This window comes from Patella vulgata, chromosome 5 (assembly GCF_932274485.2).
Source record: "Patella vulgata chromosome 5, xgPatVulg1.2, whole genome shotgun sequence".
In the NCBI taxonomy this organism is placed as follows: Eukaryota; Metazoa; Mollusca; class Gastropoda; family Patellidae; genus Patella; species Patella vulgata.
The window spans coordinates 35,879,188-35,951,276 of record NC_065883.2 but is presented as its reverse complement, the minus strand read 5'-3'; the positions used below and the strand labels follow the sequence as shown (position 1 = coordinate 35,951,276).

The 72,089-nt window shown below is 36.5% G+C and overlaps 1 protein-coding gene and 1 long non-coding RNA gene across 2 annotated transcripts; one reads left to right on the top strand and one right to left on the bottom strand.

Moving 5' to 3' along the window:
• Window positions 1–16,644: 16,644 nt before the first annotated feature.
• On the top strand, window positions 16,645–17,806 carry LOC126820698 (uncharacterized). Its single transcript, XR_007680086.2, has 3 exons — window positions 16,645–16,898; window positions 17,029–17,266; window positions 17,385–17,806. It is a non-coding gene; the product is annotated as an uncharacterized LOC126820698 (long non-coding RNA).
• A 3,054-nt stretch (window positions 17,807–20,860) lies between these two features.
• On the bottom strand, window positions 20,861–53,283 carry LOC126820677 (nuclear nucleic acid-binding protein C1D). Its single transcript, XM_050548811.2, has 5 exons — window positions 53,019–53,283; window positions 49,133–49,199; window positions 40,911–40,966; window positions 27,587–27,740; window positions 20,861–21,284 (listed from the first exon to the last, which is right to left on the bottom strand). The coding sequence occupies exons 1-5, from the start codon at window positions 53,154–53,156 to the stop codon at window positions 21,211–21,213; spliced, it is 489 nt and encodes a 162-aa protein (XP_050404768.1). The 5' UTR covers window positions 53,157–53,283; the 3' UTR covers window positions 20,861–21,210.
• Window positions 53,284–72,089: the final 18,806 nt, after the last annotated feature.

Genomic DNA, 72,089 nt, shown 5'->3' with positions numbered 1-72,089 from the left:
ATCGCAGACAATGTACACAGTACAAGTTACAAGGCTTAAATAGTGAAGTGGCTTGGGAATAGATTCGTCTTTTTCCCATCATGTACCAACTTTATATATTCCGTATTTAAGGAGTGAAATATACCATTTTAACAATAACTCGCTCGCCTTGACAATTTTCGAGTCGCATGTTTAATTGGCTTTTTTGCTCGATTTTAAGGCTCTTTTTCAACGATTTCCGAACGTTTACTTAGACGAAAATATCAGCCAAATAGCTCTTGGAATGGCTACAGATCTGTACAGATGCAAGGAAATGACGGATAGTTTTCTTGTCCCCCCCCCCCCCGCCCCCAAATAAAACCCTCAGCGGGTTCAACTACTTGTTATATATCTATCTAACCGTAACCGACCACATCATAATATTATACATGGAAAACTCACGTGATAGTCATCCTCCTTAATCAATAGGTAAGACAATTACCATGAGTGGGTGTACGTATATTTTAGACCTATATACCATTTGTATCAAATGCCGTATACAAAGGTGGAAAGATTGGTTATTTAAAAAGAAAATATACGATTAATTTTTCACAAAATATGAATAGGTTTAAAATGTTTCTATCTAACCATACTACATTATACAATATTGAAAAACTATTTTATCAGTATCAGCTATTGACCTAACTATCTCTAGTCTGCAATCAACATCGAATCAACATCAGGAACGATTATAGACTATAGTTATTTCACTATTGTCTTAGCCCCCAATTTTAATTAGACCCTCGAAAATACTCTAAGGCAATAATCGAATGAATGAATAAAGTACCATTCTCCAGCATTCGACTCTGCCGTCAGCATCGTGCACTACACCGGCAGACCCAGAGTTCATTCGTCACATGATTAACTATATGTTGACCAGCGGCTGCCAGGCAGGATACGCCCACATTTTCGAGAGATGGATAGAGAACAAGCTAAATAGAAAGTGATTTTTCCTACAATCAATTGCATAATTCAGGAAATTGCAATTAGATATCTTTGGGTTATAAACTTACATTTCATGTTTCAACAAACTCGGATAAAAATTGTGACTCTATAGGGTCCACAACCTTGATATACCATATTTTTTTATGCTATTTGAGAACGGGGGGGGGGGGGGGCATTTTGTCTGCCAGTTTTGGGCCGATTTTCAATAAATTCGAACTCAACCGTCCTTAGGGTGTAACGGTGATATAATGATATTGTTTTTTTTTTTAAATCGGATAAAAATTATGACCTCTATCCACAAGCTAAAAACGCGATTTTTCGTACAATCAGGGGCCATAATTCAGGAAGTTACGTTCCGAAATGCGCGAATATCGAAAGGAACCGAGATCTTTGGGTTATAAACTTACATTTCAAGTTTCATCAAAATAGGATTAAAATTGTGACCTCTATATGGTCCACAACTTTGATATACCATATTTTTTACACTATTCGAGAACGAAGGGCGGCCATTTTGTCTGTCAGTTTTGGGCCGATTTTCACGAAATTCGAATTCAGCCGTCCTTAGGGTGTAACGGTGCTATAATAATACGTTTTTTTTTTTAAATTGGATAAAAATTATGACCTCTATAGGGTCCACAAGCTAAAAACGCAATTTTTCGTACAATCAGGGCCATAATTCAGGAAGTTACGGTCCGATATGCGCGAATATCGAAAGGAACCGAGATCTTTGGCTTATAAACTTATATTTCAAGTTTCATCAAAATCAGAAAACAATTGTGACCTCTAGAGGATCCACAACATTCATATACCTTATTTTTACGCTATTTGAGTACGAGGGGCGGCTATTTTGTCTGTCAGTTTTGGTCCGATTTTTACGAAATTCGGATAAAATCGGATAAAAATTGTGACCTCTATAGGGTCCACAACGTTGATAGAGCATATTTTTACGCTATTTGAGAACGAACGGCGGCCATTTTGTGGACGTCCGGACGGACAGGGGCGACGACAATATGCGTCCACATGAAAATGTGGGCGTATAAAAACGTGATTTTGGTATAATCAGGGCCACAATTCAGGACGTTACGGTCCGATATGTACGAGTATCGACAGGAACCAAGATCTTTGGGTTATAAACTTACATTTCAAATTTCAACAAAATCTGATAAAAATTGTGACCTCTATAGGATCCACAAGCTAAAAACGTGGAGAGCATCGCTAACGCTGCAATATACGTCCACATTCCAGCTTTGATTGATATGGTACTTTTTAAAATGAAGAGAATGAAATATGAAATGGCTGTAATATGATCAGTGGCAAAGAAGGCTAGGCGTTGGGTTTGTTTTGCCAAATTTACAGACAAAATACTAACAAAAAAGTGGGTGTGACACTGCCCCAGGAGGTCGGGACAAGCATCAAAATAAATAGTTGCTGTCTTTACGGTATAAGCAAAAAATGTGCCAAGTTCCAAGATGATCTATTCAGAATGCAGCCTGTAGACGATAAATACAAAAAATGGGTGTGGCTTTGCCCGTGGGGGTGGATGTGGAAACAATGTAAATAGGTACCATCCTGTTATTGGAATGACAACATCAATTGTTGCCGTCCGTAGGGTATAAGGAATAAGTATACCAAGTTCCAAGATAATCCATTCAGAATTGTGGCCTTTGGGCGCTAAAGGCAACATTTGGGCGTGGCTCTGCACCTGGTGGTCGGGGCATTCCCCAAAATCAATAGTTGATGCCCTTAGGCTATAAGGAATACATATGCCAAGTACCAAGTTGATCCATTCAGAATTCCGGTCTGTAAACGATAAACACATAAATTTGGCGTGGCTCTGCCCCTGGGGGTCGGGACATGCAGTTGTCGTCCTTAGGCTATAAGGAATACATATCCCAAGTTCAAAAACAATCCATTAAGAATCGTGGCCTGTAGGCAACTCACAGAGACACAAAGAAACATGGGTGTGGCTCTGCCCCTGGGGGTTGGGCAATCACCAAAAAACAACAGGACACCCTTAGGGTAGAAGGAATAGGAGGTATGCAAAGTTTCAAAAGGATCTGTTAAGAATTGCGGCCTGTAGGCGGCACAAAAGGCACACAAACATTGGGCGTGGCTCTGTCCCAGGGGGTCGGAATTGAATTGAATTGAAATAGGATTTAACGTCCTACTGTTCTGCTCCTAAACTGGGCTAATGAAGACGGGCATACGCCATACAGTGTGCTATGAGGGAAATTTTGCCCGGGCAGCGGCACTACGGCCTACTCTTATATCGAATTCCAACTGCCAAGGGATCTTTTACGTACACGCCAATGTATACACAGGACCTCGGTTTTTCGCCCCATCCGAACGACTAGACAGATGTCCTTGTCAGGCCCTCACTGACAGGGGGAAACCACGCTGGAACATCTGGATGTGAGAGAGAGAGAAATGGGGTTTAACGTCCACTCGACACAAACTAGGTCATTTCGGGACTAACATATGGTTCAATTTTATTTCAATAATTCGCTTGTGCGTAGGGGTCTTTAGCAGTGGGGGGAAACCGAATGACCCGGAGAAAACCCACGAGGTTGGAAAATCTGGATGAACTTTCTCGGCGAATGCAGGGATCGAACACCCGACCTCCAGGCCAGCGAGCCAGCGTCTTATCCACTTAGATACGTGATCCCCACCAGGGGGTCGGGCATGCACCAAAATAATAACAGGCAGCCTTAGGGTATAAGGAATAAGTATAAACAATTTTTCAAGACGATCGATTAAGTATTGCAGGCTGTAAGTGACATACGGACACACAAAAAGAAAATAGGCGTGGCTGTCCCTGGGGGTTGGGCATTCACCACAAACAATAGGGTTGTTCCTTGGGATAGAAGGAATGAGTATGCAAAGTTTCAAGGATATACGTTAAGAAATGAGGTCTATAGATGACAAACAAATAAATACAAGAAATGGGCGTGGCTCTGCCACTGGAGGTCGGGCATGCACCAAAAACAATAGGGATCATCTTTAGGGTATAAGTAAAAAGTATACAAAGTTTGAAGAAAAACGAGTAAGAATTGCGCCCTGTAGGCGACCCACAGACACACACACCCACACACATGGGCTACGGCATAATACGTCCACATTGTAATCAACTATTTTTAGTTGTTAATTTTTATATTAAAGTCTTCTGTCTTTTTTCTTATTTGAGAGAATAGAAATTAAATGACGATTTTTTACTCTAAAATGGCCATAGTTGGTTACCCCTATATTTCATGTGGGTATACAGGGTAACCCCATGAACAAATTTGCAAAGTTTGGTCAAAATCGCATGACACCACTTGTGTAGTTTTTTTTTTTAAACTTTGAATGCCTTGACAGTGTTTGATCATTTGCATTTTCCACCAAGGCTAAGCAGAGATGAGCAATTTGCTTGGTTGAGACTTTGGTTGTAATTGCGTGTGAGTGATGAAACTGCGAGTATAGACTTAAAATATAAATACCATGACTAAGTTCGATGATGAGAATTTTCTGTTTAGGATAAGTAGCGATAAGCAAATTGATTGGTCAAGAATTTGAAACATAACAACTCTACTCTTACTTGGGGTAGAATGTTTAAACATGGTGAGGATGTTCATTGGGTGAATGTCTTGACTGAGTTCAATGATATTGGTCGGTGCTTTTGGACAAAATAACTTTGGTTCTAACTGATGTACAATGATGAAACTTAGTGTAGAGTTTCACTACCAGGTACTTCAATAACTTGACTGAGTTCGATCATGAACACTTTTTGCGTAGAATAAGTATAAATAATCAGTTTGAATGCTCAATGCAATTCATGAATATGTGTCATTCATTTATTTGGGGATTGCGGCTGGGGACATCAGCCTCACTGTTGGCTTCTTTATTAAATTCTGTATACAGCTGAAACAGTCAAATCGACAATTACATATAGTACTTTATACAAATCAACATGACTATTAAAGATTCAACACTATTAGGCAACTGCTTATTTCATTACTAGAAATCCACCAGTTCTGTTGCTAACATGGGTGTAGGTCACAGTTTAATACCTACATAGAAAAAATATCGCAATCACCAAAACCATGTTTTGGTTATTACAGTTCGGACGTCGCGAAGGTTTGACGAAACACGATATTACCGTGGTTTTTTTTATCGTGGAATTCCGTGATTTACCGAGTGAACACGGAGCGAATATCGAGTGACACGAGAGCCCTGCCTCGGTGTTGAAAACACGGTGTTTTAATTAAACCATACCTCTGATCGTTTAGTTTCGGTAAAGTACGCGTGCCGAAGTGTGAAGATTGGCGTACGCGTTTCTTTGATATGTTATATCATGGACCGTATATACCGTTATATCACGGGTTAATTCTGTTATTTAAACCCGGGCATTGTCATTTTGTCTTCTTTTAAACAAAAATATTCCCATACCGACACATTATTACTTCATTTATATGTTACACATTTGTAAGGGAAATGAAATGGGGTTTAACGTCCTACGCTTCTGCACCTAGACTTGCATCGATGGACTATTACAAATTCAATCAAATTACGGAAAAATTATAAAATGCACACCAATATATGCTAGTCTTACCGGGGGCGTAGTGTTATCCATTTAAATAGTAAGTCACACATGGCATTTAATATCGGTAAATCACACCTCAATTAATATATCTTTTCTGGTTTAAATCACAAATGAATTAAAAGTGTGTGTGTGAATTAGTTGTATTTTACGTCCGCTTCCACCGAGGTGATATCGCAGACAATAACATGTTATGTATACATGGTGCAATAATTTACAATGTGATTATTGAAATAAAGGATTAAAGAATTATTAGCTATGTATATATATGTACAGAAGACAGTGTTGCTTATGGCAGTACTTTCTTTGAAAGATATTTATATGTTAGTAGTTGTTGTTTATGGCAGTACTTTCTTTGAAATATATGAATATGTAAGTAGGTGTTAGTACAATTTACATACATGAATATATGATTCGATCTACAGTCAATGGTTCTTTATTTTAAATAAGATAAAAAATAGAAAAAGAGATAAAATAAAATATAACTGAAAAATAATTGATATTATTTGGACAGGGTATGTTACGTTTCCCTCTGTGGGGACATTTTTACGTTTTAACCCTGTCGAGTTGTTTTAGTAGTGCAAGGCGGTTGGCGGTTCTCTCTAGGAGACATTTTTGCGCCTCGCCTTGCTATGTGTTTTTAAATTTATTAGTTCATTTATTTAATTTGGTTTAGTAGTGCAAGGTGGTTGGCGTTACCCTCTAGGGGACCTTTTTGCGGGCCACCTTGATGTTGGTTCGTTACCTAGCTTTTTTTTGCCTCTAAGATTATATGAATCTTTTCATACCTATACATTCTATGAAGTCCCAGATAAGCTGGGAGGTCCAGTATCTGTCATCTGGGTGTGGGGAAAGGAGAGAATTGAGACAAAAGGTTCTGCCCCGCTTTGTTAGATTGTTAATCATTGATTGTCGTTTGTTGTTAGCTGATTGCAATCTATTAGTAAATGAGAGGCGGTTGTAATACGTCCACACGGGCATTTGATTGGTGTATAGGTGTAGTGTACCTCTATTGTTTTGAGCCTCGTGACGAGCTTGCATATTTTGACTGAAGGATGATTGATGTAAACCTTTTCTACAAGACTGCTATCTATTTGATAGCGATGGGTGTTTTCATCTTCTCTTTTGCTAAGTTTGCAAATTCCTGACTGCTATATTCTATATTTTCTAGTTCGTTTAATGACAACCCGTTTTTGGCTAGTTTGTTGCCGAAAATGTTAACGTGGGAAGGGATCCATGCAAGAACTACTTCCCTTCCACTATTCCTAATTTTTTGAGGAGTTTGATTCTATGGATTTGATGCTGCTCAAGGAGTCGGACAAGATTACGGCTTTTTGGTATGTTTGCGTAGCTAGCCATTCCATTGCAGTTTTAATGGCCATCAGTTCTGCGGTGTACACAGAACAATGTTCTGGTAGCCTTTCCCTTATATTTAGCTTTGCTTTGGGTATGTATAAGCCGTACCCTGCTGCTCCCTGTGTAGTGTTTTTGGATCCATCTGTGTAGATTTTGAGATGATCGTCCATTTGGTGTCTATTAATTCTACAAACAGTCACAGAGTAAACATACACAGAGTTGCGACTCGCATTACTGCCAATAGAAACACTGCGACGCGCTATGCATCTAGGGAATTGTCTGTAATAAACACACACTGACAGTTCGCTCAACAACGTTACGATATCTATATCGATGAACTAAATCTCTTTAATTTCGTAGTTTTATAGTATTTTCGGTAACAAAACTACTGAGAATTATCACATACAATCATATGTTGTGTGTGTGTTTCGGGAATTTATAAAACATGATTCATATTTTTAAAACATGCATAAAGCGTGGTACGGCCCGGAATGAAAGAAGTGAGACTGAGACGAGAGACGGCATTTGTGACGGTTTACGAATTGGATAATTTATTTTAAGGCCGTAAATTATTGTCGATTTTTAAGAGGTTTTATTAACTTTGAAACTATTCGACCAAATACTTGTTTCCATTCCTAGATATGAAATGTAATTTCCATACACCTTAAAATGGGCCATTTGAAAATGCCACGCCCTTTTTTGGATAAGGCCTATTTTACTCAACATCAACATGATTTATTTTTTCTCCCAAAGAAAAATTCCTTTGTCTTCTAGAGCTTATTACTGTGTGCTTCTCTTATTTAAGTTATGTTAATAAAGAAAGCTTTCATTAAAATATAAAATAATAATTTAAGCATATTCAAATTGAATTTCAAATAGGCATAAAACGTTTTCTAAAAACAAATTTGAGCCGTTGGTTGTTTTCCAAAATAAAATACCTTTGGCTCCAACGTTGACTCACCGTGTGCTTTTATGATTTTTGTTCTATTAATTAATGTAGGCTTTCATTTTTAAAAAAACAAACAAGTATAAACCAAAAACAACTTGAGAATGAATATTTTGCATATTGCTCTCGGTGTCATGTAATGTTTTGACGGCCTTTATAGGACCCCTAATGAAATTGTCCATTTTACACTACTGCACAAGAATATATTAAATTATTATAATTCTGAGGTTTGCTCTAGATATCCATGCCATTAGGTCTGATCTGTGTTCAGAGTTACTTTTATTTTTGTGATTATTTTGTCAGCTGATTATTTAGAAATAGAAAATTTAATTTATACTGTGTACTATTATGGAATTATCTGCCATACAAACTGAAGTTAACCATACAGCATACTGATACTATATAGATAATCACAGAGTAAATTAAAATTATTTTGAATTACTGAATAGTTTAAAATTAGTGACAGTGCTTCAGTAAATATTTTATTGGTCGGATTAAGGCCTACAGCAAAAGAGGAAATGTGATTTTGAATAGCATAACAGTATTAGGCTTACTGTTTTATTAAAAGCTTATTGCAACTGAAAATTGAGCAAAATAATATTTTTGTTGTGAAATTTGGAAAGGTATATAAATATAACATACCATACCATAAACTTAACACTTAAATTGTTTACCACAAGTAATTGTAGGCCTACATAGAATCACATTTTGCGATACACAAATCTTAGAAAAAATAAGGCTTGTCCATTATCCTTTTGCCAGAATACAACAGATTCTTCAGAAAATATAGTTAGTTCCCTCGCATATGATTCTTTTTCAATTGCTTTTAATGACAACATATGACTCTAAATTTATTTTATTCGGTAGACTGTAGGCCTATTATTGTGTTTGTAGATTTTATTTGTTTTTACAAAAAATATAGAATGTAAAAAGAACATATGCAACTACAGACATTAATAGCACATTGATTTGATTTAATTAAAGTTAGAGCGAGAGGTCATATTATCATAAGATAATAAAGATAAAGACGTATAGAGATCTACTTCTTCTAGACCTACAGTACTCAGTACCGTACTCTACATTGGAATATATCATAATATGCAATATAATGCCAATTGAGCCTAACCAATCAAATATGAAAACATCTTTCACCAAATATGTACTCTTACAAAATAATTTTTTTGATATATTGCTGTTCTTATAATCTATTAGATCTATCTCAGTATTTATTATATATTTATAGCACTAGGCCTAGCACTCGACGATGACTCGTATCGATATCGTACCCGTACTCGTAGCAGACAACGCGACGTAGACTGAGCTCTTTTTCTTCAGGAATGCTGAATGTTTTTAATCCCTCAATAGTCCCTAAAATTAAAACACCCTGCATGGGACCTACTCTGGGTGCCATATCCACCACTCGGATGTTTACATTTTCTTCTGTTCAACTGCGAAACGTCTTCTTTAGCCGCCATGTTTGGTGACATTACAGACAAACCCCAAGATGCAGTGCGCGACCTACTTTTTATGAAAATGAAGAAGTCGCCACTCTGTGTATTTTTACTCTGTGCTGCTAATGCTCTAGCCTCTATGGGATTGGAGCGTTTGTTTGTGACGTCACATAAGTGCGTGTTAACGATTGGGTCGCTTAATTGCCAAGTTTTTGTCTCGATAATCGTTCCTTTCAAATTGTGCTTATTTAGGATGTCGTTTGACATTTGCCCAAATGTCATGGGCCTATTATTTTTTCTGGAGCCTACCGTTGAAATTGTTTGAGACACGTATATCTTGGGCATCTTTCTTTTAGCATTTGTAGTTTACCCCAATACTTGAGTAAGATTTCTTCGCGCCTGAGATCAAGCGGGAGCTCTCCCAGCTCGTGTAGTAGGGCAACTGTTTTTGTCCCTATAGCTGCTCTGGATGCTATAGTCTTATCGCTTTGCCTTGTATTATGTCTAGCTTACTAAGTTGACTGTCAGTTGCGTTTGCATACACCAGACATCCGTAGTCAATTACCGAGCGGATGAGGGCTCTGTATATTAACACCAGAGTGCTCCTATTGGCGCCCCAGTGGCTCCATCTGATGCATTTCATCATGTTGAGAGTTTTGGATGTGCGACTTACTATGCCACCGATATGCCGCTTCCAAGTTAGTTTAGAGTCGAACGTTATGCCAAGAAATTTGGCCTCTGATTTGAATTAAAGGAGCTAAATCGCTAACATTTGGGACCTAGAAATTGACAAAAGTGGGTCGCAACGGATATAATACTGTAATATGAATGTATATAAACTGATTTACATTCAATGGTTTCCGTTTTTACTCCAATTTCAAATCAGTTATGTTCGGCGAAATAAGCCAGCGGTCAAATTCTAGCGTCTGGTTATTCCAGTCTACACACGCCGTTTGATTTGGTGCAATGTGTCTAGCCTCGTCCCTCGAGTCTCTTGATACAACTGTGGCTGAAGCACATTATGGTACACGATTCGTGAACCAATGGTAAAATGTTTATTTTGTCTTAAATATTGGATATCAAAAGCCCACCTTTTTCCGGTAAGATCACAACATGAATGTTGATTTAATCTGACAAATAAATCGTGTTTTCAATGTTGAAGATTTTGGATGATATTGAGTTAGAGACTTAGCTACTTTAAACTTTAGTACCGTTGAGGTTTAAATCGATTTTCCTGTTATTATCAGTCGGATGAAACAGTATTGCTACCGTTTTTTCCTCTGATATTTTGAAGCCCCAGTCATTTACCCACTTGGAGCTTTGTTCTAGGGTATACTGAAGTGATTGTTTGATTTTACCTATATCCCTGGATGCTTTCCAGGACGAGCTCTCCTCATCTGCGAACAGCGCCGATTCTGTGTCTTTCCCCCCATAACTAGGAAGATCATTTATCATAACGTTAAAAAGTATTGGACTGATAACAGATCCTTGCGGCGTTCCGCTTTCCATTTTGAATTTTTCGCTCAAGCAGTTCCCTACTCGTACTCTGATATGCCTATCGTTGAGAAAATCTTCTATCCACTTGTACATTCGGCCTTTGATTTTTGGGTTGTGGAGTTTGTGTAAAAGACCGTCTACCCACACAAGGTCAAAGGCCTTAGTTAAGTCGACGAAAATTGCACAGAGGTATTGTTTGACAGTGAATGCTTTGGAAATATCATGTTGCAATCAAATGATATTGTCTGCAGTAGACCTGTCGGAACGGTATCCACTTGGTTGATTTGTGAAGATGTTATTGCTTTCACACTGATACTTGAGTCTGTTATTATTGTTTCTAATGTTTTGCATAGCGTTGATGTTAGACTGACTGGACGATACGATGTTGTTTCATTTTTGTCTTTGTTGCGTTTATGTATGGGAATAACTGAGGCAGTCTTCCATTCTTGTGGTGTTTTTCCTTTTGACCATGAGAGATTAAAGATATCTAGGACTAACGCCAGTGCTTTCTAGGGTAGATTTTTTAGCATTGTGTATTTCACACAGTCTAGCCCTTCTGCACTGTCAAATTCAGCCCGCGATGTTTTTTTCAGCTCATCCATAGGCGACCCCCCCCCCCCATTTTGGGCACCAAATGCTGGGAAAATTTGGGCACACAATTGTACTTTGTAAAAGTTGTATACAAAAATATTGTGTTCTTGAATGTGTCCAATTTAACAGCGAATTTATTATTATTATGTAACATACTAAGAACCTAACTACATTTTTTGGGCACCAACCACCACCGCCCCCCCCCCCCCAAGTCAAAAATTTCCCCGTACGCCTATGAGCTCATCTATATTAATGGGACTATTTAGATATGACTTATTATCTGCATCTTCGTGCACTATTTGACTTTATTTGCCTTGTGCGTGTTATTTAAGGCCGTTTCGGTTTTATAAGTTAGTAAAGGTATATTTTGTCTTACTTTTTTTCCAGCGATGCCCGATATCTTGTTCCATACTGTTTTTATACAAGTACAGTTCGTTCCCGTCTGTGTCGCTCGCGGGGAGCCCCATGTCGTGTGATGACAGTTGAAATCCTCACATATGACTAGGTTGTCACCCGGAATTTGTTTGAAAATCCCATCGAAGTCACATTTTTTAGTTTTGGTGCCTGGTGGGTTGTAAACATTTACTATGCTCAAAGATTGCTTGTTTTCTGTGACAATGTTGATTGTCATTAGCTCTACTTTGTTGAATTGACTTACTATTAATCTACTGAAGGGGATGTTGTTTTTGATATAAATGGCAAGTCCTCCCCCTTTAGATTGACCTGGTCGATCATGTCTCGACATTGTATAGCTGCCTGATTTTATGTCATTGTTTTTGGGAGTTAGCCTCGTCTCTTGTATAGTCAGGATTGTTTTCATAGACATATTGTTTGAGTTCTATCAAACGAGACCGCAAACCATTTACGTTAAGTTGAAAAATATTGATTGGCCTTGCCATTGTAATTGATAATGATTTGTTGTTTTAGGGTATTAGCTTGATTTAAAATACTTCTTCGTTATTGCTTACACTGCACTTGCGCTTGTCTTGGTTGATTATCTCATTGTCAGTTATCATGGGATTGACTCATGTCTTAGTGAATTGTCTTCATCTTCACTGACAACTGAGTTTATGTTTCTTTTGGCTGATAGTCTTGAGTGACTATGGCTTCTGCGGTTTTCTTTTGATTTTGTTGTGGAGGGTGGGGGCATATTTGTTTGCTCTGTCTCGGGAGCCCTTTCGGTTTGAGAGGTTGAATTAAAAGCCTTCGTCTCCTGATATGTAATCTCACAACGCCAGAATTCACCGTCAACAAATTTATTGAACTTTGTTAAATACATGTACATGGACACGTATCAGTCCGATAATACCTTGCTGACTTTTTCATTTCGGCACCAAAGAGTTTGGTGGATGCATACTGTCAATGCTATCGCGTCTCGTGTTCTAATGATTCAAGCATGGTTAAATGGACCATAAACCCCCTCTAAATACGTAACAGGAAGTGTTTATCTCCTAATTATACATGTAGCTTCAGTCCATTCAATACCAGTATTATTACTCAAATGGTTTCTCAATTAGCAGAATGTCAAAATAAAGAAAACACAGTTACACTTACAATATGACTAACTAAGAAGTTATTCGTGTGATTTCACGGAGTTGTTAGGATTTGGCCGGACCCCACCCCACCCGCTACATGTAATACCAATTTGTAACGAGTAATTGTGTGTTACGGTAAAACTCGTGTTTTTTTTAGGAATGTGGATATGTAGGATAGTTCAATTTGTTTTAAATCTTTACAGATTTGAAGGTTCGCGCATGAACAAAATGATGTTTAGTCATCATATTTGCAGTTGACATATTCTATCAATACAATCATTCCTTTTTTTTTTTTTTTTTTTTCCCTTACACCGGTGGTAATAATTTCATTATATAATGCACAAACGTCATTCCCTAATAGACCCACGCTTCTTTAACAACTATAAAGCATGATTTTTTTGTTAGGCAATTTATTCTACACTCTTTGATGTGCTTTATAACTATTAAAGAGGCCCCAATTCATAAGATCTGGTTGTTAGATGTTTACTCTGTGTGTTGATGGATAAAACAATCAAAATTAATATGTGTGTCTGTGATAATTATTGGAAACGGAACGGTTTTAATAATTGGGATAGTTATCGTCTATGGCATGCATACGTTAACCCGTCCACAAGCAAACTCGTACACGGTTAAAGTAATACTTGACTCGTATATAATTTATTTGATTGGAATAAATCAGTTTTACTCATTTTTGGTTGTTTATATTGTTTTATTTATCTAATAATCAACTAGCTTGGCTCGCCATCATGACAGAGATTAGTTCACCGATGTTTTTGTAATAAAGAACAATAGTATTGTTTGTTGATTAGCGTTATGATTTTAGACAAAATGATAAGTTCACCAATGTTTTTGTTATAAAGTAGACCCGTATTGTTTGTTGATTGACTTTATCCCTTGATTTAAACCAGCGGCTGCCAGACAGAATACGCCCACATTTTCGAGAGATGAACAGAGAACAAGCTAAAAAGAAAGTGATTTTTCCTTCAATCAAGGGTCATAATTCATGAAGTTACAATTCGATATGCGCAAATATCGAAAGGAACCAAGATCTTTGGGTTATAAACATCGATTTCAAGTTTCATCAAAATCGGATTAAAATTGTGACCGTATGGTCCACAACCTAGATATACCATATTTTTAAACTATTCGCGTACAAGCGGCGGCCATTTTGTCTAACAGTTTTGGTCCGATTTCACGAAATTCGAACTCAACCTTCATTACGGTGTAACGGTGATATAATCAAACGCTTTTTTTACAATTAGATAATAATTGTGACCTCCAGAGAGACCACAAGCTACAAAAGGCGATTTTTCGTATAATCAGGGGCCATAATTCAGAAAGTTGCGACCCGGTATGCGCAAATATCGAAAGGAATCAAGATCGTTAGAATTATAAACATGCATTTTAAGTTTCATCAAAATCGGATTAAAATTGTGACCTCTAGGGTGCACAACCTTGATATACCATACTTTTACATAATTCGCGTACAAGTGGCGGTCATTTTGTTCGGCAATTTTGGTCAGATGTTAACGTAATTCGAACTGATCGAACCTTCATTACAGTGTAACGGTGATATAATCAAACGCTTTTTTAAATCGGGTAATAATTGTGACCTCCAGAGGGACCACAAGCTAATTAAGGCGATTTTTCGGACAATCAGGGGATCATAATTCAGGAAGTTACGATCCGATGGGCGCAAATATCGAAAGGGACCAAGATCTTTGGGTTATAAACATGCATGTCAAGTTTCATAAAAAATCGGTTCAAAATTGTGACCTCTATAGGGTCCACAAGCTAAAAACGTGATTTTTCGTACAATCAGGGGCCATACAATCAGGGGTCATAATTCAGGAAGTTACGATCCGATGGGCGCAAATATCGAAAGGGACCAAGATCTTTGGGTCATAAACATGCATGTCAAGTTTCATAAAAAAATCGGTTCAAAATTGTGACCTCTATAGGGTCCACAAGCTAAAAACGTGATTTTTCGTACAATCGGGGGCCATAATCCATGAAGTTCCGATCCGATACGAGCCAATATCGAAAGCAGCCGAGATCCTTTAGAGATAAACGTATATTTCAAGTTTCGTCAAAATCGGACCTGTAGAGAGTCCACAAAAAATTGTAGACGGACGGACGTCCAGGGGCGACGACAATATACGTCCACATGAAAATGTGGGCGTATAAAAATTGGCGATGGTTAATATTGGGTCAAAAAAAATTTCTTAAAGTGCGCCGGAGCACCTTTTAGATAAACAAAGTGGCTACGTGCAATTTTATTCTTTCATCTTTCATACACGGGACATTTCTGTCATTCAAACCAATCTGCACGTAAATGAATACATGACAAGTTGACAGTTAAATTGAATTGGGGTTCATGTGGAATAGGCTTTTCGATCGAAATACAGTTATTCTTTTCTAAAATAAAACAAGTGCCATGGATTTTTGTGTGGATTTGAAAGCGGTTATAATTAACTAATATTCTCTTACATCGGAGACTTGTGTTGTGTTCAGTTAGTTTTTGCGGTAAGTACGAGCTTACGTCTTACTTGAAAGCGCTTTCGAATCCCATTGCAAGTTCTATTTATGTCTTATTTCTATTTGTAAGACCGATAACCAAATAGTTGGCAATTTAAAAGTCTATCTTTGCCGTGATTCGAGAGTAATTCTTAACTATACACTCTTAATACAGTAAATGTGGAAAACAATTTGAACACAGCATAAATATCTGAACTGTGTAATACATGTATAGTCTTATTAGACATGCAGCTTTACGTGACTAGTTGGAAATATATCCGCATGTATATCGTGCAGAATATGTAAACACGCGTGTTCTCACTATACTAGTAGTAGTTATTAGCACACTTTCCTCGGTGTATCGGTGAAGATCGGGACAGTTTTTGTCGCGAGGTCCAGCCGAGGCGGTCCCCGACCAAAACTGTCCTGATCTTCACCGATACACAGAGGAAAGGTGCTAATAAGTCACTTACATCACATTTCTATGGAGTATTGTGAAGCGAAATGTAAAAAATAGTATTTATTATCGAGTCGTGTCAAGCGATTGGTAGATGTCATCGTTTGGGGTTAGGCACCTAAACACTTACCCCAAACGATGACATCTACCAATCCAGAAGCAGACGAGATCATCTACCAAATGATATGTTTTATATTAAATAAAGGGAAGAACTTCCCACTAAACCAAATCCATGGCCTAAGGCCAAATGGAAAGATTGCAAAATCATATTCTTAAAAACAGGAATCAGCTTCGGCTCTTCTATGTCTTGTCTGCGATATCACTTAGGTGGAAGCAGACGTTAAACACCAAGAACTAACTAACTAATAAGCGAAATGTGACAAATACTTTCTGCTCTTTCATTTATCCCTTTCTGTGCCTCACATTACATTTCGTGGTAGAATGATTTCGCAGTGGAGAAACGACCTGAGTAGTATTTACACGTGGATCTTGCTGCGTTACCCTGAGCGTAGCCAAAGGACTTAGATTTTATTATGATTGTGTTGAAAGTTATAATTGCAATATTTTTTAGGTAAACGAAGATGCAATACCAGATGATTTTTTGCGTGCTGATGTAACAGTGAAAGTGGAAAGGCACTTGATATTTTCTACAACTCGACAATTATCTTTGCTAGCTAAATCCAGTCAATGGTTTGTAGATGGGACTTTTAAGATCGTAAAAAAACATTTTATCAACTTGTATCCATACACAGTTTAGTGAAATCAGGTAGTCAAATGAAAATGGTGCCACTCTGCTATATTCTAATGTCAAGAAGAAGGAAAATTGATTACATAAAAGTATTTAGAAAATTGGTGGAATTGTTAAACCGGAAGAACCGAAGGTTAAGTGTGCCACAATGGACTTTGAAGCAGCAACATGGAGGGCATTTGAAAAGTATTGCCGGACGTGAAAGTGAAACTATTTCACTTTACCCAAGCTATTTGGAGACGGTGTCAAGAGCTTTTGCAGGTAACTTGATTACTTTATAATGACATCATTTTGATCACTTAAAGGCAGTAATTTACTTTATTTTCATAGAAAGCGTACTGAACACACAAAGCCACGTCATTTTGTAATTTGTTTTCTGATTTATTTTCAGAAAAAGTACAGGACACACAAAGGCACATCAGAGTTTATAAGGAAATTAATGAGTCTGCCATTTGTACCAAAATCCCACATACTTGAAGTCTTCCAGCAACTTAAAGCCAAGACTACATGCCCAGATTTACTAGAATTAACAGAGTATGTCCAGGGACAATGGATGCAACACTCCATTTTTAAAATTGGATCCTGGTCCGTATTCAACCAGACCATACGGACTAATAACCACGTTGAAGGTGGGTATCTTTGACTTATTCATGAAATTATTTATGCCAGTAATTGAAATAATTAGTTTAATATTTAATTAAATATCCCCAATACACTGTACTAAATAAATATGTTTTATTTTTTTAGGTTGGCACAGGAGAATCAATAACAAGGCTGGAGAGCAGAAGTTGGGGCTTTACAAATTGATAAATTTTCTGTATGATGAGGCCCAGCTTCTGCCGCTCCAATCTGCTTTGATATTTGAGGGGAAACTACCTCGGTATTTACTAAAAAAAAGAACCGAAAGACAGGATGAAATTTTTAATTCCTGGAAGGAATACAAAGAAGGTAATATTAGTGTATCTATGCTGCTACGTGTATGTGCAAGAGTACATGGTCCGGTCCGGTCCAGTAGTTGAAGTTGAAGATATATTGACCAAATATTTATTAAATTTTGTAATAGTGTAATCAATATATATTTGTATGTTTTACATCTATATTATATTTTGTATGTTTTACGTATTATGTTAAATCTCTGTTTTGTTGTACTAAATGTTTTGTTGTATTAAATTAATGTTTATAAAATGTATGTATCTATATTATCTATATCTATATGTTATTGTTAATAAATATCATTTCCTACATGTAAAAGATTTTTTGTTTTTAGTGGGGCCGTTATGACCAAATTTTTTGGCCGTTTCGACCAAAATTTAGGGTCGTTATGACCAAAATTTTGGCCGTTATGGTTTAGGGCCGTTTTGTCTATAACCCAAACAGTCATGTGTTTTTCTTTAGACTGCACTCCGTATTGAAAGACGAAGTTGTTTTGACGAGGTCAGTGAACATAGAGCCAACCACATCGTCAAAACAACTTGTCCCTGGTGTAGAGGACTGCAATTATATTAAAGATAGGTTGCCAGGCAACGAAACATATGCCCACAGCAGCTAACTCGTCCGGGCCGTCAACATGAGTTGTCACATATTTTTACTTTTTTCGGTAATGAAACATTTATAATACATTAAAATCTGATTAAGAGTAACAACTCATTAAGTAATTATCAGAAAACCATTAGAATTTGTTTGGTTTTTATAAAGTTTTGCCCCATGGTAACGTTTAGTATAGGAAACTTTTAACATCATGGATTTAGCTGTTCAAGTCATAAAAATTCATTGAAAATCAATATACTTGTTTGTCTCAAGACCTTACACTCTGTGTATCAATCTGAACTCAATCGGATGATAACTTTAGCTTCTAGAGGGTCATAAGGTTTTTAAAAGTGATCAAGGGCCATAACTTTGGCAGTAATTATCGGAAATCGTTGTAAATCAATGATTCTTCGTCTCATGACCTCAAACACTCTGTATCAATTTAAAGTCAATCGGATATTAACTTTAGCCTCTAGAGCATTTACAAGATTTTTTGAAGTGATCAAGGGCCATAACTCTGGCAGTAATTATCAAAAATCGCTGAAAATGAATAAACTTCTTATTCTCATGACCTTAAACATTGTGTATAAATTTAAACTCAATCGGATATTAACTTTAGCCTCTAGAGCGTCCACAAGATTTTTCAAAGTGATCAAGGGCCATAACTCTGGCTGAAAATCAATAGGCTTCTTCGTCTAATGACCTTAAACACTGTGTATAAATTTAAAGTCAATCGGATATTAACTTTAGCCTCTAGAGCATTTACAAGATTTTTTGAAGTGATCAAGGGCCATAACTCTGGCAGTAATTATCGAAAATCGCTGAAAATGAATAAACTTCTTTGTCTCATGACCTTAAACACTGTCATGACCTTAAACACTGTGTATAAATTTAAACTCAATCGGATATTAACTTTAGCCTCTAGAGCGTCCACAAGATTTTTCAAAGTGATCAAGGGCCATAACTCTGGCAGTAATTATCGGAAATTGCTGAAAATCCATAGACTTCTTCGTCTCGTGACCTAAACACTGTGTATAAAGTCAATCGGATAGTAACTTTGACCTCTAGAGCTTCCATAAGATTTTTTGAAGTGATCAAGGGCCATAACTCTGGAAGTAATTATTGGAAATAGCTGAAAATCAATAGGCTTCTTCGTCTCATGACCTTAAACACTGTGTATAAATTTAAAGTCAATCGGATATTAACTCTGACCTCTAGAGCGTCCACAAGATTTTTTGAAGTGATCAAGGGCCATAACTCTGGCAGTAATTATCGGAAATCGCTGAAAATCAATAGGCTTCTTCGTCTCATGACCTTAAACACTGTGTATAAATTTAAAGTCAATCGGATATTAACTTTAGCATCTAGAGCGTCCACAAGACGGACGGACGGGGGCGACGACAATATACGACCACATTTCAATGTGGGCATATAAAAATAATGTAAAGGACACTGCACAACGTGGGTCAATCCTGGTGAAGTGTGCATAGGTGGATGGTTCGTCCGTTGAAATTTATTTGTAATAAAATTTATGACTTTCTAGGCGTTTGTTTTCATCCTGCTTGTATAAAAGTGTTCGTTTGTCGGAAATGAACATTACTCTTTATGGAAAGTGTACTGTTCATTTCTGATACACGGATACTTTTATGCCTGTATTGGAAATAAACAGGACAGTTTTATCAAAGGTTGCCACTGGCAACGAGGTAGAAGTGGGATGTAATGTGGCCTAACAGGTCTGTATTATTAACGAAACAAGCCAACAGTGAGGCTGATGTTCCCCGCCCTAATCCCAAAATAAATAGATGACACATATTAATTAATTGCACATTTATTTTTTTCAAAAGTATCCAGCAATCAAACTACACACTAAGTTTCATCACTCTCTATCAGATAGAATCAAGATTATCTTGTCCCAAAGCATCGACCAATGAAATTGATTAGCTCTGCTTAGCTTTAGCTTGAAATGTTAATCATTGAAATCAGTCAAGACATTCACCTAATGAACACCTACATCAGGTTTAAACATTCTATCTCAATTAAAAGCAGAGTTTTTATGTTCCAAAGTCTTGACCAATCAAATTGCTTATCGCTCTTTAGCCCAGTCAGAAAATTCACAATCGAACTTAGTCAAGGTAATGATATAATGAATCTATATTCAGAGTTTTATCGCTCTCACTTCATTATAACCAAAGTTATCGTTCCCCTAAAGCATCAACCAATCAGATTGCTTATCTCTGCCTACCATAAGCAGACAATGTTCATCATCGAACTACATCAAGGGATTCACTTAATGAATGCCTACACCAAGTTTGAACATTCTACCTGAATTAGAAGGAGAGTTATAGTGTTCCAAAGTCTCGACCAATCAAATTGATGTAATAAAGCTATACACCAAGTGTCCTCACTCTCACTTAATTAGAACTAAAGTTATCGTGTCCCAAAGCATCAACCAATCAAATTGCTTATCTCCGTTTACCCTAAGCAGAAAATGCTCATCTTCGAACTCCATCAAGGTATTGACCTACTAAACACCTACACCAAGTTTGAACATTCTAGTTCAATTAGAAAGAGAGTTATTGTGTCCCATAAAATGTGACAGACAAACAGACGGACGGACGAACCCATTTTAATAATCCCCTGCTTTCTTCGAATGGCGAGGGAAAAATATTCAACATTCATAACATTATGGCAGTATATCGCTTTGACATCGATTGTTTATGACAAATAAATACTGTTAATTTTGCATGTAAAATTACAACGAGGCCGAGTGTGTCACTCGACTATCGTGACACGCGATAGCGACTGCTACACCGATTTATTTATCGTGGCAATTTTCAACAAAAAACGACACAATAATCGTGTTTCGTCAAACATGTTTCTGACTGATGGGATTCACTTCAATGCTTGTTTTAATAATTATTTGATGCATGAGTAGGTCTTTAACTTTTATAAGTTTTTCTTCATAGACAACAAGTGCAATAACAGGATTAAGAGCTGGTAGATTAAGTAGGCACTGGTTAATCTATGCTCAAGGAAATTTTGAATTTTATGTATTCCGTTTTGTTTTCTTTTTCGAATTACAATTTGACTCCATGTGTCTTTTATGTCCTTGGGTAGAACCTAAAAAGAAGAGAAAATTTACTTGTATTTATGTAGGTCTAAGTCAGTTTAAACATGTTCCAATCAACTTGTCTTAAAACTCAAAATTAACAATAGTTTGGCATACAAGCTACGCCCACATTTTGCAAGAGAAGGACAGAGAAGAAACTAAAAATAAAAAAAGCAATTTTTCATACAATCACGGGCCATAGATATTGTGTACAATCAGGGGCCATAATTATTGAAGTTACCGGTCAATATGTGTGAATATCGAAAGGAACAAAGATCGTTGGGATATAAACATATATTTTAGGTTTCATCAAAATCAGATACAAATTGTGACCTCTAGAGGCCCCACAACCTTGGTATTATACTTTTACACTATTTGCATACGGGGAGTGGCCATTTTGTCAGGCAGTTTCAGTCCGATTTTCATGAAATTCAAACTCAACTATCATTATAGTGTAACTGTGAAATATTTAACAGTTTTTGTAAAATTGCGACCTCTAGAGGGTCCACAAGCTAATAACACGTTTTTCGTGCAATCAGGGGCCACAATCCAGGAAGTTATAGTCCAATATGTTGGGTTATAAACATACATTTTTTAGGTTTCATCAAAATCATATTTTGTCCGGCAGTTTTGGTGTAACAGTGATATACTAAAACGTGATTTTTCGTACAATCAGGGGCCATAATTCAGGAAGTTATGATCCGATATGCGCAAAGATCGAAAGCAACCAAGATCTTTGGGTTATAAACATGCATTTCAAGTTTCATCAACATCGGATCAAAATTGTGACCTCTAGAGGGTCCACAACCTTGATATACCAGATGTTTACACAATTTGCGTAGGGGGGTGGCCATATTGTCTTGCAGTTTTCGTCCGGTTTTCACAAAATTTGAACTCGACCAACCTTATGGTGTAACAGTGATATATTCAAACGTTTTTTTCAATCAGATAATAATTGTGACCTCTAGAGGGACCACAAGCTTAAAACGTGATTTTTCGTACAATCAGGGGACATAATTCAGGAATTTATGGTTCGATATGTGCGAATATCAAAAGGAACCGAGATCTGTGGGTTATAAACATACATTTCAAGTTTAATAAAAAATTGGTTCAAAATTGTGACCTCTACAGTGTTCACAAGCTAAAAACTTGTCCATGAATCCATGAAGTTACAGTCCGAAACCTATATTTCAAGTTTCAATGAAATCGGATAAAAATTGTGACCTGTGGAGTGTTCACAAACAATTGTGGACGGACGGACGGACATAGGCGACGACAATACACGTCCACATGAAAATGTGGGCGTATAAAAAGAGCGAAAGCCCGGGCCTAGTTGGCTTCACTCCTGAATTCTTCAAATTCTTCTGGAAAGATATTGGACAATTACTACATAGATCAATAAACTACTCGTATCAAGTTGGTGAATTGTCTCTGACAAAACCCGGGAAATGTAGAAACTTACTAAAAAACTGGAGACCAAATACACTCTTAAATACTTGTTATAAACTAATATCAGCCTGTATTAGGCCTGCAGCCAAAATTTCTACCTTGCTTAGAAACACAATTCAGCTACATGGTCCTCCCAAATAAACAAACTATACATTTTTGGAAAGCTTTTAACACCAGAAACACAATTGTGAAGTTGAAACAAAATTAAATATTGGCGAATACACCCGATGCCTTCACCCTAGGCAAAGAATATGCTGTTGGTTAAGTTTTGGCGTAAAGCAAAATGCAGAAAACATAATGGACAAGGGAATATACAGAATTTTTCAAATTCATTACCGGTAATATAGAGTTATCTCCCTTTCTGTCAAATGTTTGCAATAAGTAACAGTATTTCAGGTGCGTGTTGACTGCTGATGCTGTATGACACACAAGACCATGTGTGAGCACACAAGCCCAATATTTATATTGTTAATGGGGTCACAGGGGACTGCAAGGGTTGGTGAACAGGTGTTTACCCAAAAATTATGGGCGGAGCGCATGGACTGATGAGCAAGGAGATATGTTTGACATTGGTTGAGCAATATGTCTATGAAGTAATGGAGACCAGACTATGTCAGTAGTTTTGTAAATCGCATTGAAACCATGTGATTTTTTACACTAATACCTAAACCCACACCAACATACCCTTTCAATTAGACCCTAAGTTATTTTTACTACAGGTAGCTGTAAACCTCTAGTTCAGATATTTAAGGCCAAATTACAAACATTTAATCTGAAACCGTATCTATAATTGTGTCATTTGCTAACAAATATAGATTTAAAACAAAAATTATTTATTGAAGTAAATCAATTATTGAAAATCAAAATTACGCAGCTACTCTTCACTTTAAATGTTATCAAAGTTAGTCGTTATCATCATCACTGTCACTACATGTATAAACATCAAGTTCGGTTTCTTTAACAGTCTTTTTGTTTCATTTTCACATTTATTACACTTACACAGTCAGTGGTATGGGATAGAGGGGACTGGAATAACAATGCCCAGTCGTTTGGATGGGAGGGGGAGGAAGAACGATAGTTTAAACAATATTTGATTCAATAAACTGAATCGGATTGAGCAACAGGTAAGGGGCTACATGGGCGTAGGAGGCTAATCTCGGTTGGGGGTGGGGGTGGGGGGCTGAGCCTATTTGCCTGAAAAATTTGTCACCCAAATTTTCTGAATGAATCCATCATTAACTAAAATGAATTTCCCACAAAGCTGTGATGGTTGTTTATTTTGAATTAATTACACAAATATACAATTATATTTCCACGAGATATAGTCGCATCCTTCATTCTCTGAAGCTTGTGCCCGAAAAAGTGAAATACATTGTCCGAAAAATGGACGGTTCAACGAATCTGGGAGGGCGGGTGTGCATATAAGCTCTCCCAAAACAGTATTTCTACTAATATATATGTAAACTTTTAATTCAGATTCGATTTGGGGCAAAATTTGGATCCAATATTTGAATTGAAACGTAGCATCTATATGTAATTTCTTCACTAAAATAAATATATGTCAAAACCTAAGTAATACTGTAAGTGAATGGCAATTGTAATGCAGAGAAAAAAATCAACCTTTATAATAAAGATGTACATACGCCCGCCATACATTACGGTCTACTCTTTATTTCGAATTTGAAGTTCTTTTACGTGCACGTCAACGTGTGCACGGGACCTCCGTTTTATATTCCATCCGAATAACTGGACGCTACCCATCACAGCCCCCCCCGCCGCTTTCTGCACCACTGACAAGGGGAAACAACACTGGAAAGTGGAAAGTTTGGGGAACTGTCTAGGTCAACACAGGCATCAAACCCCAGACCTCCTGATTAGTAAGCCACGGACAAGGGGAAACAATGCCCCCCACGCTAGAAATTTTGGCTGCTGGCCTGGTATTGCAAACAGGATAAACCAGCGGCTGCCAGGCAGGATACGCCCACATTTTGCAAGAGATGGATAGAGAACAAGCTAAAAACAAACGTGATTTTTTGTACAATCAGGGTCAAAAATCATAAAGTTATGGTCTGAATGGCGCAACCATCAAAAGGGACTGAGATCTTTGGGATATAAAGATATATTTTAATATATCAGAATCGGATAAAAATTGTGACAGGGGTGACGACAATATACATCCACATGAAAATGTGGGCGTATATAAACTGATTGATAAAACAATTAACGACCTTTGGCTAAATTACAATGGGTTAATTATTACATGTTGATTACGAAGTCAATCAACATGCTTCTCAGCTACAATAACAGTCATAACATAGTGAGAATCGGCCATGTGGTTGATAATCTGAGCAATTAACACATTTAAAGGTAAATTTGATAATCCCGTAAAAAAACAAGCGGTTGCCATGCAAGATACACCCACATTTTGCAAGAGATGGACAAGCTAACGTGAGTATTGCTACCACTGCAATATACCATCCACATTGCTGCTTTGATTGATATGGTACTTTTTAAAATGAAAAGAATAAAATATGAAAATGCTGCATCGACTTCAAGATGACAAGAGGCAAAAAAGGCTATTTACAGACTAAATATTAACAAGTGGGTGTGACACCAAAATAAATAAATAGTTGGCGTCCTTATAGTATAAGGAATAAATATGCCAAGTTCAAAGTTCCAGAATTGCAGCCTGTAGACAAAAAACACAAAAATTAGCGGTGGCTTGCCCCTGGGGGTTGGGCATGGACCAGTATAAATAGGTACAACCCTATGATGGATCATGCCGAAAATGGACAAAATCTGTTAATAATTGCAACCTATAGATTATTTGTAGATAAAATATTAACAAAAAAGTGGGTGTGGCACTGCTCAAGTGGGTCGGATCATGCACCAAAATCAATGAAATGAAATGGGGTTTAATGTCCTACTGTTCTGCTCCGACTGGGCTAATGAAGACGGGCATATGCCATACAGTGTGCTATGAGGGAAATTTTGCACGTGTAGCGGCACTATGGCCTACTCTTATATCGAATTCCAACTGCCAAGGGATCTTTTACGTGCATGCCAATGTATACACGGGACCTCGGTTTTTAGTCCCATACGAACGACTAGACAGCCGTCCTTATAAGGCCCTCCATCCTGCACCACTGACAAGGGAAAACCACATCAGAAATGAACTTTCTCGGCCAATGAACCAAAATCAATAGTTGCCATCATAAGTATACCAAGTTCCACCAAGATAATCCATTCAGAATTGTGGCCTTCAGGCGCAAAACAGACAATTTGGGAGTGGTTCTGCCCCTGGGGGTTGGGACATACACCAAAATCAATAATTGCCATCCTTACGCTATAAGGAATACATATGCCAAGTTCCAAGATAATCCATTCAGATTTGCGGACTGTGCACGATAAACAGAAACAATGGGCGTGGCAAGTACCAAAAACAATAGGCATCATCCTTAGGGTATAAGGAATAAGTCTGCAAAGTTTCAAGACGATACACAGACGCACACATAAATACATATGCAGAGACAGAGGCGACACATTATATGTGAAACAAGGGTCATAATTCTAAAAGTAATTAATGGAAATTGCTGAGATTCAATAGGCTTTTTTGTTTTACTATTTTAAGTAATGCATATAAATTTCATACAGATCAGATGATAACGTTAGTCGTTCACAGGGTTCTTTAGAGTGAAACAAGGGCCATAACTCTAGACATAATTTATGGAAATTGCTGAACTTCAATAGTAATCTTTGTTTCACTAATCTAAATAATGCATATAAATATCATACAGTTAGGATGACAGCTTTTGTTGTTAAAGCGTTCACAGAGTTCAACAAAGTGAAACAAGGACCATAACGGAAATTGTTGAAAATCAATAGGATTCTTCCCTTTACTAATTCAAAGGATGCATATAAAGGAACTGAGATCTTTGGGATATAAACATACAACGTATATATTGAATTTCATCAAAATCGCACAAAAATACTGATTTCTAAAGGGTCCACGACCTTCGTATTACATACTTTAAGACTATTTGCGCACATGGAGCGTCCATTTTGTCGGGCAGTTTCGTTTCGATTTTCCCGAAATTCGAAAATAACCATCAATATGGTATAACCGTGATATATTGGAACGATTTTTAAAATGTGATAAAAATTCTGACCTCTAGAGGGTTCACAAGCTTAAATCACGATTTCTTTGTACAAGAAAGGGCCATAATCCAGGACGTTATGGTCCAATATGTGCGAATATCAAAAGGTACCGGTATCTTTGGGATTTAAACACTTGTTTTAAGTTTCATTAAAATCAGATTAAATTGTGACCTCTAGAGGGTCCACAACCTTGATATTACATAGTATTTGTGTACAGGGAGCGGCCATTTTGTCAGGCAGTTTCGATCTGATTTTCACGAAATTCGAACACACTCATTAGTATATATAATGGTTATATAATCGAACGTCTTTTTTAATCGGATAAAAATGTTGACCTCTAGAGGGACCACAAGCGAACAATGTGACTTTTTGTACAATTATGGTCCAATTTGGTGAACTGAGATCTTTGGCCTATAAACATACATTTCAAGTTTCATCAAAATCAGATAAAATTGTGACCTCTAAGAGTGTTCACAAGCTAAAAACATGATTTTTCGTTCAATCAGGGGCCATAATCCATGAAGCTAGGGTCTGATACATGCCAATATCGAAAAGAACCAAGATCTTTTGGAGATCATCAAAATCATATAAAAATTGTGACCTGTAGATTGTGGACGGACAGGGACGATGACAATATATGTCCACTTGAAAATGTGGGCATATAAAAATGAACGTATCATGAAGCCAAGAGCAATTGATAACTAACCTATTTTTTTTTCTTGTTCAGGAAGAGCTTTCTTTAGTGCTGCCTGCCACAAGGCACTTTTTACAAATCTTTTACTAGCTTCTTTATCTAACTTTGGTGCTTTAGCTTTATCTTGTATATCTTTAACTCTACTCATATAACCTCGAATTCTATCCTGTAACAGTTGAGTGGTGAATTTATAAAATTCAATCTGAGCAATTGATGACAAAGTACAAGTTGTGATTCTTACAGTGGCTGGGAAAGGACATAACTGACTTTATTTTCACCAATGTATCTGAATGGATTGAGTTAAGAATGCGTTTGCGAGAGAACCGTGCAGGGACCGGCACATGGTGGGTGACCGATTTTCACCATTTTTTTATGTATGATGGTTAACCCCTCCAAACCCCACTGCCACAATTTTAAATCAATCGAGCCATTTTTAGAGCGTAGAGAAAAATTTGAAATTTTAACAACGAAAAAAGCCAAAAAATCATCATTTTCAGGCCACTTTTCAATTATCTCGTACAACTAAATGAAATGAAATGAAATGAAATGGGGTTTAACGTCCTACTGTTCTGCTCCTATACTGGGCTAATGAAGACGAGCATACGCCATACAGTGTGCTATGAGGGAAATTTTGCCCGGGCAGCGGCACTATCGCCTACTCTTATATCGAATTCCAACTGCCAAGGGATCTTTTATGTGCATTCTAATGTATACACGGAACCTCCGCTTTTCGTCTCATCCGAAAGACTAGACAGCTGTCCTTGTCAGGCCCTCCGTTCTGCACCACTGACAAGGGAAAACCACGTCGGAAAATCTGGATGAACTTTCTCGGCCAATGCAGGGATCGAACACCCGACCTCCAGGCTAGCGAGCCAGCGTCTTAACCACCTAGCCACTGTGGCTCCTCGTACAACTAAACTACTGCGAGTAGATTAATGAAACTTTATAGCGTAGCAGATATGGTTAGTGAGTATACATTCTGAAAGTTTGATGGCTTTTCATGGAGCGGTTTTTGGTATAGGGACTTATTGCTGCAAGGTACCAAAATAGCTCAATTTAGGTATGTCATTTTATTCTATCTATATCTAACCCACTGCGGGTTTAAGTATTTTTTTGGAAAGCTGACTGAAAAGACAATGATCTATAGTATTAAGATCAAGAAAAAAAATTGGGTGGCACTCGACCCATTTAGTAGTAAATAATTTCCATTTTTGTACAAAAATAACGATTTTTAACAAAAATGACGAAATATAAACCGCTTTATTTACACACTCAAAAGTGTAACATGGCATTTGAAACCAAATTAACGTGGTTTCCAGTTCCGTTAAGAGCAAGCCATAATAAAAATAGAAATAAACAAATAAATATAAACGCAGATTATATACTTTCATCAAAAAATTAAAGTTTAAAAAATGTTCCATTATCAAAACTACAAATGTTAATACTTATTACTATCTATATGTTAATACTTATTACTATCTATCTATCTATCTATTTATTTATTATGACCAAGCATAATGACCAGTCAGTTTTAGATAGTATTTGAATTCTCATGGTTAATATAAATCAGGATAGTAGCGAATTAGTTAAGTATTTAATCCATTATTGTTTATTTATGTTAATGTCTCTAGTGATAATCCTGTATAGTATATGTTTTGATGTCAACACCTGAGCTTATCCAATTATATACTATTCAAAAAAAGTAGGGGATATTTGATTTTTAAGTGTTATTAAAGTCACCTAATGAAACTGACGAAGAAACAAATGACAAAATGAAATGAAGTTCACATTCATCGATTTATTTATTCCAAATGATCGTTAGACTAAGTAAGGCACAGACTGACCATTATAAGGGTAAAATGATACCCGGGGTCAAACAGCAAAGTTACCACAGCATCACAACCAAGTCAGTAACGGGTAAATCCTCCTCTGTTTGCCAAACAAGCATTGATCCGACGTGGCATACTCCTAATGAGACGTCTAAGGTCATTTTGGTCCAGATTGTCCCATTCCTGTTGCAACGCAGCAGCAAGTTCTTGGACATTGGCAGGACGTTGTTGACGTTGACGTAACCTCTGTCCAAGCATGTCCCAGACATGCTCGATGGGGGAGAGGTCGGGACTCAGTGCTGGCCAAGGTAATGTGGTGATGTTCTGTTGTTGGAGGTAACCTGTAACGATCCTGGCCCTGTGACATCTTGCGTTGTCATCCTGGAAGATGAAACGGCGGCCATGACGTCGTGCGAACGGCACAACATGGACTGCCAAGATGTTGTCCCGGTAGTACTGGCCTGTAACACGCCCTGCAACAACATGTAAAGCCGTTCTTCCAGCAACAGTGATGCCTCCCCACACCATAACAGAACCACCCCCAAATCGATCATGTCTGATGACGTTAACGCCTTGGAAGCGCTCGTTTCGACGACGCCACACCCTCCTACGTCTGTCCAAAAAATCAACAGTGAACCTTGACTCATCTGAAAACATCACATTGCTCCAGCGTCGATTATCCCAGTGTTGACGATCCCTACACCAACGACGTCTTGCCTGAATATGATGATCTCTCAAACAAGGGATCACGCGAGGATGTCGGGCGCGAAGGTGACCCCTATGCAGTCGATTCCGAAAATTCTGGCCACTCACTCTCACACCAGTGTCTGTTTGAAGACGAGCGCTGATCTGATTTGCTGTGATGACACGATTTCTCAAGGCCAAGGTACGGATAAATCGATCCTGGGCTTGAGTTGTCGCCCTTGGTCGACCTGAGCGTGGTCTGTCCTGTACAGATTGTGTATCACGGTATCTGGACCATAGCCTGCTTATGACAGACTGAGAAACATTCATCGTCCGCGCCACAACCGCCTGTGTTGTGCCGATCTGTAGCATGCCAAGGGCACGTAACCTTTCATTTTGGGTAAGCCGACGCATATCAAAATTTGTTTTCTGGTCACTAAAACAATTAAACTGATGTTTCCACCCTGGAATTCAATGCCACAATGACTGTAACATTCAAAGTCAGAGTCGTGCAAATCTTGGGTTGGACCCCCATGATGATCCCAAGCATCACCTGCATTCCATGCGGTAGCTATTGGTGCGTTTGGGCGTCACATGTAACTGGAAATGTTTCTTCTGTTAGGTTCTATAGTGACTTTTTTCGTAGTCATTTGCATATTTTAGTATTATGCCCCCAAAATCAAATATCCCCTACTTTTTTTGAATAGTATAGTTAGAATATAAAAAGGCTAATGTACATCAATAGGCAAGTCATTAGGTCAATCGACTTAGTAGCAGCTACGTCGGTCATCCACTGTGCTGTAGGTATACATTGTATGTATTGAATTATTGTCATTTGTAAGATATAAGTTCCAGTAATTAAAAGATTGAAGAACCATTCCAGACTTATTAGTTATTGAAGAACCTAGCAGTTATATATGGTATAATTGGATAAGCTCATGTGTTGAAATCAAAACATATACTATACAGAATTATCACTAGAGACATTAACATAAATAAACAATAATGGATTAAATACTTAACTAATTAGCTTCTATCCTGATTTATATTATTATTAACCATGAGAATTCAAATACTATCTAAAACTGACTGGTCATTATGCTTGGTCATACTATCTATCTATCTATCTATCTAGCGCTATCTATCTATTTATCTATCTATCCAATAAGTATCTAATCACGAAAACGGAGCTCACAATTACACCGTTAAAATTTTCAAACGATGAAGTTTGAAAAGCTTAATTTACTGTAAATGCCAAAAGAGCTGTTCTTGGTAAATACAATTAATCTCTCTAGACTATTTGTCAACATTTTATTAATTCGGCAATATAACCTCATGATCTAGTAGAAGGATGATGAATTTTTGAACAGCAAATCGTAAAAACTAAATAGTGTAGTAGTCATATATATATATCTGTCTATACTTGAAAAACGAATCAAGCGATATTTCAAAAAGACAAAAAACAAATTGTATATGACCGTAAGGTCACTATTTTAGCATACTCCCCGCAGTGTTTCGTTTTATTAGACCTAATCCCACTCAACACGGCCGTAATGAAAGCAAATTTCTGTTCCAAATTATGATTGGTCAATAGTCTGATTAACAACCAATACCTAACTGTGTAACAATATAATTCTGGTTTAAACAGAGTTTCAAATATGTTAACATAACGTTATGTCATGATTCACGAAATTTATTACGCCCAATTAATCAGTGCATAGCAGAATATTGCAGAAAAACTAATTGCGTGACTAACGAGGCTATCAACATGGCTACAATGTAAACAATACCGTTTGGAGACGAACAATACTTTCACCGTTTTTAATACCTTAAATCACTGTCCAAAGTTTTAGGGAAGACCCCAGATTAAACGAAAGTGCAAATCTAACTTTGGCCTGACGAATAATAATACTATTATTAGTATGTACATTTATATAACACACGTACTCCATTTACAGAAGAATGTCCACTGCGCATACAATTTAATTAATCTTGATAAGTCTTGATGTAAAACAAGAAAGGGTTTGAGATCATTTAATGATCTCTGGAAGATTTTTACGCCGTTTAGGCGCATTCACTGAGCACGATCCGTATCCAAATGATATTAATTTCCACCTGATGAATGTGTGTTTGGCCGGAGGTTACTCGAGGGAATTTGTATGTGCATAAAGTTAGATAAGTATATTTGAGCTAAGCCATTCACACACTGATACGTCAAAGACAGACTTTTGAAGATGATTGGCAGCCAATAGATTGATTTCAGAACAGGAGTAATATGAGAGTGTTTTGGTGATCTGGTAAGAATTCGAGCTGCAGTATTTTCTACAAGTTGATGTTTTTTAATATTGGCACTAGATGTTCCTACTAACAAGCTGTTACAGTAGTTAATCCTTGAGAATACCAAAGAACATATAAGTGTAGCCGCTGCTTCCTGGCTAATAAAGTGTTTATATGGCCAATTTTCACTAATGTAACTGCCCATGCTCAAATTGGACCCCAAGAGGACACCTAACCTCTTCACAGTGTCTCATGGTACAAATATTACATCTCGTACAACCACATCATTTTTACTTGTATTTTTCAGATGTGTATTTTGACCACATAAAATACATTCTGATTTACTTAATTCAATTAAATTTAATTTCAACATATTTCTTGTCATTCTATCTTTAATGTCATGTGTACACAATTTGATGTCAGAATAATTAGGGAATGAAACATTTTTTGAAAGGGAATAACTTGCGATCAGTTGTGTATCATCTGCATAAGAATGTCGTCCTAGAAACCATGCTTATCGATTAGTTGTCCCAATTTCTTAGTATACATTACATAAAGGACAGGCCCAAGGACTGATCCTTGTGGAACTCCCGAATCATCTGTACCGGCCCTACACAGGTTTGCTGGTAGGCGGTTGCATGCGGCATTATCAGGCCTAATAATCCAGGCAATGGATGATTTTATTGGAAAAATGATGTCAAAAATGAAGTCATTTTCTTCAAGTTCGACCATCAAATTCAATATGAAAGAAATCCGTGCCAGTCATTTTGTCAAAACCAAATATTAGTATTAGTAGTCATCAACTTCCATTATAAATATAATTGTCCTCAGCCTCGCAGTGGGTGAGATATAGCATCATAAAATTTATATGTTTTAGCATATAGCAAAAACTATGTCTCAAAATAAATTCCTCATAGCCTGAAATGATTGTTGGAAAAATTTAATAGTCATATATATTGAAGTAGTAGACATGATCACTCATAAAAAATAATTTAAGGAATTTTGTTATAAAAAATGACTGGTTTTTAACACTAAAATGGCCATAGCTGGTTCTCCGTAACTACAAGGTTGGTGACCCTCATATTTCATGTGGGGTATACGGGGTACCCAATGACCAAATCTGCAAAGTTTGGTCAAAATCGCCCAACACCGCTTGTGCCGTTTTTCTTAAACAGGCATTATGTAAGAGCTAAATCTGCCTATTGCAGGTCTTCCATTGGGCCTTAAATGTTATATAACATGAAAGACCATAATCATCTCTCGATGCCATTGGATGGCTCCAATTTTAAGTAGATTAGAGCGGTTCGTCCATTAATGATTCAATTTAACCAGAAGCTGCCCGGCAAGATACGCCCACATTTTGAAGAGATGGATAGAGAACAAGCTAAAAAAAAAACAGCGGCTGCCAGGCACAATATGCCCACATTTTGCAAGAGATGGATAGAGAACAAGCTAAACAAAAAGAGATTTTTCAGATCAAAATTGTGACTTTTAGACGGTTCACAACCCTGATATACCATATATTTACACTATTTGCGTACGAGGGGTGGCCAATTTGTCTGGCAGCTTTGGCATACTCAACCAACAGTACGGTGTAACGGTGATATATTCAAACGTTTTTTTTAAAATCAGATAATAATTGTGACCTCTAGAGGAACCACAAGCAAAAAACGCGATTTTTCGTACAATCAGGGGCCATAATTCAGTAAGTTACGGTCCGATATGCGCGAATATCGAAAGGAACCAAGATCTTTGGGTTATAAACTTACATTTCAAGTTTCAACAAAATCGGATAAAAATTGTGACCTCTATAGGGTCCACAACCTTGATATACCACACTTTTACGCTATTTGAGAACGAAGGGCAGCCATTTTCGAGAGATGGATAGAGAACAAGCTAAGGATGTAAACGGTTACTCGGTTAACCGGTTACAGTTCGGTTCGGCAAGCTGACCGGTTCGATATTCCCTTGACCGTTATTCATTCTATATAAAAATGTCAGTGTATATCGACTAGTAGTAAACTAGCATTAACCCACACTCTCTTGTTCATATTACATGTTAATAAAAAAACTTTCCCGGTAATGAAACGGCCGTATTCACTGCTCGAAAACGTAGTAGAAAAATTATGCCGTAAACAGAGTATCTTTCGTCCCTCTTGCACGTGGCCAAATGGTATAAACTTTTCGTCGTTTCATTGGCTCGATCGGGTCACATGTTCAGTCACGTGTGGTAAACATAAGAATTTTATAGTATTCGTAGTATTTTAATAAAAACACGCTTTTAATACAACAATACTTATAAATATAAATTTAAGACCAGCGGCTGCCAGGCAGGATACGCCCACATTTTCGAGAGATGGATAGAGAACAAGCTAACAAGAAAGTGATTTTTCCTACAATCAAGGGCCATAATTCAGGAAATTACAATTCTATATGCGCATATATCGAAAGGAACTGAGATCTTTGTGTTATAAACTTACATTTCAAGTTTCAACAAAATCGGATAAAAATTGTGACCTCTATAGGGTCCACAACCTTGATATACCATATTTTTACGCTATTTGAGAACGAACGGCGGCCATTTTGTCTGTCAATTTTGGGGCGATTTTCACGAAATTCGAATTCAGTCGTCCCTAGGGTGTAACGGTGATATACTAATACGTTTTTTTAAATCGGGTAAAAATTATGACTTCTATAGGGTCCACAAGCTAAAAACGTGATTTTTCGTACAATCAGGGGTCATAATTCAGGAAGTTACGGTCCGATATGCACAAATATCGAAAGGACCCGAGATCTTTGGGTTATAAACTTATATTTCAAGTTTCAACAAAATCGGATAAAAATTGTGACCTCTATAGGGTCCACAACCTTGATATACCATATTTTTACGCTATTTGAGAAATAATGGCGGCCATTTTGTCTGTCAATTTTGGGCTGATTTTCATGAAATTCAAACTCAGTCGTCCTTAGGGTGTAACGGTGATATAATAAAACGTTTTTTTAAATCGGATAAAAATTATGACCTCTATAGGGTCCACAAGCTAAAAACGCGATTTTTCGTACAATCAGGGGCCATAATTCAGGAAATTACGGTCCGATATGCACAAATATCGAGAGGAACCGAGATCTTTGGGTTATAGACTTACATTTCAAGTTTCAACAAAATCGGATAAAAATTGTGACCTCTATAGGGTCCACAACCTTGATATACCATTTTCTTACGCTATTTGAGAACGAACGGCGGCCATTTTGTCTGTCAATTTTGGGCCGATTTTCACGAAATTCGAATTCAGTCGTCCCTAGGGTGTAACGGTGATATACTAATACGTTTTTTTAAATCGGGTAAAAATTATGACTTCTATAGGGTCCACAAGCTAAAAACGTGATTTTTCGTACAATCAGGGGTCATAATTCAGGAAGTTACGGTCCGATATGCACAAATATCGAAAGGAACCGAGATCTTTGGGTTATAAACTTACATTTGAAGTTTCAACAAAATCGGATAAAAATTGTGACCCCTATAGGGTCCACAACCTTGATATACCATATTCTTACGCTATTTGGGAACGAATGGCGGCCATTTTGTCTGTCAATTTTGGGCCGATTTTCACGAACTTCAAACTCAGCCATCTTTAGCGTGTAACGGTGATATATTAAAACGTTTTTTTAAATCGGGTAAAAATTATGACTTCCATAGGGTCCACAAGCTAAAAACGTGATTTTTCGTACAATCAGGGGCCATAATTCAGGAAGTTACGGTCCGATATGCACAAATATCGAAAGGAACCGAGATCTTTGGGTTATAAACTTACATTTCAAGTTTCAACAAAATCGGATAAAAATTGTGACCCCTATAGGGTCCACAACCTTGATATACCATATTCTTACGCTATTTGGGAACGAACGGCGGCCATTTTGTCTGTCAATTTTGGGCCGATTTTCACGAAATTCGAACTCAGTCATCCTTAGGGTGTAACGGTGATATAATAGAACGGTTTTTTAAATCAGATAAAAATTATGACTTCTATAGGGTCCACAAGCTAAAAACGTGATTTTTCGTACAATCAGGGGCCATAATTCAGGACATTACTGTCCGATATGCGCAAATATCGAAAGGAACTGAGATCTTTGGGTTATAAACTTACATTTCAAGTTTCAACAAAATCAGATAAAAATTGTGACCTCTATAGGGTCCACAAGCTAAAAACGTGATTTTTCGTACAAACAGGGGCCATAATCCATGAAGTTTCGATCCGATACATGCCAATATCGAAAGCAGCCGAGATCTTTTGGGGATAAACCTATATTTGAAGTTTCGTCAAAATCGGATAAGAATTGTGACCTGTAGAGAGTCCACAAACAATTGTGGACAGACGTACGGGCGTCTGGACGGACAGGGGCGACGGCATAATACGTCCACATGCAGTTGGCGATTACGGATGGGTTAAAGCTGCAGGCTATTGCTAGGGTCATAGGGGCGGCCCGTAAACCATTCCGTTTTAGCCACAGAGGCGCTACGTAAGGCCCAAGGTGATCATCATCTTAAACTAATTCAGGACGTTGCCACGTGCTGGAATTCGACATATATGATGTTAGAGTGTCTTCTAAAATTAAAGATTCCTGTGTATTCAGTAATTTTTGACGACTCTAATATCAGATCATATTGCCCTTGATTTAAAGGACTCGTTCTGGAAAGTTATTGAGGATTTGGTACCGGTATTGGAACCATTAGCCGACGCCACGGAGATCTTGGCAACAGAAAAAGTAACAACATCTAGCGGTGTACATGTCTTGTTGGCTGGTCTTTTTGAACGCGATTTACCTGGTTTCGATTGTGACTCAAATCTCGTATTATAGTTAAAAAGAGTAGGGTCGCCTGTCCAACCTCGTGGGTTTTCTCCGGGTCTTCCGGTTTCCTCCCACTGCTAAAGAACCCTACGCGCAAGCGAATTATGTAAATCAAATTAAACCATATGTTAGTCCCGAAATGACCCAGTTTATGTCGAGTGGACGTTAAACCCCATTTCTCTCTCTCTCTCTGAGTTAAAAAGTGTCATCAGAAATAGCCTTGTCAAAAGACTGGATATTAATGCGGATGGACTTCCCAATGATGTTGGCCTAATTTCACAACTAATGCTCTTGACAGCTCTGGATCCACGGCACAAATCTCTGAGATGTTCATCAGAAAACCAGAGAATTTTAATTTGGGACAAAATTCAGCTTTTGTTAACTGAACTAAATAAATCCGGCAATAGTACTACCGCCGACCCCCACTTACACAATACAGTGAATGATGATCTAGCACCGGTGGTGAAAAAGAGTCAAGTTTTTAATTATTTGACGGGTGATATAGGCCTTTCCTCTGGTGGCGTTGACAATATAGCATCAGAACTAACCAGAATTTAACCAGCGGCTGCCAGGCAGGATACGCCCACATTTTCGAGAGATGGATAGAGAACAAGCTAAAAAGAAAGTGATTTTTCCTACAATCAAGGGCCATAGTTCAGGAATTTACAATTCGATATGCGCAAATATCGAAAGGAACCAAGATCTTTGGGTTATAAACTAACATTTCAAGTTTCAACAAAATCGGATAAAAATTGTGACCTCTATAGTGTCCACAAATTTGATATACCATATTTTTATGATATGTGAGAACGAAGAGTGGCCATTTTGTCTGTCGGTTTTGGGCCGATTTTCACGAAATTCGAACTCAGTCGTCCTTAGGGTGTAACGGTGATATAATGATCCTTTTTTTAAATCGGATAAAAATTATGACCTCTATAGGGTCCACAAGCTAAAAATGCGATTTTTCGTACAATCAGGGGCCATAAATCAGGAAGATTCGGTCCGATATGCGCGAAGATCGACAGGAACCGAGATCTTTGAGTTATAAACTTACATTTCAAGTTTCAACAAAATCGGATAAAAATTGTGACCTCTATAGTGTCCACAACCTTGATATACTATATTTTTACGCTATTTGAGAACGAAGGGCGGCCATTTTGTTTGTCAATTTTGGGCTGATTTTCACGAAATTCGAACTCAGCCGTCCTTAGGGTGTAACAGTGATAAAGTAACACGTTTTTTTTTAAATCAGATAAAAATTATGACCTCTATAGGGTCCACAAGCTAAAGATAGGTTGCCAGGCAAAAAAACATACGCCCACAGCAGCTATATCGTCCGGGCAGTCAACAAGAGTTGTCGCATATTTTTACTTCTTTCGGTAATGAAACATTTATAATACATTAAAATCTGATTAAGAGTAACAACTCATTAAGTAATTATCAGAAAACCATTAGAATTTGTTTGGTTTTTATAAAGTTCTGTCCCATGCTAATGTTTAGTATACAAAACTTTTAAAATCATGGATTTAGCTGTTCAAGTCATAAAGATTCATTGAAAATCAATATACTTGTTCGTCTCAAGACCTTAAACTCTGTGTACCAATCTGAAGTCAATCAGATGATAACTTTAGCCTCTAGAGCGTCACAAGATTTTTCAAAGTGATCAAGGGCCATAACTCTGGCAGTAATTATTTTTCATCTCATGACCTCAAACACTGTGTATAAATTTAAAGTCAATCGGATAATAATTTTAGCCTCTACAGCGTCCACAAGATTTTTCAAAGTGATCAAGGGCCATAACTCTGGCAGTAATTATCGGAAATCGCTGAAAATCAATAGGCGTCTTTGTCTCATGACCCTGTGCATAAATTTGAAGTCAATCGGATATTAACTTTAGCCTCTAGAGCGTTCACAAGATTTTTCAAAGTGATCAAGGGCCATAACTCTGGCAGTAATTATCGGAAATCGCTGAAAATCAATAGGGTTCTTTGTCTCATGACCTTAAACACTGTGCATAAATTTACAGTCAATCGGATATTAACTTTAGCCTCTAGAGCGTCCACAAGATTCGGGCAAGCTGACTTTTCAGGCAGACGGGTAAAGTGAAAACAAAAATTTATTTTATCTGCCCGAAATCTAATAAAACACTAATTTTACGGGCTGGAATAGCAAGAAAACGCGTTTGCGGCTGTCAAATATTCCAAAATTTTCTTGCGGGGTCCATACTAGGTCAGTTCCGCTTCTTCGCCTCTCGAAGAAAACCGGCAGTGCTGTCCGTAAACCCGAGATTTTTTCGGGCATTTCTAGTTTTGCTTCCCTTACTGTTATCAAGCCCTAATATAACACTAATTTTACTTTTCTTTTAATTGAATGCCACGAATTTGTACAGAGTTGACTATGGATTTAAAAATGTTGCCTGGAGTCACTCTACTTTGTGCGACATTTTTCGGGCATCGATTATTAATTGTGAATGCAGCTGCAACAGTCTGATTAGATGGTAGGAATTCAGATTGGGATTTTGGTTAGAAAACCATTGGATACTTTTGGAGTTTACACATGCTAGAATAGCAGAAAACGCATTTGCGGTGGTTAAATTTTCAAAATTTTCTCCGGGAGGGTATATCCCCGAACCCAGCGCTGATTGATTGGTTTTTTGGAATTCCGGTCAACCAGGTAGGCTATATTGGACCAAATTGAAGTTGCTGTATTCACAGGCTGGAATAGCAGGAAAACGCTTTTGTGGCAGTTAAAATTTCAAAATTTTCTCCCAACGGTACCGTCTTCTTGGACTGTAAACGATTGATTGGAATTCGAGTCAGCCACCTGGGGTGGGGGGGCGGCGAGGTAAGCTCTGCTCTCTTCGCCTCTCAAGGAAGACCGGCGCTCTCTGTAAACCTATATTTCAAATTTCGTCAAAATCGGATAAGAATTGTGACCTGTAGAGTGTCCACAAACAATTGTGGACGGACGGACAGGGGCCACGACAATATACGTCCACATGAAAATGTGGGCGTATAAAAAAGACATTTTTATCACAATTTAGTGATTTTTCCCAAAAAACCTATACTATTCTTACAAAAGAGATATCTATCATGCTTATAATCCATGTAGCTTTATTCCTGACCATCTTGAACTTTTTAATGGCAAGAAAATATCCAATATTTCATTTATGACAAAAATATGGCAGCCATTTAGAAACCCACTGGTAACCATGGTGACTATAAAATCGAAACTAAAAATATGCAAAAATCCCAAGTCATATATAATGGATATACATTTGCAATTTTACAGTTGTAATCGCATTCATATTCAAGGTATGCATGGTTTTTCACAACAGGGTCTTTATCCAGTCACTGATGACTATGACTACAATGACGGAAGCCGGTTGGGGGACAAGAGTAAAACAAAGCGAATCTTTTTTTTTTCAGGGGCAACGTTACACTAAAAATGTTTTCAGAGAAACAGGGGAAGGGGGGTCAGATTGGAAGGATGCAGAGAGCTGAAAATGTGGGCATATAAAAATTTTGTGTAGCTTGACAAATAATGGCAGAGACATTTAGGATACTGCTACTTTTAATTACTAAATTTTTTCCAGGCCATAAAATTTGTTTGCTCACTTCAAGTTTTATTCAAATTTCAGTCACTTATTTTTAGCGAATGAGGCAAAATAAGTCAAATTTTATACATCAAATAATTACCAGTTCCTGTTTAATAAGATGTTCCTTTGGATTGATGCCATTTACATTCAAATAAACTGAAAATTAAGTAAAATATCTAGTATGAACTACAGGCAGATAATTACAACTGATTACAGGTGATTAAAATTAAAGTTTCAGTTAAACCTGAGGACTCCACAATGTTGTTGAACAAAATAAAACACTATTCCCTATTGTAGCAATACCCGTTGGTCGAATATGGAAATCAAAGCCGAAAGCTTACCACATCCGACGTGTGACACCATCCTCAATTGCTACGCATCTTTTTTTTGGCCTTGACCATCAAGGGGGAGCCTCAGTGGCAATGTGGGTAAGACACTGGTTTGCTAGCCTGGAGGTCGCGTGTTGATCCCTGCATTGGCTGAGAAAGTTCATCAGGATTTTCTGACATGGTTTCCCCTTGTCAGTGGTGCAGGACGGAGGGCCTGACAAGAAGAGCTGTCTAGTCATTTGGATGGGATGAAAAACCGAGGTCCCGTGTATACATTGGCGTGGACGTAAAAGATCCCTTGGTAGTTGGAATTCGATATAAGAGTAGACCATAGTGCCGCTGCCCAGGCAAAATTTTCCTCATAGCACACTGTATGGAGCATGTCCGCCTACATTAGCCCAGTCAGAGCAGAACAGTAGGACGTTAAACCTCATTTCATTTGATCGTCTAGGTTTGACTGGCATAGATACTACTGGAACTCTCTTATCTTGAACTTCACGTTAATTACTTATTCAGAAACAATACAAAACTGCCGAAATGCACTGCTGTTTTTATTAGAGCTAACCAGTGTATGTTAATAACAGGCCAATTGCCTACACATGAACTTAAACAGTTCATATGGGCTGTTTATCTGACGGTCCCATTTCACTCGCAAAGAAATACACTGTCAAAAGTGAAAATGAACATTTTTGATTTTCGTCTTAATAATGAGTAATTGCTCCACCAATCCTCAGACATTCAGCAACTCGCCGTGGCATGCTCCCAATGAACCGTCCAATAACGATTTGGGGCAATCTACCCACTCCTCTTGCAGTGCCACAGCCAATTCTTGCAGTGTCGGCGGTTGACGTCGATGCCGACGAACACTTCTCCCGATCAAATTAAATGTAACACACTAAAGCAAAGATACGCTAAACAGTAAATCTTAAGCAAGAACCGATAGGAAAGCAAACATGGATAGGATAAACCAGCAAGCGTCAGTTTCCATCAACCCTTCCTTGAAGTGTCAAATTTGACAATGAACCACTCCCACGTGTATGGCGCTATTGCGTGTCGCACATGCAGCTTAGTGGTTCTGTTGGGGCGATAAGTTCTTCATCTGTGAACATACTCTCAAAGCATGTCAAATGTCCATGACTATCTATCATATCACAACCTGCATAGGTATTTGCATTTCAATATCCCTTACTTTTTTTGAAGAGAATATACTCAGCCAAATTAAAAACTTGACACTGATGAATTTCAACAAAATTTTTTTTCTGGTAAGTCAAATAAATTTTAAAGTGTTTCTAACGATAGTAAGTAGTAAGAAGCCTTTAATTTCATAAAATTGATCATATAAAGATGAAAAACACACACCTAAAAAATTTTGGGGCGTGTGCTTTAACAATAATGTAAATTAAGGTGTGAATTCATTGAACTATCAGGTCCTCCTATTAAATCCAATTTCAAGTGATGTGTTTCCTTGTAATGCGCTTTATATTGCCATCTATATATTTTTTCTAGATTATCTGATCGACTGACTTAAATGTAATTGTATCGGGGATGGTTGTCAACAGTAGCAACAAAAGGTCTAGGGTTTCCTTCCCCTATAGACCTGGCCAAGTTGCCATTTAGTGAAATATCTTGAGTGCGGCGTTTAACACCCAAAAAATCCATTGGTATTTTATTCACTTCATGACGGACCTTATTTCGGATACGTTTAAAGAGGGATCTGCCCCTTACTAGATACATGTACATGCTGAAAGGCATAGGCAAAACCAGCTGTTGTTCACTATGACTCTGTTCCCACCGACCGCTGACATAATAAATGTCAACAAGCCAACAGTGAGGCTGATGTCCCCCGCCGAAATAGGAAAATAATTAGAGGACACATATAAAAATCAAATTGCGTATCGCTCTGCTTACCCTGAGCAGAAAATGCTCATTATCAAACTTAGTCAAGGTATTACTGTAATGAAACTATACACCAAGTTTCATCAATCTCACTTAATTAGAACTAAAGTTATCGTGTCCCAAAGCATCAACCAATCAAATTGCTTATCTCTGCTTACCCTAAGCGGAAAATGCTCATCTTCGAACTCCATCAAGGCATTGACCTAATCAACACATACACCAAGTTTGAACATTCTAGCTCAATTAGGAAGAGAGTTATCGTGCCCCAAAGTATCAACCAATCAAATTGCTTATCTCTGCTTACCCTAAGCGGAAAATGCTCATCTTCGAACTCCATCAAGGCATTGACCTAATAAACACATACACCAAGTTTGAACATTCTAGCTCAATTAAAAGTTATCGTGTCCCAAAGCATCAACCAATCAAATTGCTTATCTCTGCTTACCCTAAGCGGAAAATGCTCATCTTCGAACTCCATCAAGGCATTGACCTAATCAACACATACACCAAGTTTGAACATTCTAGCCCAATTAGGAAGAGAGTTATCGTGTCCCAAAGCATCAACCAATCAAATTGCTTATCTCTGCTTACCCTAAGCGGAAAATGCTCATCTTCGAACTCCATCAAGGCATTGACCTAATAAACACATACACCAAGTTTGAACATTCTAGCTCAATTAGGAAGAGAGTTATTGTGTCCCAAAAAGTGTGACGGACAGACAGACGGACGGACAGACGGACAGACAGACGGACAGACAGACGAACGAACCCATTTTAATAGTCCCCTGCTTTCTTCGAAAGGCGGGGGACAACAAAGACAGCCAGAAGAGTGCTTCAAACTGGAACTATTGCCGACCGCCCAAGGGCGGGAGTGCCACGTGTGACGTCACTCCAGGAAGATCAAGCAATATGATTACGTCATCTTAGAAACAGATTTGTCACTGCAACCTCCACAAGTAGAGAGATGTGTGGGCCACAAGACACATAAGATTTACTCAAAGATAGTGGAATTCGGTTGTCTTTAGTGACGAATCTCGATTCACTTTGAGATTTGCCGATGGCAGGGTCCGAGTGTACCGCAGACGAGGTGAACGTTACGCTCAAGTATGCGTCAGAGAAGTTGACCAATTTAGTGGCGGCAGCGTCATGATTTGGGGATCTTTTTGTGCACATGGATGTTCTCCTCTTGTTGTTGTCCAAGGGAACTTAAATACTGTCCAGTATAGGGATCAGATTTTGCAACCTGTTCTTCTTCCGTTTATGCAGAGACATGGGCCTGGACTAACGTTTCAACAAGACAATGCTCGACCCCTTACAGCAATAGCTACACAGAATTTTTTAAGAAATGCCGGTGTCCAAGTCCTGGATTGGCCGTCGCTTAGCCCCGACCTTAATCCTATTGAACACATCTGGGACGAACTGGGTCGATGTGTTCGTCAGCAAGTGAATCCACCACTGACGTTGCAGGACCTTCAACATGCTCTTGCTGAGCAGTGGCGACGCCTTCCTCGGGTAGTGTTTACTAATGTTCTGAGATCCATGTGAAGACGTTGTGTGGCAGTACGAGAATCTAGAGGAGGCCACAACAGTTACTTAACACTTTATTCCGATTGTTCTCCAAGTCTGTGAATTTCATTTTTCGGGGTACTGTGACATCACGAACGTTATCAATGTCAAGGACTTTTGGCGAGACGTATTCTTGCTTTCAGTTGATGTCAAGGTCGTCTGTGCACAACATAACACTAAAATAGTTGCCTTAAACCAAATATTAAAAATCTAGTCCCAAAAATCCTGAGTGTCAAGTTTTTAATTTGGCTGAGTATATATCAGGAACACAAAGATTTTTTTGTATCAAACAGGATACAAAGTTTACAAGCATATGTTTACATAAAACTTAACCAGCGGCTGCCAGGCAGGATACGCCCACATTTTCGAGAGATGGATAGAGAACAAGCTAAAAGTGATTTTTCCTACAATCTAGGGCCATAATTCAGGAAATTACAATATCGAAAGGAACCAAGATCTTTGGGTTATAAACTTACATTTCAAGTTTCAACAAAATCAGGTAAAAATTGTGACCTCTATAGGGTCCACAACCTTGATATACCATATTTTTACGCTATTTGAGAATGAGGGGCGGCCATTTTGCCAGTCAGTTTTGAGCCGATTTTCACGAAATTCGAACTCAGCCGTCCTTAGGATGTAACGATGATACACTAAAACGTTTTTTAAATCGGATAAAAATTATGACCTCTATAGGGTCCACAAGCTAAAAATGCGACTTTTCCTAGAATCTAGGGCCATAATTCAGGAAATTACAATTCAATATGCGCAAATATTGAAAGGAACCAAGATCTTTGGGTTATAAACTTACATTTCAAGTTTCAACAAAATCGGGTAAAAATTGTGACCTCTATAGGGTCCACAACCTTGATATACCATATTTTTACACTATTTGAGAACGAAGGGCGGCCATTTTGTCTGTCAGTTTTGGGCCGATTTTCACGAACTTCAAACTCAGCCATCTTTAGCGTGTAACGGTGATATATTAAAACGTTTAAATCGGATAAAAATTATGAACTCTATAGGGTCCACAAGCCAAAAAATGTGATTTTTAGTACAATCAGAGGCCATAATTCAGGAAGTTACGGTCCGATATGCGCTAATATCGAAAGGTATGAGATCTTTGGGTTATAAACATACATTTCAAGTTTCATCAAAATAGCATTAAAATTGTGACCTCTATAGGGTCCAGAACATTTTCGAGAGATGGATAGAGAACAAGCTAAAAAGAAATTGATTTTTCCTACAATCTAGGACCATAATTCAGGAAATTACAATTCGATATGCGCAAATATCGAAAGGAACCAAGATCTTTGTGTTATAAACTTACATTTCAAGTTTCAACAAAATCGGGTAAAAATTGTGACCTCTATAGGGTCCACAACCTTGATATACCATATTTTTACGCTATTTGAGAACGAAGGGCGGTCATTTTGTCAGTCAGTTTTGGGCCGATTTTCACAAAATTCGAACTCAGCCATCCTTAGGGTGTAACGGTGATCTAATAATACATATTTTTTATATCAGACCTCTACAGGGTCCACAAGCTAAAAACGTGATTTTTCGTACAATCAAGGGCCATAATTCAGGAAGTTACGGTCCGATATGCGGGAATAATGAAAGGAACCGAGATCTTTGGGTTATAAATTTACATTTAAAGTTTCAACAAAATCGGATAAAAATTGTAACCTCTATAGGGTCTACGAGCTAAAAACGTGATTTTTCGTAAAAACAGGGGCCATAATCCATGAAGTTTCGATCTGGTACATGCCAATATCGAAAGCAACCAAGATCTTTTGGAGACAAACCTATATTTCAAGTTTCGTCAGAATTGTGACCTGTAGAGTGTCCACAAACAAATTGTGGACGGATGGATGGAAAACTCACATCATGTTTCTTCTAAGAATTCAAACAGCATCTGACGGCTAAGGTTAATTTTGCTCTTTTATATTCCCTGGTATCCCCTACTAATTAGATTGGTTAATTGTGCCCAATGACGTAACAACAAGCCAACAGTGAGGCTGATGTCCCCTGCCAAAAGCCAAAAAAGATAGGTTGCCAGGCAACGAAACATAAGCCCACAGCAGCTATATCGTCCGGGCAGTCAACAAGAGTTGTCGCATATTTTTACTTTTTTCTGTAATGAAACATTTATAATACATTAAAATCTGATTAAGAGTAACAACTCATTAAGTAATTATCAGGAAACCATTAGAATTTGTTCGGTTTTTTATAAAGTTCTGCCCCATGCTAACGTTTAGTATACGAAACTTTTAACATCATGGATTTAGCTGTTCAAGTCATAAAGATTCATTGAAAATCAATATACTTGTGCGTCTCAAGACCTTAAACACTGTGTATAAATTTAAAATCAATCGGATATTAACTTTAGCCTCTAGAGTGTCCTCAAGATTTTTGGCAAAAATTATCGGAAATCGCTGAAAATCAATAGGATTCTTCATCTCATGACCTTAAACACTGTGTATAAATCGGATATTAACTTAAACCTCTAGAGCGTCCACAAGATTTTTCGAAGTGATCAAGGGCCATAACTCTAGCTGTAAAGATCGGAAATCGCTGAAAATCAATAGGCTTCTTCGTCTCATGACCTTAAATACTGTGCATAAATTTAAAGTCAATTGTATATTAACTTTGACCTCTAGAACGTCCACAAGATTTTTTGAAGTGATCAAGGGCCATAACTCTGGCAGTAATTATCGAAAATCATTGTAAATCAATAGGCTTCTTCGTCTCATGACCCTAACACTGTGTATAAATTTAAAGTCAATCGGATATTAACTTTGACCTTTAGAGCGTCCACAAGATTTTTCAAAGTGATCAAGGACAATAACTCTGGCAGTAATTATCGAAAATCGCTGAAAATGAACAGACTTCTTCAACTCATGACTTTAAACACTGTGTATAAATTTAAAGTCAATCGGATATTAACTTTAGCCTCTAGAGCGTCCACAAGATTTTTTGAAGTGATCAAGGGCCATAACTCTGGCAGTTATTATCGGAAATCGCTGAAAATCAAATCAATAGGCTTTTTCGCCTCATGACCTTAAACACTGTATAAATTTAAAATCAATCGGATATTAACTTTAGCCTTTAGAGCGTCCACAAGATTTTTTGAAGTGATCAAGGGCCATAACTCTGGCAGTAATTATCGGAAATCGCTGAAAATCAATAGGCTTCTTCGTCTCATGGCCTTAAACACTGTATATAAATTTTAAGTCAATCGGATATTAAATTTAGCCTCTAGAGCGTCCACAAGCAATTGTGGACGCTGGACCGACGGACGGACGGGGGCGACGACAATATACAACCACATTTCAATGTGGGCGTATAAAAAACCCAGATGACACATAATAATTAATTGTACATTTATCTTTTTCAAAAGTATTCAGTAATCAAACTGATTATCTATGCTTAGTCTAAGCATAAAATGTTCTCTATCAAACTCAGGTTTTAAAGTACCTGGTTGTGAGTGAAACTTTACACATAAGATTCATCATTCTCCATCAGTTATTGTAGTTATCTTGTCCAAAAGCATCGACCATAGAAATTGCTTAGCTTTAATGGGAAATATTAATCATTGAACTCAGTCAAGACATTAGCCTTATGAACATCTATACCTCAATTAAAAGCAGAATTGTTATGTTCCAAAGTCTTGACCAATCATTGCTTATCACTACTTAGCCTAAGCAGAAAATTCTCATCATCGAACGTAGTCAATATTTTGATATAATGAATTTATACTCAGTTTCATCTTTCTCACCCAATTAGAACCAAAGTTATCGTGTTCCAAAGTCTCAACCAATCAAATTGCTCATCTCTGCCTAGCCTTAGTGGAAAATGCGCATGAATGAACTATGTCAAGGCATTCACATAATAAACACCCACTCGGCAAACCTCAACAGATTCCAGTACCCTACATCTAATCTCGGCTGTATGACAAAGTCCGCCATTAGAACTACTTTCAAGTTCCCGGATTACAATGGCGTTGTCCATGACGACCAATGACGTCATTGATCACGACGTATTTGAAGAATGTTTTATCTTACAAAATTTTCAAAGTTTGAAGCTGTTTTTCTTTCAAGTTTATCCGATTTTCTTTAGACAAGGACAAATTTGATGTAATAAAACTATACACAAAGTTTCACCACTATCACTCAATTAGAATCAAAGTTGTCGAGCTAAAAGGTCTCGACCAATCAAATTGCTTATCGATTTGCTTACCCTGAACAGAAAATGCTTTCATAATCAAACTTAGTCAAGGTATTGATGATGTGATGAATTGAAACTATACACCAAGTTTCATCACTCTCACTTAACTAGAACCAAAGTTATCAAGTCCCAAAGCATCAACCAATCAAATGGATTATCTCTGCTTACCTTAAGCAGAAAATGCTCATCTTTTAACTCCATTTAAATATCATTTAAATATTAATATCATTGTCTTCAAACAGTCAACTGAGAGAACTAATTACCAAGTGCACATTTAATTAAATCAAATGATATAAAATACATACCCCAAAATAATGAATTAATGGCATAAGCGGCAACCAAATCCATTTTGGCACAATCCAGTGGTTCAAGCTGTAAGAAAATGTTTATACATGTACATAAATAAATATTGTCTAATTCCTGTACTTTAAAGCAAAGGGTAATATGCTGCTTTGTCATGTATGTGTGATGGACAGAGCAGAACATCTTGATGGCTGTGCCTCAATATAATACTTTTACCAGCGGCTGCCAGGCAGGATATGCCCACATTTTGCAAGAGATGGATAGAGAAAAAGCTAAAAACAAATGCAATTTTTTTGTACAATCAGGGGCAATGATCTAAAATGCGCAAGTTTCATCAAAATCGGACAAAAATTGTGGCCTATAGAGGGTCACAACCTTGATATACCATATATTTACACTACTTGCATACGAGGGGCGGCCATTTCGTCAGGCAATTTTGGTCCAATTTTCACGAAATTTAAACTTAGCCATCATTAGGGTGTAACGGTGATATATTCAAAAGTTTTTTAAATCGGATAAAAATTGTTTACTTCTAGAGTTACCACAAGCTAAAAACGTGATTTTTCGCACAATCAAGGGACATAATTCAGAAAGTTAACATCCGATATGCGCAAATTTTAAAAGGAACCAAGATCTGTGGGTTATAAACATGTATTTCAAGTTTCATCAAAATCGGCTTAAAATTATGACCTCTAGAGGGTCCACAACCTTGATGTACCATATTTTTACATTATTTGCGTATGAGGGACGGCCATTTTGTCCAGCAGTTTTGGTTCGATTTTCAAGAAATTCGGAATCGGCCATCATTAGGGTGTGTCGGTGATATATTTAAACAGTTTTTTAAATTTGATATAAATTGTTACCTCTAGAGTGACCACAAGCTAAAAACGTTATTCTTTGTACAATCAAGGGGCATAATTCAGAAAGTTATCATCCGATGCGCGAATTTTGAAAGGAACCAAGATCTTTGCGCAAATTTTAAAAGGAACCAAGATCTTTGGGTTATAAACATGTATTTCAAGTTTCATCAAAATCGGATCAAAATTATGACCTCTAGAGGGTCCACAACCTTGATGTACCATATTTTTTCATTATTTGCGTACGAGGAGCGGCCATTTTGTCTGTCAGTTTTAGGCCGATTTTCACGAAATTCGAACTTAGCCATCTTTAGGGTGTAACAGGGATATATATACTAAAACGTTTTTTTAAATCGGATAAAAATTGTGACCTCTATAGGGTCCACAAGCTAAAAATGCGATTTTTCGTACAATCAGGGGCCATAATTCAGGAAGTTACGGTCCAATTTGCACGAATATCTACAGGAACTGAGATCTTTGGGTTATAAACTTACATTTCAAGTTTCATCAAAATAGGATTAAATAGGAAACAAAACATACTCCCACAGCAGCTAAGTCGTCCAGGCAGTCTCCAAGGGTTGTCACATATTTTCTTTTGTCAGTAAGGAAACATTTACAATAGGAAACCCTTACATTTTTGTCCTGTATGTGCTCCATGGATGTTTTTCAGGGAATCCAGTATTTTTTTATAGTAAGATTGGATGTTTCTACTTTCCATATATACCAAAATTGCCATACTTTTATGATAGGATAACATTGTCAATATTATTACAATGTTCCCTGTACAAACTGCATATGTCAGTAGTTCAAAATACGTATTTTAGTTTAACAATTTGCAATTTCCATTGCTCCACAATACCCCCTAAAGATAAATTTTAAATGTTCCTATTATTAATTAGAACAGGTTTCGCTTTAGTTTTTATATTTTACGTTGACATTTTTTTGCTTTAAATCTTCCTAGTGCAAAAACGGTCAATTTCACCTTTTGACCTCCAGGGTCACTAAGACTAAAGGTGAATTTAGCAAGTTTACATTTTTATTGAAAGTGTGATTACTTTCGAAGATTTTCAGCTTCTTTTCATAATACAAGAATGACTGCGCATTCACCATACAATAAATCGGCTTACCATGCAATAAGGACGAATCAAGCTAGCATGCAATAAGGAATTCGCTGGATGACCATGACCTCTGTGAAATCATGCGCTCGGTATGGCTAATCCGAGCCTTCGATAAGCCCTACACTATTCAATAATACAAAATACAGTATAATATAATAGTTATTTTGCCCATTACACTTCTCCATTCTGCATTTTGCATTATAGACAAATGTATATTAGAACATATACCTTATATGGAAACTACAACAAAGCTCATTTGCATACGGAAAAAAATTCCGGACTAGGACGGAAATTAATAATTTATACGATTAATATACAAGGTCAACATCAGTAGAAGGGGACAGAGATCAAGTCACCATACAATAAATCGGCTTACCATGCAATAAATAAATGGGATAATACCAATGTAAATCAGTCTGATCTCAAAAGAGCGGGTCAAATTGTAGATATGATAAATATGCGTGAGTCGCACGAAATTTACTCGCATAAAAAAGATCTTAATGAAATAATTACTTATTTATGCCTTGACTTATTTATGCCTTATATATATTGTAAATATTGTAAGTGTACACTAATGTACGAATAAATGTGAAATAAATAAATAATGACCATGACTTCTGTGAAATCATGCACTTGGTATGGCTAATCCGAACCTTCGATAAGCCCTACATTTTTACTTTCTACCCCCCCCCCTCTCGATCCCTTCAACTTTAATCTTTTTTTTTCACAGTAGGGCTACGTAGTTATGACGATACCACTGTAACATGGAGAATAAAAATGGATAACCAACGGCTGCCGGGCTAGATACGCCCTCATTTTTGAGAGATGGATAGAGAACAAGCTAAAAAGAAAGTGATTTTTCCTACAATCAAGGGCCATAATTCAGAAAATTACAATTCGATATGCGCAAATATCGAAAGGAACCGAGATTTTTGGGTTGTAAACTTACATTTCAAGTTCCATCAAAATCGGATAAAAATTATGACCTCAATAGTGTCCACAACCTTGATATACCATATTTTTACGCTATTTGAGAACGAAGGGCGGCCATTTTGTCTGTCAGTTTAGGGCCGATTTTCACGAAATTCGAACTTAGTCGTCCTTAGGGAGTAACGGTGATATAATAATAAGTTTTTTTAAATCTGATAAATATTATGACGTCTTTAGGGTCCAGAAGCTAACCAGCGGCTGCCAGGCAGGATACGCCCACATTTTCGAGAGATGGATAGAGAACAAGCTAACAAGAAAGTGATTTTTCCTACAATCAAGGGCCATAATTCAGGAAATTACAATTCGATATGCGTAAATAACGAAAGGAACTGAACAAACGGCAGCCATTTTGTCTGTCAATTTTGGGCTGATTTTCACGAAATTCGAACTCAGTCCTCCTTAGGGTGTAACGGTGATATAATAATACGTTTTTTTAAATCAGATAAAAATTATGACCTCTATAGGGTCCACAAGCTAAAAACGCGATTTTTCGTACAATCAGGGGCCATAATTCAGGAAGTTATGGTCCCATATGCGCAAATGTCGAAAGGAACTGAGATCTTTGTGTTATAAACTTACATTTCAAGTTTCAAAAAAATCGGATAAAAATTGTGACCTCTATGGCGTCAAACGGATGAAGTTAGTCCCCCTTAACATCCTCTGAAAATTTCAAGTGCCTACGACCACGGGAACTGGTAGAGGTACGAAAGTGCAATAGCGCCGGTTATGCTAGGGAAGAAAGACTTCAGGAAAAAAAAACCACAGAAAAACCGAGGCCGGCAGGCCTCGGTTTTTCTTTCTCTCGGGTTATTTTCTTCAGTCTTTCTTTCCCCAGTATAACCGAAGTCTCGTTCTTTATCCTACTACACTGGCTACAACTACACATAAAATTCAGCCTCACATCACGATGTATCGAATTTCACCTTGCTACTCATTTCACTTAGTGCGGTTTTCAGCAGTGGCTCTAAACTGGTCTCTAAGCCTGTTAGAGATGCATCTAATGCTGCAAGTTTTCCTTTTATTTCTGCTGGAATTTCCGTACTGCCGGTATTATTTGCCATTTCGGAATTTCTGTGTAAAAGTAAAACAAAATCACGTGTATGTTGAAAAGGCGGTGCCGCCGGTTTTGCCCCCGCTAAAAGTATTGTCCGCTATCTACGATGTAGGCTGAAGTCAGCGGACATTACGCTGAGCGGACGTTTTATGACCTTGACCCTCATCGTCGAAAGCTTCGGTTAACAAAACACAATGTTTAGCCGTTGAAGTGAGCGTACGGAATGAATAACAAATGTCCGCACTACTAATCTATTTAAACCACTGAAGACATACAATAATGGGCAAGAAATGAAAGTCTTTATCACCCATTTCTGTAGCACCATAGATAATTTCGGAAAGTCACTGGAATACACCGCAAAACAGGTTGAATTAATTACCGGTTAAACCGGAAAACACCTTAATGTCAATTCTGTTTACCAAACTACCGCTACTATTTCATTTTCTTGAGCCACGCAATACTTGGCATAGAATGAAAGAGTGGTTATCCCTCTATCATGTGGCACAATAAATTATTCTTGAAAGTCCTCAGCATAATCTGAAATCCGTGCTAGGAAAGCAGTACCCCCCACCCCCACCCCCGTCTTGTTTGTCAATTCTGTATTACCAAACGGCCGCTGCTATTTTATTTTCTTGAGCCACTCGAACATGGCATGGAATTGAAGAGTGTTTATCCCTCTTTCATGTGGCACCATAGATTATTTCTGAAAACCCTCGATTCAGTCTTAAATCCGTCCTAGGAAAGCTGCCCCGCCCCCTCTTTTATGTCCATAACCGGGCCCGACCATTGCTGTATTCGTCACTCCTCGGTTTTATGGGGAATACGACTAACGAAATGGTAAATAGCGTTCGTAACTACAAAAATTGGCTCGGAAGTCGTGGTTTCTACTGGAGAACTCGGGTAGCTAAAATTATAACGAGTTCACGACATACGACGTAACAAGATGGCAGCAGAAGTTGTAAAATTGAACGTTTTGAACGGTAATGATAATATTTTTGTAGTTAAATGCTTGTTGTGGATGTGCATATCGATCTGAATACGTGATTTGTAGGATTTTACATATTGGGATACATTTTCTGAACAGTGACAAGAAACACATCGAACAGAAAACGAGGAAGATACCTGGCTTTCTATTGTGTTCTAACTTGTTATTGTACGGCAGTTCAGGTTTTAGGATGGTACAGTCTATATCAACAAAAATGTTCCAGTAACGTGGGGGAAAACTGTGGTTTAACGTCCACTCGGCACAAACTAGGTCATTTCGGGACTAACGTACCTTCCTTTGAATTTAAAAAGTCTACATACCGAAACAATTACATGTAATTAGATATTACCAGTCGGCTATTTGACCATACTGCTCATCGACATTTGCATTTTTAGGGCACTAGGCCATATCTAATTTTGATTATTTAACATTTAATTAAAACGAAACCAATATAGGCCATCAACGGTATATTATGTAGATATTTATCTAAAAGATTGACCAATACTTAAAGATTCCACTGACTTGTTTATATTGTTTTCAATTCATCATATCTTTGTAAATACTAAAAGAACTGAACCTTCTTTGGACTGATAATATTCCGTTTAGCGATTTAATTTTCACAAATGGTGATTAGCGGTTTTAATAATCCTTGAAGGGATAATAGGCTTACCGGTACATTGAAAGCTGGTATATATAATCCAGTTCTTTATTATTATAATTGCAGTGTATTCGAAAAATGGATTGTTGTACTTTGATGAAGATTGTATGGTTAGAATAAACGAAAGCATATATCAAGACCTTCATGATGATTATTAATTGGACGAACAGCTTCAAACGAAACTTAGAATTCTAAATACTGATTCTAAACCGTTGAAGATAGTTTCCGAAAATGCCACTGATCAACTATGTGCCACAATTTCTTCCAAAGAAACAGAAATGAGTGATCAACAAATGGCTTCAACACGAAGTCCTTTGAGAAATTCCAGTTCTTCTGTTGGCGCTACAGAAAATAGAAATTGGCCAACACACAACGTATGGACATGCGAGGAGACTTTATATTTAATATCGTTAATGCAGGACCACATTGAAAATTATGATGAAATACCAAAATCTATTACAGAATTGGAAAATAAAATTAGACTTGGTAGAGGAAAACAAAGACAGTTATGGGCAGAATTTACCGAGAAACTGTGTACAACATTTGAAAAAGTATTTGACTCAAAGAGAGTTGCAAGAAAATGGCAAACTCTAATTGATGGTTTCAAAAAAGCGGTTTTGAATAATTCTACTACTGGAAAGGCGCCAACCAAATTTGCATTTTACACCGAAATGAATCGTTTGATCGGCGATCGTCACGATATCAATTTTGTACTTACAGCTACAGCCGATGGAATTAACGTACACAGACCATCTGAAGTTGGACAAACGGATGACACTGCACAAATTGATGAGAGACAAGAGACAGAGCCAAGCAGTTCAAACCCATCTTCATCAAATTATCAAGTGAAACTACCGAGTAAAAAACGCAAGAGGAATAGCGATGGAGATGAAATTTTAAAATACATGAAGAAAGTGACCGAGAGATGACCGAGAGAACAGACAAACTCATAAAGAATATGGAAACATTTCAAAATACCTTTCAGGACATGATGGGTTGCTTACTTGATAAACTATAAGATCAACTTTTGAATATTGATTATATCAATTCAAATTATCATGTGAAAAGTATTCATATAAAAAAGTTTTTTGTAAAAAATTTAATTTTCGAAATTTGGCGCCTAATATCTGTGAAGATTTGCCGAAAATCAAAAATCAAAAGTAGCATAGCTATGTGCCCTGTGTCCGGCTATGCCAAAATGTATCGAAAGTTAAAATCCAATGATTATTGTTAAAATTACTGCGATATTTCTAAAAACGATAGCTTCGGTGATTTCGGACATTTTGCATTGTCGCAGAACGATCAAATTAGCTTTATCCTCTAAGTCACGCCCACTTTTCCAGTAAAACCGAAGAAATCGTAACGATCCGACAAGGAGGTGCTGAGATCTAAACAAAAATAATTTGGAATAACAATAATAATAATATCTAGAACTGCGATGCAGTAATGACGGGTTTCACAGGTGCCACATTACCCTAAACATGTCACTTCCGGTACCAATGAAACCATTAAACAGGTTTCCACATAAGCATTGCAAACATCAAATAAAATGGATGCCGAATCAACCAAATCCAGCAATATCAATTCATTTTATACATTTGTTACATGCAAGTGTACAGTACGTCCGGTGATAATGAAAATGTTCAATTAGTTTTATGAAATCAGAAATGGCATAAGGCATCACATGGTGAAAATTTTATGTAAATCAAATAATAATTGCCACTTTTATAGACCAAAAACCTTGAAAAGTGACTTGTAGAAAATCGTCTATTTCTCTGCAACCGTACAAGTTAGAAACCATTTTCTGGTATCTGTATGATCGTATGGGTTCAATCTATTTGCTGATTGGAATCAAATATCATAATTTTAAAAACATTACAAATCAGACTCATTTGAATAAAATATGTTTTGAAGGCTAAAAATACAGTTTTTGCCAAAATGACGTTACTTTCCGTGATAATGAAAATCTTAAATTACTTGTATGAAATCGTAAATGGCATTAGGTATCACACAGTGAAAATTTCATGAAAATCGAATAATAATTGACACTTTTATGGACAAAAAACCTTGAAAAGTGACCTGTTGAAAATTGCCTATTTCTCCGCAACTGAACAAGTTAGAAACCATTTTGTGATATCTATATGATCGTATGGGTTCATTCTTTAGTTGATTAGAATCAAATATCAAAATCTTAAACAAACAACAAATACAACTCATTTGAATAAATTATTTGTTTCGAAGGCTATAAATACAGTTTTTGTCCAAATTTCGTCATTTCCGGTGACATTGAAAATGTTAAATTGAGTTGAACTAGCCACAATTGACATTATGCATCAAATGGTTTCACTTTTATGAAAATCCAATAATAATTGACTCTTTTACAGGCACAATAGCGTAAAGAGTGACTCATGCAAAATTGCCCATTTCTCGGCAACTGCGCATATTACAAATTAATTTTCACATACATTCTCTCCGTATAGATTATTGCTACGAGTTTATGAAAGTTACGAAGTAATATTTTAAAATATGAAAACGCTGGATGGGTTGTAAATAGCTTAATTTTACACCTTTTTTCACCTTTTAATCGAAATAGCCCGAAAACGGAATCGAAATTAAAAAAACTGGTCCCAACATTTTGTGCGCCTTTAAAGGGCGCACAATTTCAGTTATACCAGATTTGAAAAAAATAATATTTGCTTTCGAAAAATGGTACCTAACTGTCAAAATTGTAGTTTTTTGTCAATTTACGCCACTTCCGGTGCCGACAGATAACACTATTGGTAACAAAAAAAATGACAATTGAGACAACGGAGCATATGAACTTTGTTTTATACAAATCGAACAATAAATAATTAATCTAGGACTGAAAAACTGAATTAGCCAATGGGGGCCAAGGAAAATTACCGACAAAAAATTTTCACATTTTTGCCCAAGTCAGAGGACTCGTTATATTTGTGTAAAACACGACTAAAAAATATTCATAAATAAAAAAGTTTTAGCGCCTAATATCTGCGAAGATTTGCCGAAAATCAAAAATCAAAAGTAGCGTAGCTATGTGCCCCGTCTTCGGCTATGCCAAAATGCATCGAAAGTTAAAATCCAATGATTATTGTTAAAATTACTGCAATATTTCTAAAAACGATAGCTTCGGTGATTTCGGACATTTCGCATTGTCGCAGAACGTTCAAAATAGCTTTATCCTCTAAGTCACATCCACTTTTCCGATAAAACCGAAGAAATCGTAACGATCCGACAATCAGTTGCTGAGATCTACTCAAAACAAAAGAAGAATAATAATAAGAAGAATAACTAGAACTGCGATGCAGTAATGACGGGTTTCACCGGTGCCACGTTACCCTAAAATATGTCACTTCCGGTACCAATGAAACCATTAAACAGGTTTCCACCTCATCATTGCACACATCAAATAAAATGGACGCCGAATCAACCAAATCCAGCAATATCAATTCATTTTATATATTTGTTACATGTAAGTGTACAGTACTTCCGGTGATAATGAAAATATTCAATTAGTTTTATGAAATCAGAAATGGCATAAGGCATCACATGGTGAAAATTTTATGTAAATCGAATAATAATTGCCACTTTTATAGACCAAAAACCTTAAAAAGTGACTTGTAGAAAACCGTCAATTGCTCTGCAACCATACAAGTTAGAAACCATTTTCTGGAATCTGTATGATCGTATGGGTTTATTCTATTTGTTGATTGGAATCAAATATCATAATTTTAAAAACATAACAACTCAGACTCATTTGAATAAAATATCTGTTTTGATAGCTAAAAATACAGTTTTTGCCAAAATGACGTTACTTCCGGTGATAATGAAAATCTTAAATTACTTGTATGAAATCGTAAATGGCATTAGGTATCACATAGTGAAAATTTCATGAAAATCGAATAATAATTGACACTTTTATGGACAAAAAACCTTGAAAAGTGACCTGTTGAAAATTACCTATTTCTCTACAACTGAACAAGTTAGAAACCATTTTGTGATACCTATATGATCGTATGGGTTCATTCTATTAGTTGATTAGAATCAAATATCAAAATATTAAACAAACAACAAATACGACTCATTTCAATAAATTATTTGTTTCTAAGGCTATAAATACAGTTTTTACCCAAATTTCGTCATTTCCGGTGACATGGAAAATGTTAAATTGAGTTGAACTAGTCACAATTGACATTATGCATCAAATGGTGTCACTTTTATGAAAATCCAATAATAATTGACTCTTTTACAGGCAAACTAGCGTAAATAGTGGATCATGCAAAATTGCCCATTTCTCGGCAACTGCTCATATTACTAACTAATTTTCACATACATTCTCTTCGTCTTTTGATTTTGGAAGGAATTATTAGTGAGCAGAAATTCGGCCGTGTATCTGTTATCACTCGTCACATCAGTCAGTTATATAGAGGTATGACTCGTGTTTTACTTTGGCGTTCGTCACTTCCGATTCAGAAAACCTGTATTACTCAGCTATCGTAGCAATGATCTCTGTGTTAAAATTATATTTGGAACGTGTTTAATTAGTTCTCTCACATATTTGATAATGACTGACACCAATATTGTCCTTTAATATTAATATTGAATTACTTTAAAACACATAAAATCACCGGAATTCACTTTCAACATATCTGAATTCGCACTGAAGACCTTCGTATTTACTAATATTTTACATTAATAATAAATTACTTTAAATCACCGGGATTCACTTTGAAAACATATAAACACCGGAATTCACTTTCAACATATCGGAAATCGCACTTAAGACCTTCGTATGAGACTTTATTCCGGTGTTTATATGTTTTCAATGTGAATCCCAGTAATTTTATGTGTTTTATAGTAATTTAATATAAGTTAATTTTAGAATAAACTTAGCTCATCTACATTCGAGAAATGTTCGGTTTGACATTTTACATGGATTACTGCTGTGTTTTTATTGTGTTTCCCCGAGTTGACCATCTGGAAATATCGTTTTACAGCAGATACATTCTAGTTATTAATGCAAAATATAAGTAAATACAATTGTCTTGGGGCGAATTCCGATTTTCTCAAAGTGAATTCGGGTGTTTTAAAGTAATTTTTTATTAATGTAAAATATTAGTAAATACGAAGGTCTAAAGTGCGAATTCAGATATTTTTTCTAAGTGAATTCCGGAGTTTTAAAGTAATTTATTATTATTGTAAAATATTTGTGATCGAGTACGAAGGTCTGAAGTGCGAATTCCGATATTTGTATTTGAAAGTGAATTCCGGTGTTTATATGTTTTCAATGTGAATCCCAGTAATTTTATGTGTTTTATAGTAATTTAATATTAATGGAAAATATAAGTAAATAGGAAGATTGTACGGGCGAATTCTGATATCTCCAAAGTGAATTCCGGTGTATGGATTTGGTCAAATAATATTGTAATTTAAAATTAGGACTGAAATGCTGATAAAAGAGGCTTTTTGACGAGTTAATCTCCCTTTAATGGTCAAAATATCGGATTTCCAAATCATATTAAATGTAAATATTGTCATTGTATAAAGTGACAAATCACATACAATCACAACATAATAAACTATCATAACATGATATTATTATTAGGCTTTCAGACTTTCGTGTGAAAGCCTATTGAGATTACTAAAATTATTAGGGTTTCACACTGCGTAGCTTGTGTGAAACACTATTGTTTTTGTTAAAATTATTATTAGGGTTTCACACTGCGTAGCTTGTGTGAAACACTATTGTTTTTGTTAAAATTATTAGGGTTTCACACTGCGTAGCTTGTGTGAAACACTATTGTTTTTGTTAAAATTATTATTAGGGTTTCACACTGCGTAGCTTGTGTGAAACACTATTGTTTTTGTTAAAATTATTATTCTTATTATTATTATTCTTCTTTTGTTTTGAGTAGATCTCAGCAACTGATTGTCGGATCGTTACGATTTCTTCGGTTTTATCGGAAAAGTGGGTGTGACTTAGAGGATAAAGCTATTTTGAACGTTCTGCGACAATGCGAAATGTCCGAAATCACCGAAGCTATCGTTTTTAGAAATATTGCAGTAATTTTAACAATAATCATTGGATTTTAACTTTCGATGCATTTTGGCATAGCCGGAGACGGGGCACATAGCTACGCTACTTTTGATTTTTGATTTTCGGCAAATCTTCGCAGATATTAGGCGCTAAATTTAGAAAATTTAAATTTTTACAAAAAACTTTTTTATTTATGAATATTTTTTAATCGTGTTTTACACAAATATAACGAGTCCTCTGACTTGGGCAAAAATGTGAAAATTTTTTGTCTCGGTAATTTTCCTTGGCCCCCATTGGCTAATTCAGTTTTTCAGTCCTAGATTAATTATTTATTGTTCGATTTGTATAAAACAAAGTTCATATGCCCCGTTGTCTCAATTGTCATTTTTTTTGTTACCAATAGTGTTATCTGTCGGCACCGGAAGTGGCGTAAATTGACAAAAAACTACAATTTTGACAGTTAGGTACCATTTTTCGAAAGCAAATATTATTTTTTTCAAATCTGGTATAACTGAAATTGTGCGCCTTTTAAAGGCGCACAAAATGTTGGGACCATGTTTTTTAATTTCGATTCCGTTTTCGGGCTATTTCGATTAAAAGGTGAAAAAAGGTGTAAAATTAAGCTATTTACAACCCATCCAGCGTTTTCATATTTTAAAATATTACTTCGTAACTTTCATAAACTCGTAGCAATAATCTATACGGAGAGAATGTATGTGAAAATTAATTTGTAATATGCGCAGTTGCCGAGAAATGGGCAATTTTGCATGAGTCACTTTTTACGCTAGTTTGCCTGTAAAAGAGTCAATTATTATTCGATTTTCATAAAAGTGACACCATTTGATGTGTAATGTCAATTTTAACTAGGTCAAACCAATTTAACATTTTCAATATCACCGGAAATGACGTAATTTGGGCAAAAATTGTATTTATAGCCTTCGAAACCAGTAATTTATTCAAATGAGTCATATTTGTTATTTGTTTAAAATTTTGATATTTGATTCAAATCAACTAATACAATGAACCCTTACGATCATATAGATATCACAAAATGGTTTCTAACTTGTTCAGTTGCGGAGAAATAGGCAATTTTCAACAGGTCACTTTTTAAGGTTTTTTGTCAATAAAAGTGTCAATTATTATTCGATTTTCATGAAATTTTCATTGTGTGATACCTAATGCCATTTACGATTTCATACAAGTAATTTAAGATTTTCATTATCACCGGAAGTAACGTCATTTTGGCAAAAACTGTATTTTTAGCCTTCAAAACAGATATTTTATTCAAATGAATCAGATTTGTAATGTTTTTAAAATTATGATATTTGATTCCAATCAACAAATAGAATGAACTCATTCGATCATACAGATACCTCAAAATGGTTTCTAACTTGTACGGTTGCAGAGAAATAGGCGATTTTCTACAAGTCATTTTTCAAGGTTTTTGGTCTATAAAGGTGGCAACTATTATAGGATTTACATAAAATTTTCACCATGTGATGATGCTATTTCTGATTTCATAAACCAATTTAACATTTTCATTATCACCGGAAGTAATGTAATTTTGGTACCGGAAGTGACATAAGTTCAAGGGTAACGTGGCACCGGTGAAACCCGTCATTACTGCTTCGCAGTTCTAGTTCTTATTATTATTATTATTCTTCTTTTGTTTTGAGTAGATCTCAGCAACTGATTGTCGGATCGTTACGATTTCTTCAGTTTTACTGAAAAAGTGGGTGTGACTTAGAGGATAAAGCTATTTTGAACGTTCTGCGACAATGCGAAATGTCCGAAATCACCGAAGCTATCGTTTTTAGAAATATTGCAGTAATTTTAACAATAATCATTGGATTTTAACTTTCGATGCATTTTGGCATAGCCGGAGACGGGGCACATAGCTACGCTACTTTTGATTTTTGATTTTCGGCAAATCTTCGCAGATATTAGGCGCTAAATTTAGAAAATTTAAATTTTTACAAAAAACTTTTTTATTTATGAATATTTTTTAGTCGTGTTTTACACAAATATAACGAGTCCTCTGACTTGGGCAAAAATGTGAAAAATTTTTGTCTCGGTAATTTTCCTTGGCCCCAATTGGCTAATTCAGTTTTTCAGTCCTAGATTAATTATTTATTGTTCGATTTGTATAAAACAAAGTTCATATGCTCCGTTGTCTCAATTGTCATTTTTTTTGTTACCAATAGTGTTATCTGTCGGCACCGGAAGTGGCGTAAATTGACAAAAAACTACAATTTTGACAGTTAGGTACCATTTTTCGAAAGCAAATATTATTTTTTTCAAATCTGGTATAACTGAAATTGTGCGCCCTTTAAAGGCGCACAAAATGTTGGGACCAGTTTTTTTAATTTCGATTCCGTTTTCGGGCTATTTCGATTAAAAGGTGAAAAAAGGTGTAAAATTAAGCTATTTACAACCCATCCAGCGTTTTCATATTTTAAAATATTACTTCGTAACTTTCATAAACTCGTAGCAATAATCTATACGGAGAGAATGTATGTGAAAATTAATTTGTAATATGCGCAGTTGCCGAGAAATGGGCAATTTTGCATGAGTCACTTTTTACGCTAGTTTGCCTGTAAAAGAGTCAATTATTATTCGATTTTCATAAAAGTGACACCATTTGATGTGTAATGTCAATTTTAACTAGGTCAAACCAATTTAACATTTTCAATATCACCGGAAATGACGTAATTTGGGCAAAAATTGTATTTATAGCCTTCGAAACCAGTAATTTATTCAAATGAGTCATATTTGTTATTTGTTTAAAATTTTGATATTTGATTCAAATGAACTAATACAATGAACCCTTACGATCATATAGATATCACAAAATGGTTTCTAACTTGTTCAGTTGCGGAGAAATAGGCAATTTTCAACAGGTCACTTTTTAAGGTTTTTTGTCAATAAAAGTGTCAATTATTATTCGATTTTCATGAAATTTTCATTGTGTGATACCTAATGCCATTTACGATTTCATACAAGTAATTTAAGATTTTCATTATCACCGGAAGTAACGTCATTTTGGCAAAAACTGTATTTTTAGCCTTCAAAACAGATATTTTATTCAAATGAATCAGATTTGTAATGTTTTTAAAATTATGATATTTGATTCCAATCAACAAATAGAATGAACTCATTCGATCATACAGATACCTCAAAATGGTTTCTAACTTGTACGGTTGCAGAGAAATAGGCGATTTTCTACAAGTCATTTTTCAAGGTTTTTGGTCTATAAAGGTGGCAACTATTATAGGATTTACATAAAATTTTCACCATGTGATGATGCTATTTCTGATTTCATAAACCAATTTAACATTTTCATTATCACCGGAAGTAATGTAATTTTGGTACCGGAAGTGACATAAGTTCAAGGGTAACGTGGCACCGGTGAAACCCGTCATTACTGCTTCGCAGTTCTAGTTATTCTTATTATTATTATTCTTCTTTTGTTTTGAGTAGATCTCAGCAACTGATTGTCGGATCGTTACGATTTCTTCGGTTTTATCCGAAAAGTGGGTGTGACTTAGAGGATAAAGCTATTTTGAACGTTCTGCGACAATGCGAAATGTCCGAAATCACCGAAGCTATCGTTTTTAGAAATATTGCAGTAATTTTAACAATAATCATTGGATTTTAACTTTCGATGCATTTTGGCATAGCCGGAGACGGGGCACATAGCTACGCTACTTTTGATTTTTGATTTTCGGCAAATCTTCGCAGATATTAGGCGCTAAATTTAGAAAATTTAAATTTTTACAAAAAACTTTTTTATTTATGAATATTCTTTAATCGTGTTTTACACAAATATAACGAGTCCTCTGACTTGGGCAAAAATGTGAAAATTTTTTGTTTTGGTAATTTTCCTTGGCCCCCATTGGCTAATTCAGTTTTTCAGTCCTAGATTAATTATTTATTGTTCGATTTGTATAAAACAAAGTTCATATGCTCCGTTGTCTCAATTGTCATTTTGTTTGTTACCAATAGTGTTATCTGTCGGCACCGGAAGTGGCGTAAATTGACAAAAAACTACAATTTTGACAGTTAGGTACCATTTTTCGAAAGCAAATATTATTTTTTTCAAATCTGGTATAACTGAAATTGTGCGCCCTTTAAAGGCGCACAAAATGTTGGAACCAGTTTTTTTAATTTCGATTCCGTTTTCGGGCTATTTCGATTAAAAGGTGAAAAAAGGTGTAAAATTAAGCTATTTACAACCCATCCAGCGTTTTCATATTTTAAAATATTACTTCGTAACTTTCATAAACTCGTAGCAATAATCTGTACGGAGAGAATGTATGTGAAAATTAATTTGTAATATGCGCAGTTGCCGAGAAATGGGCAATTTTGCATGAGTCACTTTTTACGCTAGTTTGCCTGTAAAAGAGTCAATTATTATTCGATTTTCATAAAAGTGACACCATTTGATGTGTAATGTCAATTTTAACTAGGTCAAACCAATTTAACATTTTCAATATCACCGGAAATGACGTAATTTGGGCAAAAATTGTATTTATAGCCTTCGAAACCAGTAATTTATTCAAATGAGTCATATTTGTTATTTGTTTAAAATTTTGATATTTGATTCAAATCAACTAATACAATGAACCCTTACGATCATATAGATATCACAAAATGGTTTCTAACTTGTTCAGTTGCGGAGAAATAGGCAATTTTCAACAGGTCACTTTTTAAGGTTTTTTGTCAATAAAAGTGTCAATTATTATTCGATTTTCATGAAATTTTCACTGTGTGATACATAATGCCATTTACGATTTCATACAAGTAATTTAAGATTTTCATTATCACCGGAAGTAACGTCATTTTGGCAAAAACTGTATTTTTAGCCTTCAAAACAGATATTTTATTCAAATGAATCAGATTTGTAATGTTTTTAAAATTATGATATTTGATTCCAATCAACAAATAGAATGAACTCATTCGATCATACAGATACCTCAAAATGGTTTCTAACTTGTACGGTTGCAGAGAAATAGGCGATTTTCTACAAGTCATTTTTCAAGGTTTTTGGTCTATAAAGGTGGCAATTATTATAGGATTTACATAAAATTTTCACCATGTGATGATGCTAATTCTGATTTCATAAACCAGTTTAACATTTTCATTATCACCGGAAGTAATGTAATTTTGACAGGATCACTGACATGTAGCAAATGAATTGATTGCTGGATTTGGTTGTTTCTGCGTCCATTTTATTTCATGTGTGCAATGCTTATGTGGAAACCTGTTTAACGGTTTCATTGGTACAGGAAGTGACATAAGTTCAAGGGTAACGTGGCACCGGTGAAACCCGTCATTACTGCTTCGCAGTTCTAGTTCTTATTATTATTATTCTTCTTTTGTTTTGAGTAGATCTCAGCAACTGATTGTCGGATCGTTACGATTTCTTCGGTTTTATCGGAAAAGTGGATGTGACTTAGAGGATAAAGCTATTTTGAACGTTCTGCGACAATGCGAAATGTCCGAAATCACCGAAGCTATCGTTTTTAGAAATATTGCAGTAATTTTAACAATAATCATTGGATTTTAACTTTCGATGCATTTTGGCATAGCCGAAGACGGGGCACATAGCTACGCTACTTTTGATTTTTGATTTTCGGCAAATCTTCGCAGATATTAGGCGCTAAATTTAGAAAATTTAAATTTTTACAAAAAACTTTTTTATTTATGAATATTTTTTAGTCGTGTTTTACACAAATATAACGAGTACTCTGACTTGGGCAAAAATGTGAAAAATTTTTGTCGGTAATTTTCCTTGGCCCCCATTGGCTAATTCAGTTTTTCAGTCCTAGATTAATTATTTATTGTTCGATTTGTATAAAACAAAGTTCATATGCTCCGTTGTCTCAATTGTCATTTTTTTTGTTACCAATAGTGTTATCTGTCGGCACCGGAAGTGGCGTAAATTGACAAAAAACTACAATTTTGACAGTTAGGTACCATTTTTCGAAAGCAAATATTATTTTTTTCAAATCTGGTATAACTGAAATTGTGCGCCCTTTAAAGGCGCACAAAATGTTGGGACCAGTTTTTTTAATTTCGATTCCGTTTTCGGGCTATTTCGATTAAAAGGTGAAAAAAGGTGTAAAATTAAGCTATTTACAACCCATCCAGCGTTTTCATATTTTAAAATATTACTTCGTAACTTTCATAAACTCGTAGCAATAATCTATACGGAGAGAATGTATTTGAAAATTAATTTGTAATATGCGCAGTTGCCGAGAAATGGGCAATTATGCATGAGTCACTTTTTACGCTAGTTTGCCTGTAAAAGAGTCAATTATTATTCGATTTTCATAAAAGTGACACCATTTGATGTGTAATGTCAATTTTAACTAGGTCAAACCAATTTAACATTTTCAATATCACCGGAAATGACGTAATTTGGGCAAAAATTGTATTTATAGCCTTCGAAGCCAGTAATTTATTCAAATGAGTCATATTTGTTATTTGTTTAAAATTTTGATATTTGATTCAAATCAACTAATACAATGAACCCTTACGATCATATAGATATCACAAAATGGTTTCTAACTTGTTCAGTTGCGGAGAAATAGGCAATTTTCAACAGGTCACTTTTTAAGGTTTTTTGTCAATAAAAGTGTCAATTATTATTCGATTTTCATGAAATTTTCACTGTGTGATACATAATGCCATTTACGATTTCATACAAGTAATTTAAGATTTTCATTATCACCGGAAGTAACGTCATTTTGGCAAAAACTGTATTTTTAGCCTTCAAAACAGATATTTTATTCAAATGAATCAGATTTGTAATGTTTTTAAAATTATGATATTTGATTCCAATCAACAAATAGAATGAACTCATTCGATCATACAGATACCTCAAAATGGTTTCTAACTTGTACGGTTGCAGAGAAATAGGCGATTTTCTACAAGTCATTTTTCAAGGTTTTTGGTCTATAAAGGTGGCAATTATTATAGGATTTACATAAAATTTTCACCATGTGATGATGCTATTTCTGATTTCATAAACCAATTTAACATTTTCATTATCACCGGAAGTAATGTAATTTTGACAGGATCACTGACATGTAGCAAATGAATTGATTGCTGGATTTGGTTGTTTCTGCATCCATTTTATTTCATGTGTGCAATGCTTATGTGGAAACCTGTTTAACGGTTTCATTGGTACCGGAAGTGACATAAGTTCAAGGGTAACGTGGCACCGGTGAAACCCGTCATTACTGCTTCGCAGTTCTAGTTAGGGTTTCACACTGCGTAGCTTGTGTGAAACACTATTGTTTTTGTTAAAATTATTCTTATTAAGTTGAACTCACTGACTCTGTAACATTATTGTGGGTATGGTATAAGCTGAATTTGATGAGATGCACATATCTCGTATGACTATTTGGTACTTACAGTGTTAGACTTTGTCGTAACGTTACGGTCTCCATTCATCAAATCGTCGTTGGGGCTATAATACGATTTTGAATCAAGTTATTTATCACTGAGGGACTCAAAATTAGGTTTGATGTAGCTCTGCTCATTTACAGTGGCGAATTTAACGGGCTCATGGGTTCCAGCTCCCTCCTCTAGAAATTTCACATCTAAATGGCTCCGACACAAGTGCCTGAAATGCCATGAAATCACGTTTTCGGCCTCCAATTAAAATTTCTTAGCGGGAGAACCCCCTGACCCGACCCCCTTGCGGGGCTTCACGGTCGGTATCAGCCCCCCTCCCCACCACCATGGTTAATCCGGCGTTGATGTTCCCTCTTGTGCAGCTGCAAAAGAATGTACAAGTTCATTGCCTCATTGTCAAAGATCCCACTTTTCTACCCCAGTTCGGGTAATGAGGTCGAGCGTATATTGTATAGGGGATATTAAACAAGCAAACAGTATGGCTGATGTCTCCCGCCAAAACCCCAAAGTAAAAGATGACACATTAATTAATCGCACTTTCATATTTTTTTCAAAAGTATCGAGCAATCAAACTATACTGTAAATTTCATCACTCTCTGTCAGATAGAAATCAAGGTTATCTTGTCCCAAAGCATCGACCAATGAAATTGCCAAGCTGTAGCTCAAAATGTTCAGTCAAGACCTGATGAACATCTACACCAAGTTTAAACATTCTAGCTCAATTAAAAGCTGGGTTGTTATGTTCCAGTACTTCATTATAACCAAAGTTATCATACCCCAAAGCATCAACCAATTCAAAGTCCCGGCCAATCAAGTTGCTTTGCTTATCCTGACTAAGAGAATGCTCATTGTCGAACTTGGTCAAGGTAATATGGTCAAGGTACTAATGTAATGAAACTATACACAAAGTTTCATCAAATTGCTTATCTCTGCTTACCCATTTTAATAGTCCCCTGCCAATCGAAAAGCCCCCCGACCCACCCACTCCACTCCCGTGTAATACATTAGGTTATAATTGTGTTACAAACGTATCACAAGGAGCATTTGAATATTCTCTCTGAGGCATCTGATACCACTTGTTCCTATTATTATTTTTTTTTTTTTGTGTCATTTCTACAAATCGGATTTCTCAGAATCTAACCATAGGATCAATCTGAAACTTTGACCTACCCCCCCAAAAATGGGGTGCGAATGTTGATTAAATATATTTTCAAATCGTTTTTCGAATCCGAAATCACCGAATTTTACGAACAAATTCATTTGACCTACATTACTGTAACTTTGTAACTATTTGACCTATTTTACTAATTCTTTTTTTGAGGGGTGCCTTGAAACATTTACTTAAAATCTGCAATTTCGAATTTTCGAATTTCGAAAATTCGTCGCTGTGATTTTGAACCGGAAGTTGAGATCAATTTGAAAACTTTTTTAATAGTTGCACGATTTTCATGAAATTTAGAATGTAAGTAGATCTTATCAATGCGACTTCAAAAATATCATTAGAAATTTTCTAAATTATCTCCCCTTGATGAAATTAAGGATCAAAGTTTTCAAAAAAATCGACGAAATATAGGTCAGATTGCCTTGATTTTTTTTTTCTTTACTAGCTACGACACTACTGATTCGTACACAAAAAATTGAGTTTGTAGCTCAAACCTGAAATGCCACCATCTTGAAATGTGAAAATTACATAAGGCTTTTTTGATATTTTACTTACAGACAAGGCAATTATATTTTCCGAATCCTTGAAGGAAAGCCGAAAAATGGTAGATAACACAATTTTGATTTCCGGCAAATGATGGACGCCATTTTGAATTGAAAATGACAATTAGTGAAAAATCCACATTTATGGGCTTGAAAACATATACAATTGGTCGTGACCTAGAGAATATGTCTCCAGGATAGCCTGGATCATGGTCGAACGTTTGGTATTTGAATATTTCAAAAATTCGAATTTCTCCTTTGATGTTTTCCGTGCCGACAAGGTTGTTTTCGAGTTTAGCTGGATTTGACTTCGCGCATGCGCTACGCTAGAACCAAAGGTACCATGAGTACTAAATTCCGGCGAGCAACTTTTCACGTTGGTACCTAGGTACCCTGAAAATTTCAAGGTGATACCTGCATTCGTTCAAGTCGTTTGTTCTTGTCACCTGCCTTTCGTCGTGACACCGGCACCGATTGTCCGAAAACCATGAAATTTGGACACAATACGCCCATTACCACCCCGGACTCTGTGCCTTACCCCCATTTCGATCCCATTAAAAAAAAAAGAGTTTTAGCAAAAAAACGATTTTCGGAATTTAATATTGGTTTTAACCCTGTACCCAGACAAGATATACATATTATTATAATCCCTATGAAATATTTTAATTATTTACTGCTATAATATGAATTATCACTTATTCCCCGTTAAATAAATATCGGTCACCGGGTGCAGCTGTACAACTTCAAGGACCCTGGCTTCAAGTCAATTTACGGCTTCCATGAGGGGAAAAAAGTGGAATTTCGCCGTGACACCGGCACCGATTGTCCGAAAACCATGAAATTTGGACACAATACGCCCATTACCACCCCGGACTCTGTGCCTTACCCCCATTTCGATCCCATTAAAAAAAAGAGTTTTAGCAAAAAAACGATTTTCGGAATTTAATATTGGTTTAACCCTGTACCCAGACAAGATATACATATTATTATAATCCCTATGAAATATTTTAATTATTTACTGCTATAATATGAATTATCACTTATTCCCCGTTAAATAAATATCGGTCACCGGGTGCAGCTGTACAACTTCAAGGACCCTGGCTTCAAGTCAATTTACGGCTTCCATGAGGGGAAAAAAGTGGAATTTCGCCGTGACACCGGCACCGATTGTCCGAAAACCATGAAATTGGGACACAATACGCCCATTACCACCCCGGACTCTGTGCCTTACTCCCATTTTGATCCGATTAAAAAAAAAGAGTTTTAGCAAAAAACCGATTTTCGGAATTTAATATTGGTTTTAATTAATTTTGAAATTGCAAATGCAAAGAGATTTTATCGCCTCTTCCTTATGTGATAGGTATTGGTACTATACACATTATCCTTAAAAGACAATTTTTTAAAATGACCGTAACGATGTATCAACACTAGAAACCGAAATCGCCTATTTTGACCTTTTTTGACTGCTGAGGCATCCTTCCGGTGGTCCAAATCTCTAGAATTTCTAGCGGTTGGCTGCGCCGCGATGATATTTATCACATATTAAATTGAGAAAATCCTCACATATCAAGAACAATAAAAATTCGATAAAATACGGCAATTTTTTAAGCAAAAAACCTTTGATTGTTGGGGGTGGGTTTTGAATTTATTTTGAACGTTCTCGGAATCCAACACTCTTCTATTTTTAATATGTGATAGCTAGAATCCCATCGGAATCCAACACTCTTCTATTTTTAATATGTGATAGCTAGAATCCCAAGGTACATTCTGTGCGAATTTGAAGGCAATCGGAGCACAGGAACGTTGCCTGGGTAGAGCAAAACAACCCGGTCGCGAAAATTTACCTATACTTCAAAGTGATTATCATGTTGTGTTATGATCGCCATTTTAGATCAATCTGAGTCCCTGATCCACCGTCATCTACCAAACCACTCCGAAATATAGCCAAAATCCCAAAATCGACCGTAATTTCTTTTTGCTTCGCGCATGTGCCACGCTGGAACCAAAGGTACGTTGACTACCAAATTCCGGCGAGGAACTTTTCACGTTGGTACCTAGGTGCACTGAAAACTTCAAGGCGATACCTGCATTCGTTCAGATCGTTTGTTCTTGA

Coding starts and splice junctions, on each gene's coding strand:
- LOC126820677 (XM_050548811.2), bottom strand. CDS start 53,156: ATGGCAAATAATACCGGCAGTACGGAAATTCCAGCAGAAATAAAAGGA. Junction 27,741..40,910: donor ATCTTATTAAACAGGAACTG/GTAATTATTTGA, acceptor CAACTGTTACAG/GATAGAATTCGAGGTTATAT. Junction 21,285..27,586: donor TGAACAAGAAAAAAAAATAG/GTTAGTTATCAA, acceptor TCTTCTTTTTAG/GTTCTACCCAAGGACATAAA.